The sequence below is a fragment of the Triticum urartu genome, chromosome 5 (genome assembly GCF_003073215.2).
Source record: "Triticum urartu cultivar G1812 chromosome 5, Tu2.1, whole genome shotgun sequence".
Taxonomy (NCBI): domain Eukaryota; kingdom Viridiplantae; phylum Streptophyta; class Magnoliopsida; order Poales; family Poaceae; genus Triticum; species Triticum urartu.
In genome coordinates, this window is record NC_053026.1 from 364,896,889 (window position 1) to 364,968,977 (window position 72,089).

The following is a 72,089-nucleotide window of genomic DNA, read 5'->3' on the forward strand; positions in this document are numbered from 1 at the left end:
CAACTTCGAGCGCAACAAAGTGTGGAGATTGGTGCCAAGGCCAACGGGGAACCACAATGTCATTGGAACCAAGTGGATATTCAAGAACAAGCAAGATGCACATGGGATTATCATTCGCAACAAGGCTCGTTTGGTAGCACAAGGCTACTCCCAAGTCGAGGGTATCGACTACGGTGAAACCTTTGCTCCCGTTGCTCGTCTTGAATCCATTCTCATGTTGATTGCATATGCTTCTCATCATAACTTTAAGTTACAAAAATGGATGTGAAGAGTGCTTTTCTTAACGGTCCCATTAATGAATTGGTTTACGTCAAGCAACCCCCGGGTTCGAGGATCCCTACTTTCCCGATCATGTGTATCAACTCGATAAGGCACTCTATGGCCTTAAACAAGCCCCATGTGCGTGGTATGACCACCTTACCGAGTTGTTACAAGACCGTGGTTTTGAAGTTGGGCTAATCGACCCCACTCTTTTTACTAAGAAGGTCAAAGGGGAGTTGTTTGTGTGCCAATTATATGTTGATGATATTATCTTTGGTTCTCCTAACAAAGCTTTCAATGAGGAATTTGCCGCTCTCATGACCTCAAAGTTCGAGATGTCCTCCATGGGAGAGTTGAAGTTCTTTCTAGGGTTCGAAGTGAAGCAAAGAAGAGAAGGAACCTTCATCAATCAATCCAAATACACTCAAGACATGCTCAAGAGATTCAAGCTAAGTGACGTCAAGCCGACCTCTACTCCAATGCCCACCAAGTGCCAACTCGACTTAGATCCCAATGGTAAAGTGGTGGATCAAAAGGTATATCGTTCCATGAATGGATCCTTGCTTTACCTTTGTGCATCTAGACTGGACATCATGTTGAGTGTGGGAATTTGTGCACGGTTTCAAGCTGCACCTAAGGAAAGTCACTTTGTGGCGGTCAAACGAATCTTTCGATATTTGGCTCATACCCCAAACTTTGGCTTATGGTACCCAAGAGGATCAAACTTCAAGCTTGTAGGGTACTCGGATTCCGATTGGGCGGGAGACAAAGTGGATAGGAAGTCCACTTCCGGAGGGTGCCAATTCCTTGGTTGCTCTTTAGTAAGTTGGTCTTCCAAAAAGTAAAGTTGTGTGTCTCTCTCGTCCACTGAGGCGGAGTATGTTGCCGCCGGTAGTTGTTGTGCACAACTTCTATGGATGAGGCAAACTTTAAAGGATTACGGTGTCACTTGTGACAAAGTGCCTCTTTGGTTTGACAATGAAAGTGCCATCAAGATTTCTCTCAACCCGTGCACACCCTACCACGCTCAATTTGGTGTCTAGTTTAGGTGTAGGCATGGACATAGGGGGAGTGTTGTTCTCTCAATGAACTCTCCCTCCCCCCATTATGCATAAATTGATCAAGTCTTTCACTTTAGCCATTGTTGATGGCACTTGTGCTTAAAAGACGAGTTTTGGTCATGGGCCCAAGGTTAAATTCTTCGTGGTGCCATACCTTTTGACTCAAACATAGGTGGCCTCGGCCACCGCCCTCTTTTGAAGAGGTGTGTCTTGGTCGTTTGCTGGTGTGTTTCTTCTTTTGCCGTTTTTGTCGTTTCGTCGAGCTAAAGTCGTGTCTGTTTAGTTGTCGTGGCGTGCTGGGCGGTACTACCGGCGGTGGTGCGCGGTACTACCGCCCCCCAGCGCGGTACTACCGCTGAGGGACGGAACCGGGGGGTTAAGTCGGGGCAAGGGGAAGTTTCTTCTCCCCCATACCCATTCACTTCGCCCCTCTTTTCTCTTCCTCTCTCCAGCCTCCTCTCGCCGCAGGAGGGCTCCGGCGGATCTCCGTCTCCGGGGTGTCCCTCCCCATTTCCTTTGGTGGTGTTGATCCCCACCTCGTCCTCTTGCCATGGATGCCGGTATTGCCCCCGTTCCTTCTTTCGTTTTGTCTCTTCTTCAGTTCTTGTTTCTTAGGGGCAATGGTGGTTGCATCTCTTTATTTTTGGCTAAATCTAGGCTTGAGTTGGTTGGAGAAGGCAACTAGACTATCTTGATTATAGTTTGGTAGGATTTTTTTTGAATTTGGTAGGCCGGTAGTGCCAGATCTGACCGCGGTAGTAGGAACCCGTTGTTTCACCGCCTCGTGCTATATGAAACTGTTGTTTCTCTACCTCAAGCAGTACTACCGCTCCCTTTGGAGCGGTACTACCGCTTAACCTAGAGCGGTACTACCGCTCCCTTTGGGGCGGTACTACCTCTTGGGGCGGTGCTACCACGGGCAGGTCACGGTACTACCGCTGAATGCCAATTTCCATCATTTTCCTGCCTTACCTTGATCTTTTTGTTGAGTTTGTTGGCTTATGCTCGTTCTTTCTGGTTGTTTTGCGTGTTCTTGTGTTTGGCTCCAGGTGATGACCTTTCCGAGCAGCAAGGTCGCCACATCAACCCCGGGCGTGCCACATCAAAATGCTACCGCACCTCAGAGCCAGCCGGTGGCTCCTCGAGCACCCAACCGCCTCCAGCAAGTGCATCTGCAAGTGTTCCTCCACCTCCTCAGCAATCGAAGCGAGCCGCCAACAAGCCAAAAGGGAAGATTGTGACTGAGATGACCAACAAGGAGTTTTGGGAGAAGCGTCGCCGCAACCCCTATGCGGCGGACCAAGAACCCACTTTGGTCAACCGCCCGTTCTGGAACCGTTTTCAGTTTGCCATCTACTTTGATGTGATCAAGGCCAAGAAGAATCTTTTTGTTGATGTTCGCTCCATTGACACTGATGCTATGGAGAAGGACCCGGAGTACTTTGGCGAAGCTCTTCAGATGTGCACTCAGCTGAACATTCTCAGGATCATGCAATTCAACAAGGATTTCGATGAGGATTTGGTGGCTCAATTCTATGCCACCGTCCATCTTGGGACGGATGTCGACAGGACTCTGACATGGATGACCAATGGCAAGCTGCTTTTTGTCAAGTGGAAGGCTTTCATGGAGTTACTTGATGTGGTGGATACCGGGCTTGAGACTCCTGTCGGTTTCCGCCCTCACCGCAATGCTACGTCCACCCACAAGCAAGCCCTTTGGCCCTACTGCACTGTAAAAATTCACCCAATAACTCAGAAGAAGACCTATGAGCTGTCTCCGTATCTGGACATTCTTCATCGCATATTCCGTGAGACTCTCTTCCCTCGGATCGGGAATCTGGATATCTCTCATGTCATGTGGTCTGAACTTCTATCTGCCGTGTCTGAGCGCAAGTGTCCTATCTATGGTCCATTCATCATGAGGCTCATTGAGAGGGCCTGGGCACAGACTTATCCCAGAGTGCTGCTAGAGACTGGAGACTTGGTTTCTCATGAGATCAAGCGTCTGAGGAAGAAGGACAACTGGACAGCGCCTCACACAGGGGGTCCATCTGCTACTGCTGCCACAGGGGGCCCGTCTGCTGCTGCTGCTGCCATGGGGACCGAGGGTGAGGCTGCTACTGATGCTCATGAGGAGGACTTTGGCCCCTCTAGTGCAGAACCGTCGTGGGCAAAGAAGCTTAAGCGCAAGATGAAGAAGCTTTTCTGCATGGAGTCCCATGGTCAGTACATGACTCATGTGGCGAAGAAGCATGCCAGGACGCGCCACAAGGAGCTCATGCGTCAGATGGGAGCAACAGTTGCCAGTGGGTCTAAGGGTCAGATCACTGAAGAGGAGGACTGGATTCATCAGAATTGCCACTGGACCGACTCCGATGCCGAGCAGTTTTTGACCCACGACGAAGATGCAGAGATGTGATGTTCGAGATCTTCCTCCTCCCATCACCTGGAGTCGTAGTGTCACTCTATGCCCTTTTTGGTGTCTCGCTGCCAAAGGGGGAGAGAGTGTAGGGATTTGCTTCTTGTGTCGTGCTTTGAGTCGTCTTGTGTTTTCTTGTGTGTTCCTTCTTTGGTTTGGTTTGGTGTGAGACCTAAGTTCTAATCATATGGTGTGAGACATATACTCCCTATCGCTACCTTATTACTTATGTCATTTCAGAGTACTGTAGTTTATTGTGAGATGCATGCTTGTCCTATTTATTCACTTCTCTCATATATCTTGTGCTTAGTATTGTTGGACTATAAAATATAGGGGGAGTGTTGATCCGAATGTGTGTGTCGTGCCATCTCTAGGTGCACACATTCTGGGGGAGCCCGTCTATATTTTGTAGTTCTTAGTTTTCTTCGTTTCATTTCTTTTCCTTGCGCAAATCCCTAGTTGTCATCAATCCACCAAAAAGGGGGAGATTGTTACGGAATATCTCTCTCAAGGTAGTTTTAGTGATTGATGACAACATGTTTGCGGACTAATCTTGTGCTTTGTATTATTCACAGATTCTCCCCTGGCACGAGACGCCTTCTTCCCCTCGGAGTGTATTTCAAGACGGTGTAGCTCTTTCATTTCTTTCTCGGTGGACTAGTTGCGTAGAGGGCACCGTACTATCAAGAGGGGGTCCGCTGGGGTTTTGCATGGGTGGAATCATCACGTACACATCAGCTTCTCACCCTCCGAGCATTTCCTCTCCATTGAAGAGATCTCTCCTCTCTCTTCCTTGTCATGGCTGGGTCAAAGCGGTAGTACCGCGCACCCAGCGGTAGTACCGCTGAGAAGCCACAAGCGGCAGTACCGCTCCGCAGCGGTAGTACCGCCCGTGGCTCCACAGTAGTAGTACCGCTGGGGGCCTAGCACCTCCGCCTTGTCCTCAGCTTCTTTGAGAGATTTCTTCTCTCTCGCGCGCGCCCCAGCGGTAGTACCGCACTGCCTGTGGTACTACGGCCGAAGGGTCACAAGCGGCAGTACCGCTCCACAGCGGTACTACCGCCCTTGACCCCACTGTCGTAGTACCGCTGGGCAGTCTGGTTCCTACCGCCTCGATTCGAGAGGTCTTTTTCTCATGTCGGGTTTTGCGGCACTAGTCACGGTTGTAGTGGCGGTAGTACCGTTCCAAGAGCGGTAGTACCGCCCTACCACCGCGGTAGTACCGCATTTGGGTCCGTTCCCTACTTGTCTCCCCAGCGCGGCAGTACCGCTGGCTGGCGTGGCAGTACCGTTGTCCTGGCGGTAGTACCGCCCCCTCTCAGCGGTAGTACCGCCCTGTGCGGGGCTGGTTGGTGGGGGGCAACGGGTTTGTTGCCCCCACTATAAAAGGGAGTCCCCTTCTTCCTTCTCACCTACCTCTTCTCTCCCCCAAGCTCCATTTATTACTCAAGCTCCATTAAATACTCCAAGCTTCATTTTCGCCCGATCTATCTCTCTAGCCAATCAAACTTGTTGATTTGCTCGGGAGTGGTTGAGAAGGCTCCGATCTACACTTCCACCAAGGGATTTTCGATTCCCCCACTCATCCCTAGCGGATCTTGTTACTCTTGGGTGTTTGAGCACCCTAGACGGTTGAGGTCACCTCGGAGCCATATTCCATTGTGGTGAAGCTTCATGGTCTTGTTGGGAGCCTCCGATTAAGTTGTGGAGATTGCCCCAACCTTGTTTGTAAAGGTTCGGTCGCCGCCTTCAAGGGCACCAATAGTGGAATCACGGCATCTCGCATTGTGTGAGGGCATGAGGAGAATACACTGGCCCTAGTGGCTTCTTGGGGAGCATTGTGCCTCCACACCGCTCCAACGGAGACGTACTTCCCCTCAAAAGGAAGGAACTTCGGTAACACATCCTCGTCTTCACCGGATCCACTCTTGGTTATCTCTTACCTTTACTTGTGCAAGCTCTTTAGTGTTTCTACCCTTGCTTGCTTGTATGCTTGTTGTTATTGCATCATATAGGTTGCTCACCTAGTTGCACATCTAGACAACCTACTTTGATGCAAAGTTTAATTTGGTAAAGAAAAGCTAAAAATTGGTAGTTGCCTATTCACCCCCCCTCTAGTCAACCATATCGATCCTTTCACCATGACGATCCACTTCCACCTCGCGAGCTGTATGCCTGACTCCTTGGCCGTGAACAACGCATCAAGGCCCGCCGTGTCTCACCAGGCTTCGCCTCCGCCAACGCCGCGAATCGCGGCAAACCTCAGCGGCCTTCATCTTCAGGGGGCAAGCAGGCACCATCTTCACAGCCGGCCCCGCGTGGCAATGCGCCATCCATCACGGGTGGCAACCGGCCGGTTGCTTGCTGCTCCTCCTGCGGTGCCCCGCAGGCTTGCCAGCTGTGTGGCCTGGAGCGCCACATTGCATCTCGCTGTCATCGTCGCTACAAGCAAGATTTTCTGGGCCTTGGCAACAATGGCAAAGGAAACGACAAGCAGGCTGCCGCCGCCGTGACTAGTCATGATCATGGTCGCACTCCGTCCTACTCCATTGATCCAACATGGTATATGGACACCGGCGCTACTAACCACCTCACCGGCGAGATGGGCAAGCTCTCTACTCAGGAGCCATATCATGGTCATGATCAGGTGCACACCGCCAGCGGAGCAGGTATGCGCATCTCTCATGTTGGTCAGGCTTCTCTCCTTGCACACAATTTTCGCAAACTACATCTTTCCAATGTCCTTCGTGTTCCCTCTGCTACGCGTAGTTTGTTGTCTATTCCTCAACTTACACGTGATAATAATGTCCTTACTGAGTTTCACCCTTCTCGTTTCTTTATCAAGGATCGGGACACGAGGGTCGTTCTGCTTAGCGGTCGTCTTCGCCATGGCTTGTACGCACTTGATGTACCGAGCACTCCATCCATGCAGTCTTCTCCTCAGGCGTTCAGTGGTGTTCGTGTGTCGCCTACGCACTGGCATGCGCGCCTTGGTCATCATGCGGCTCCTATAGTTCTTCATGTGTTGCATCGTCATGAACTACCAGTTGTGTCCAATAAATCTGCTGAAACCGTTTGTGATGCCTGTCAGCAGGGCAAGAGTCACCAACTTCCGTTTTCAGAGTCTAGTCGTGTTGTGAAACATCCTCTTGAGCTTGTGTTTTCTGATGTATGGGGTCATGCCCAGACGTCTGTTAGTGGCCACAATTATTATGTCAGTTTTATTGATGCTTATAGTCGGTTTACTTGGTTGTATCTTATTAAGCGCAAGTCTGATGTGTTCGATGTTTTTATCCAGTTCCAAGCACATGTTGAGCGTCTCCTTAAGCAGAAAATCATCCATGTTCAATCTGACTGGGGGGTGAATATTACAACCTCAACTCTTTTTAACAAACTTGGGATTTCGCATCGTGTGTCTTGTCCTCATACACATCAGCAAAATGGAACTGCCGAACGTAAGCATCGTCACCTTGTTGAAACTGGCCTAACCTTGCTCGCTCATGCCTCCGTTCTGTTTCGGTTTTGGAGTAATGCTTTCTCCACAGCATGTTTTCTCATAAATAGGCTTCCCTCACGACTCCTGAGAATGCAAACTCCACTTGAACTCTTGCTCAAAGAGACTCCAGACTACACTTTTTTAAGGTGTTCGGGTGTGCATGTTGGCCTCACCTTCGCCCATATAACAAGCGTAAGTTAGAGTTTCGGTCTAAGAAGTGCGTTTTCCTAGGGTACAGTTCTCTTCACAAAGGGTACAAATGCCTCCATGTTCCTACCAATCGCGTTTACATCTCTCGTGACGTGGTGTTTGATGAAAACGTGTTTCCTTTTCGCGCACTTCCGACAAACTCTACCACTTCCTCACAACCGGTGCACATGTCCATACCTTTGCCTCATCAATTTGTGGATGTTGCATATGCCCCTGCATTGTTGCCTAATCATGCTGCAGGTATTGGACGTGGCGCTCGTCTTGAGCTTCTTGATGAACAGGAAACCGACGCGGCAGCTCCTGCTCGAGATGTGCATGTGCCATGCATATCGGGTTCGACCCGCGTACCTGCCCCTACATCGCCACTGGAGGCTGCCGTGCGGGCGCCGGTCTCGCCTGGCCCACGGGTGGCCTCGCCTGGCCCGCCACTGGCCTCGCCCAGTCCCTCGGCCGGCGCCCCGCCTGGCCCTCGGATGGCCTCGCCTGGCGTGCCGCTGGCCTTGCCTGGTCCATCAGTCGGCGCTCCGCCTGACCCAGGAGGGGTCACGCCCGACCTAGAGGCATCTTCGCCTCGACCGGCGGTTGCTTCGACCGGCCTGGAGCTGGACCCGGTCAGTCCCGCCTCGGTTGCTAGTGGGCTGGCTTCGCCTGGCTCGTCATCGTCAGGGAGCCCTAGTGCGAGCTCTCCCAATGCTGCAGCTTCGTCTCCATCACTGGTTGTGTCAATATCGCCGGCACGGTCTGTGGTCCCTCTTCGTCCTCGTACACGGAGTCAGTTGGGCATTTTCTGTCCGAAGGAACGTAAGGACGGGACTGTGGCATGGCTAGCCGCGTGCATGGCTCACACTGCTGCTGATCCCACTACCGAGCCTCGACACTTCCAGGCTGCACTGAGTATTCCTCACTGGCACGCTGCTATGAAACAGGAGTTTCAGGCTCTCCAGAAAAATGACACTTGGCAGCTTGTTCCTCCAGTATCTGGTGTCAATGTTATTGATTCCAAGTGGGTTTTCAAAGTCAAGAGACATGCTGATGGTTCCATCAAACGCTACAAGACACGGCTTGTTGCCAAGGGCTTCAAACAGAGTTATGGTCTTGATTATGAAGACACGTTCAGTCCAGTCATCAAGCCTACTACCATTCGCTTGCTGTTGTCTCTTGCTGTCACTCGTGGATGGTCTCTTCGTCAGCTTGATATGCAGAACGCTTTCCTCCATGGAATTCTGGAGGAGGAGGTTTATATGCGTCAGCCACCTGGATTTGTTGATCCTGCACGCCCTTGTCATCTCTGTCGTCTGACTATGCGCTATACGGACTGAAACAGGCTCCTCGTGCATGTGACGCCCGGATACTTAAGCTACAGTGAACCTCTACTAATGACGCCACATCACCTCAATTATCGTTGCTGATCTCGCGTTAGATTGAAACTGATTCGAATCCAAATTAAAAAAATCAGGCAAACAACAAAAGTTTTCAAACAATGAAACTAAAATGTTCGTGTCGTGCCAGAAAATGCATAGGTGATTGTGGTGGTGAAACCAAACTTTTATGAAATGCTTAACTGCACTAAAATGATTTAAATAGTAGCAAACCTAATTCTTTCAATTCCTTTACTAATTAATAAAATATCAAACTAAATTATTTGGGGACTAGACTTTTTGTGACAGTGGACTAAATTGAAATACTAGATTAGATGCCTAGTATATATTTTACAAAAACTAAAATAATAGGAAACAGAGATAAAACAGAATAAAAGAAAAATAAGAAAGGAAAAACAAAACTAACAAAAAGAAAAGGAAATGAGAAGACCCCCCCCCAGCTCCCCATGGGCCTCGGCCCATCCCACACAGCCCAACCGGCCCACCCCATGCTGCCCCCTGGCCTATTAGGCCACCCCACACACCCGAACCCTAACCACCAGACCCCCCACTTCCCCGCACGCACCCACGCTCCTCTCCTCCCCCCCGATTTGGGATCTGGATCAGGCCACGTCCCGACCCCGCCGCTCGCCCTGACACTGCACCCTCTCCGGCGCCCTGACGCCAAACGCCCGCCTCTCCGTCGCCTGCTGCACAAGCGCCCGCCCCCTCGACCCGAGCTAAATCGGGGGCTCGACCCCGCGGCGCCCCGAGCCTCGACGCCGCTCCCCGCCACCTCATCGCCATCGCCTCACCTCGCCCCTGACGCCCGTTTGCGTGCCACCGTCGATCTGGAACTGGGACTCGGCCCCGAGGCCACCGCCGCTTGGAGTCCCCCTCGCTGGAGCCACGACGCTGCCAACCGCGTCCTCTTCCCCTCCTCGCGCAGCTTCATCGAGCCACGCCAACCCCGTTCATCTACAACGATGGTGAGGCCGTCGGCCTCGTCCTTCCCTTACCCCCTGCCGCACACACGCGCCTGTGCTGCCCGCTACTGCTGCGCCAGCCTCGCACGGCGCTCGTCGCGCCCGCCTCGCCGGCCCGTGTCGCGCCTCCCGCTCAACCCCCCCTCCCATCGCGCTGCTCGCTGCGCCCTTGCGCACACGCGCCGCCCTCCCGCGACCGGCCTCTGCCTCGGCTCGCCGCTGCAGGGCGCAGCTCCGGCCGGCCGACCTCTGCACGGCCGCGCCCGGGCTCGGCCTCTGACCGGGCAACCCCATGCCCGCACCCGCTGAGCACCCCGCCCAGTTTGGCCTTTGGCCCACTGACCAGTGGGGCCCGGCCCCCTGGTTATTTAATAATAAATAAATAATTAATTAATTAGTTTAACTAATAAATTAACGGATTAATTAAACTAAGAAATATTGGTTAATTAGCTTTTTAACTTGTAATTAAATTAATGTGTCAATGGTAGCAGGGCCCCACCACTAATTGGGATGATTTAAGCAATCTGTTAGAAAAATGACCCAATGACACCTGGGCCCCACAGCCCAGTTTTGACCAATCAACCCAGCCAATGTTGACTATTGACCCTGCTGACTCAGCACCGTACTGGCCCCACTGTCATACACACGGGCTAGAATAGCAGTAGGTGGCAAAAGTATATTCTGCTTTTATTTTGAATTATTGGAATTCTAGAAAATCATTTAAAACTTTAATAATTCTTAGAAAATAAATCGTAGCTCAGATCAAAAACTGTATACATGAAAGTTGCTCAGAACGACGAGACGAATCCGGTTACGCAGCCCGTTCGTCCGCCACGCATCCCTAGCATAGCGACCACGCAACTTTCCCCCTCCGATTCATCTGTCCGAAAACGCAAAACACCGGGGATATTTTCCCGGATGTTTCCCCCCTTCACCGGTATCACCTCATACCGCGTTAGGGCACCCCTAGCATCGCTACTTGCCATGTCATGCATCGCCATGCATTTGTTTGCATTATATTTATTGTTTCTTCCCCCTCTTCTCTCGCTAGACACCGAGACCGACACCGCTGCTACCCAGTACGACTACGGAGTTGATGACCCCTCTCTCTTGCCAGAGCAACCAGGCAAGCCCCCCCCTTTGATCACCAGATATCGCCTACTCTTCTCTCTACTTCTTGCATTAGAGTAGTGTAGCATGTTACTGCTTTCCTTTAATCCTATTCCGATGCATAGCATGTCATTGTTGCTCCAGCTATTGATACCTTACCTGCAATCCTAAATGCTTAGTATAGGATGCTAGTTTACCATTAGTGGCCCTACATTCTTGTCTGTCTGCCATGCTATACTATCGGGCCGTGATCACTTGGGAGGTGGTCACGGGTATATACTTATACATAATATATGATACTTGTGGTGATTAAAGTCGGGTCGGCTCGTTGGAGTACCCGCGAGTGATTCCGATGTTGGGGGCTGAAGGGGTAGGTGGCTCCATCCCGGTAAAGGTGGGCCTGAGTTCCCGAAGGCCCCGACTGTTACTTTGTGGCGGAGCGACAGGGCAGGTTGAGACCACCTAGGAGAGAGGTGGGCCTGGCCCTGGTCGGCGTCCGTGGTTATTTCAGAATAACACGCTTAACGAGATCTTGGTATTTGATCTGAGTCTGGCTACTGGCCTATACGCACTAACCATGTACGCGGGGACAGTTATGGACACTCGACGTCGTGGTATCAGCCGAAGCCTTCGTGACGTCAGCGACTGAGCGGCGCGCGCCGGGTTGGACCGCGTAACACAACTTCCTTTGTAATGGAGGTTGCTAGGTCTGCTCACCAGCCGCGTACGCAACGTGCAGGTGTGCAATGGGCGATGGGCCCAGACCCCTGCGCCATAGGATTTAGACCGGCGTGCTGACCTCTCTGTTGTGCCTAGATAGGGATGGGACGTGTTGATCTTCCGAGGCCGGGCATGACCCAGAAAAGTGTGTCCGGCCAAATGGGATCGAGCGTGTTGGGTTATGTGGTGCACCCCTGCAGGGAAGTTAATCTATTCGAATAGCCGTGATCTTCGGTAACAGGACGACTTGGAGTTGTACCTTGACCTTATGACAACTAGAACCAGATACTTAATAAAACACACCCTTCCAAGTGCCAGATACAACCGGTGGTCGCTCTCTCACAGGGCGACGAGGGGAGGATCATCGATTAGGATTATGCTATGCGATGTTACTTGGTGAACTTACCATCTACTCTCTTCTCCTGCTGCAAGATGGAGGTTACCAGAAGCGTAGTCTTTGAAAGGACTAGCTATCCCCCTCTTATTCCGGCATTCTACAGTTCAGTCCACATATGATACCCTTATTCCATTTGATACCAATGCATACATATGTAGTGTAGCTCCTTGCTTGCGAGCACTTTGGATGAGTACTCACGGTTGCTTTTCTCCCCCTTTTCCCCTTTCCTATATTCGATTGCTGCAACCAGACGTTGGAGTCCAGAAGCCAGACGCCACCGTTGATGACGACTACTACTACTCGGGAGGTGCCTACTACTACGTGCAGCCCGCTGACGACGACCAGGAGTAGTTTAGGTGGATCCCAGGCAGGAGGCCTGCGCCTCTTTCGATCTGTATCTCAGTTTGTGCTAGCCTTCTTAAGGCAAACTTGTTTAACTTATGTCTGTACTTAGATATTGATGCTTCCGCTAACTCGTCTTTGATCGAGCTCTTGTATTCGAGCCTTTGAGGCCCCTGGCTTGTAATATGATGCTTGTATGACTTATTTTATTTGTAGAGTTGTGTTGTGATATCTTTCCGTGAGTCCCTGATCTTGATCATACATGTTCGCGTGTATGATTAGTGTACGGTCAAATCGGGGGCGTCACAAGTTGGTATCAGAGCCGACTGCCTGTAGGAATCCCCCTTCCACACTCCTTGGCCGAAGTTGAGTCTAGACATTACAAAAAACTTTTACTAACATGGCTGTGTGCCTTACGGGCCCACGTCGCCATCTGGGTGGTGTTAGGATCTTTTACTCCTCGATCCTTACCCTGGGACTCTGATCTCTCTTCTATTCGGGTTAAATGATTTTGCTAAAATCTAACTCTAGGTTCTCGTTACCACTTCCTGCCGGAGAACCCTTTCATTACGGATGGTCGTCTGCTTCAACAGAAGATTCTGACGATACTCTCTGATATTTTCTCGAGACCTTGTGCCTGTTGCTTTTGCAATTCCCTACCACCGAAAAATCCCTATGGATAAATACTTACACCTGTCGTTCTTACTTTTATTCCCAGTTGGTCTTGTTATTACAAGATACCCCGTAATACTCGTCGTTGTTTCGATAATCCTTTGGGCTTACTGCCTTGTTATTCTTTGTCACCTGAATACCCCTACAGATAATTCTCGCACTTATCGAGTATCCGCTCATCCCCCAGTTATTCATGTGTTTCACAATGGTCATCGAAATACTATTTGATCCTCCAAAAATCCTTAGTAGCTTATTGCTCTGCAATACTTGTCTGCTTGCATGATGGATGCTTTCCATATGTCTGGCAATATTCGTTAGTATCCTTAGGCACCGTCATTTTGATCCCTTTGATTCAACATGAGTGCGAATGCACGCAATCATCAGTTGATCCTTTTAAATTATCTTTCCGGCTCAGACATCATTTTAAACATGAGCTGGTTCTCAACAGATCCAATTGCCGTCGATTGTACCCCTAAGGCTATTCAACTTATCCATCCCTAATCAGAACATCGCTTCTGATCCCTTGATTTGAAAATCATAATTCCTTTGCATTTGATCTTTGAATTAGTTAGTTGTTTCCATAATCCAATGCCTTTGCATTGTTACTTCCTCTGGTTGTGTGCCGATGCTCACGTCAGCTCTGTTATGGACCGGTAAATCCTTTAATGGATTTTATCCGGCAACATCCTTCATATTCAATAACCTTGTGAGCCTTCCCTCGGATACATAATGCCTTTGGTAAATTGTATCATGTACTTTCTCAACCTTGCTCTACTTTCGAGCTTGTGATATTTACCCTTGAAACTTGTGGTATATGTTTCTAAGAAGCCCCTATGGGTTGAACATATGCCTTCTCTAAACTGTGTGAACTTGAAAGTTTTCACGAGTCATACACTTCTGGTATTTTGCCAGATGAAATTTCAACACGACAACTTCTTCAAAAGTGAGAAGTGAATGAAAGGTTATGCATTGGAGAAGTGCGAGTCGACCTTGAACTTTGTGTCCATGCCCATGGACACGATGTAGATCTTATCGTTAAAGCTTCTCTTAAATTAAATTATTCCTTTGGTATAAGTTCATCTTATATCTGGGATCTGGCCTTTTGCAATCGTGGTTCCGACCATGTTCTCCTTTAAATACCATTTCGCGTGCAAGTTTAAGCGCTTGTCTTCTGTAGAGCAATACCCCAGTCCAACCTCTACTTTGATATGCCATCGAGTATTACCCCCTCTGGTATCTCGAGATTATCACGGAACTGCATAACTTCTTATGAGTTCTTCTTCAAGTATTATTTGACTTTTGTTGCATCATCATTTGACTTGATGTCATCGCCAACCGATTACATCTTCATGAAATCTCTCGACAAATGTGTCGTGGTCATCATCAACATCCTGAGCTCTTCCAAGTTATATATCGAATTCTTGATGAGAAATACCATCCTCGCCCCTTAATGGTTTGTGTTATCATCGACCACTTTATTGTCTTCCGTTCAACACAAACTTATTCGTGTTTTGTGTTATACCTTGAGATCCTTGCTATCCAGCATTTGTTCTTCTTTACCTTGGAATATTACCACCTTTTATGTCAAGAATGTCGTGGTAATTTTACCACCTCTTGAGAATTCTTGATATAGTAATATCTCTCGCCTTTTGCGTTCATTTCTTGGTCTCCGTGTTGTTTCTAACCGGAATACCGGCAAATGGTCTGTGATGTGTAAATTCTAAACTTCTAGCAACCCTATTGCTTTGAAGTTATTGGTCTATAGTTTCATTCTAAGTCTATTGCTTATTGAATCATCATTCGAACATTGATCGTGCTACCTAGTCCAGATTCCTGGGTGCACCCTTCTATAATTGTTCAGTTGTGTATGTTTCCCTCGAGCATACATCATTATATCATTTGATCCGACAAATGATATTTCCTTGTTCACATAATTGTGGAAATCAATCCTTTGGGAATCTCGATGATTTGTTGCTAAGCCTATCAGCCACCTCCTCATCCTCTCCTTGGTTTACTGAAGAACTCTTGTTTCAGAGCTCACTTCCATAGATCATTTCTGAGAATCTCACAATGGCATCTCGTCAAATCGTGTTGCACCTTTTCTTCTCAGGCATACTGAGTCTGAAGTATCTTGACACCAATCAGATATGGATCCCGGTCAGATATGATGGTTGGGACTCATTTTCCAAGAGTTATAATGTTGGTCTTTATATGACCCGGTAAGGTGATGTCATGCCTAGCACACCTGGCTGGAGGGTCTATTATCATAGTTCTTCCTTTTAGCAAGATTATCCATTCTTCCATGAGGAAATTGTAAGGCTTATTCTATAAGTTGTTCCTGATGGATCCTTCGTGTATCCGAAGTCTAATCTTTGCTTGACGGCCATGTCAATGCTATCTCGAAGCATGTCTATGGTACTCCGATTTTCAACAAAAACGTTTGAAGCCCAATGCTAAATGTTTCCTGCTCGATTATCCAAACACCGCTGTATGGGTAATATCATGAAAATTCTCTCCCCTACCTAAAGAGTTTACTACATTATATCATGTCATGGATATCATGCTCTGCTCGTCCTTCCGAAGGTTATACCTTTGAAATATGTGTTTAAACACATTTTCCTTTCCATTGTTCTGTTTAATCTGATAATCATATTTTTCTTTCCATTTGTTGGGTTAATGTTTCTTGTGATCTATATGATCTAAGCAGTAATATTCTCCTGCTTAGGTAAACACCTCGGTTTACAACTCTGTTAGTGTGACCCTGTTACTATTGCTAACGACATCCTGGTAACCCCCGATGGACGAGAACTTTGCCTATTGGTCCGCCTCGTTCAACGAGCAGGAAAATGGTTCTCTTCGTCCCTCGCCCTTGGTACCAACGTTGTTGCCAACATAACTGATAGGCTATCCTCTGCCATGCCTTGCTACCATGACCATGCAATATGTCGGCGTCCTTCCTACTTTTGGACCACATGGTGGGCCCATAACCCACAGTTTCACAGGATCGAAACCTGACTCTCCTGCACCCCCTGTTCCCAAGGTTGTTCCTCGCGTGTGGCCTCATATGTAATTCACGAGCCACCTTCCGAGGGATCATCAAATATGTTACCGGACGCAATACTTATTCCCGATTGCTTTGAGCCCCTTTCACGCCCTGTTTCAGGCATCGAACGGTTGCCTGCTCGCTCGAAACTTCCCATGAAACCTCATTACTTTGCTCTCGATATTTTCTTAAGTTTCAATTCGAGAGTTACTTTCTACCACCTTCCCCGATGTTATCGACCAGATAGTCAACCTTGTAGAGGTTCGTTCTCCCGGAATAACCCCCTTACTCTTTCGTAAGTATGATGGAACCCCCAAAGAAAGGATGTCGACTTCATCTTGATGACCTAAAGCAGAAAAATGAAGACATCAATATAATGGATCGACCACTTCGAGAGGAGCAACCAAGACCGAGAAGATTCATTAGAATTTCGTAACCAAACCTTTCCCCCTTAGAGCCCTCTTAAATCTCGGGACGAGATTTCTTGTAGTGGAGGAGAATTGTGACGCCCGGATACTTAAGCTACAGTGAACCTCTACTAATGACGCCACGTCACCTCAATTACCGTTGCTGATCTCGCGTTAGATTGAAACCGATTCGAATCCAAATTAAAAAATCAGGCAAACAACAAAAGTTTTCAAACAATGAAACTAAAATGTTCGTGTCATGCCAGAAAATGCATAGGTGATTGTGGTGGTGAAACCAAACTTTTATGAAATGCTTAACTGCACTAAAATGATTTAAATAGTAGCAAACCTAATTATTTCAATGCCTTTACTAATTAATAAAATATCAAACTAAATTATTTGGGGACTAGACTTTTTGTGACAGTGGACTAAATTGAAATACTAGATTAGATGCCTAGTATATATTTTACAAAAACTAAAACAATAGGAAACAGAGATAAAACAGAATAAAAGAAAAATAAGAAAGGAAAAACAAAACTAACAAAAGAAAAGGAAATGAGAACGCCACCCCCCCAGCTCCCCATGGGCCTCGGCCCATCCCACACGGCCCAACCGGCCCACCCCATGCTGCCCCCTGGCCTATTAGGCCATCCCACACACCTGAACCCTAACCACCAGACCCCCCACTTCCCCGCACGCACCCACGCTCCTCTCCTCCTCCCCCCCAATTTGGGATCTGGATCGGGCCACGTCCCGACCGCGCCGCTCGCCCCGACACTGCACCCTCTCCGACGCCCCAACGCTAAACGCCCGCCTTTCCGTCGCCTGCCGCACAGGCGCCCGCCCCCTCGACCCGAGCTAAATCGGGGGCTCGACCCCACGGCGCCCCGAGCCTCGACGCCGCTCCCCGCCACCTCATCGCCATCGCCTCACCTCGCCCCCGACGCCCGTTCGCGCGCCGTCATCAATCTAGAACTGGGACTCGGCCCCGAGGCCACCGCCGCTCGGAGTCCCCCTCGCTGGAGCCACGACGCTGCCAACCGCGTCCTCGTCCCCTCCTCGCGCAGCTTCATCGAGCCACGTCGCCCCCGTTCATCTACAACGATGGTGAGGTCGTCGGCCTCGTCCTTCCCTTACCCCCTGCCGCACACACGCGCCTGTGCCGCCCGCTACTGCTGCGCCAGCCTCGCACGACGCTCGTCGCGCCCGCCTCGCCGGCCCGTGTCGCGCCTCCCGCTCAACCCCCCCCCCCCCATCGCGCGCTGCTCGCTGCGCCCTTGCGCACACGCGTCGCCCTCCCGCGACCGGCCTCTGCCTCGGCTCGCCGCTGCAGGGCGCAGCTCCGGCCGGCCGGCCTCTCCACTGCCGCGCCCGGGCTCGGCCTCTGACCGGGCAACCCCATGCCCGCACCCGCTGAGCACCCCGCCCAGTTTGGCCTTTGGCCCACTGACCAGTGGGGCCCGGCCCCTGGTTATTTAAAAATAATTAATTAATTAGTTTAACTAATAAATTAATGGATTAATTAACCTAAGAAATATTGCTTAATTAGCTTTTTAACTTGTAATTAACTTAATGTGTCAATGATAGCAGCTCATCCTTCGGTTCTGTGGTGTGATAACATTGGTGCTACATATCTTTCATCTAATCCAGTGTTTCACGCTAGGACGAAGCACATTGAGGTTGACTATCATTTTGTTCGGGAACGTGTTGCACAGAAGCTACTTTGTATCAAGTTCATTCCGTCAAAGGATCAACTTGTTGACATCTTCACGAAGCCTCTTCCACTAACTTGCTTTGTACTTCACGCCATAGTTAAGATTGAGGGAGGGTGTTAGACTATATATATACGCAGTCTGTGTATTAATATTGTAACATTGTATTGTACCTCTTGGTACCTCTATATAATGAAAGAGCCACACCCCATTTAGGGTGTCGAGCAAGTTCCCAACATATTATGTTTTACAATACTTGGTGCACGTACCACATCTCCCTACAACAACGACAAACAACAACAAAGACTTTAGTCCCAAACAAATAGGGGTAAGTTAGAGCTGAAACCCATAAGATCTCGAAGCCAACTCATGGTTTTGGCACGTGGATAGCTAACTGCCACGCACCCCTGTCCATGGCTAGTTCTTTGGTGATATTCCGGTCCTTCAAATCTCTCTTTACGGACTCCTCCCATGCGAAGTTTGATCTACGCCGACCTCTCTTAACATTATCAGCACACTTTAACCATTCGCTATATATGTGGTAGAGCTTCTAGAGGCATGCATTGTATATGTCCAAACCATCTCAGACGATGTTGGACATGCTTCTCTTCAGTCGGTGCTACCCACATGCTTCTCTTCAGTCGGTGCTACCCAACTCTACCACATATATCATCATTCTAGACCCGATCATTCCTTGTGTGGCCACACATCCATCTCAACATGCGCATCTCCGCTACACCTAACTGTTGGACATGTCGCCTTTAGTTGGCCAACACGCATCGCCATACAGGATTGCGGGTCGAATTGCCATCCTATAGAACCTGCTTTTAAGCTTTTGTGGCACTCTCTTGTCACATAGAATGCCAGAAGCTTGGCGCCACTTCATCCAACCGACTTGTATTCGATGGTTTACATCTTCATCGACATCATCATCCTTCTGCAGCATTGACCCCAAATACCAGAAGGTGTCCTTTTGAGGTACCACCTGCCCATCAAGGCTAACCACCTCCTCCTTCTCCTCGTGCCTAGTAGTACTGAAACCGCACCTCATGTACTCAGTTTCCATTCTACTAAGCTTAAAACCTCTAACTTTCTAGTAACTCCATTGGCGTACCACGTCTAGCTGATGAACAAAACTTACAGCACTCTTTTATACGGCACCGACAATGTGAAACTTTGGCTGGGGTGTTTTTTTTTTTCAGTTTAGAACGTAATTTTATGTAGTTTAATCAAAAGGAACCTAACCTTTCAGCCCCTCTTGCAGCCCTGCACATGCACTACCTTTCCCTAGAGAGGATGTGTTTTATTTTATTAAACCAAGGCAGAGCACCATGCGTCCATGCCTGCTTACTATATCAAGGATACTACTCAGAGGCCAGAAATGCAAACAGATTGCTCCCACATGAACATACTATTTTTGCAAGTATCATGTTCTGAACTCGAGGCCTTTGTGAAGCTCAAGCAGCCGCAAAGATCGAGTTCGAGAGGAAAAAGTACACTGTTAGTCCGTATTAACACCCTCCAACTTTACAACATCATTAACCCTTGCCATTGCAAGGAGGCAAGAAAAACAGAGAACCTTCATCATAGGGTAAAGGTCAATGTGAAAAAAACATGGGGAGGAAAGCAGGAGAGAATTAATGAAGGGAAGGAACATTGTGGCTGTGCCTCTGATGAGCCCAGATCAGTCACTCCAGCAGAGAAGCATGACGACGCAGTGGCGGATGATGTAGAGCCGGGCCTTCTGCTCCCTCAGGACCTTCTGCAGCTTGCCCATATGCTTCTTCTTCCCCTGCTCCATGGCATCCACCAGACCGGGAGCAATGCGAGAGGTTTAGGTTCAGGGTCAGGTCAGGGCCCTCCTCTTGAGATGATGCTGGTATGTATGATGGGATGCGGTGGTGCAAATCTTGGTTTATATAGAAGGGGCAAGGATATGTGCTGCAGTATCTCAGGACAGCCCCCCATCCCCCACCCCACCCCACCCTACCAGCCCACATGCAGTCAACACTTTTGAGCCTTAGAAGGGACACTTGTGAGTCCAAATGCATGCTCCTACTATTGTATTACTAGCTTATTATTATGATAAGGGCTAAGAGGGGAGAAGAATACTTACTTCACCAGTGTGATCATGCATAGATGGACCCTTAACAACACAGTGCTCAGGGTCAGGGGGCATGATTGAGGACCATGCGCCGCACCGCACCGCGCCGCGCCGCGGACAGGATCAAGTGGCCATACATGCCCTGCAAGCAAGAAAGGCAACCGTGGGTTGGTTGTTTAATGGCTCCAAGAAAGGCCATTCATGGTCCTCAAGCAGTCAAGCTTACCAGAAAAACGGCAGTCTGGGCTGCCGCTTAGCCCTTAAAACTGCTAAAAGGGCGCCGGCACACTGCCGCATGTTAGGGCATCTGAAAGCCAGTGAAGGGACTAATCAGATCCACAGACATCTGAAAAACCGCGGGCGGGAGTTTTTTCTTTCATCTCCCTACCTGCAGCTTTGTCATGTGCATTGTTCGTGCTGGATACAACAGCACTAATCAGATCCATGCTGGCTAGCTCTCTCTCTGTCTCTCAGGATAATGCCAGGGTTTCCTCACACTAGACTAGACTGGCACAGAGTATGTATATTATCCTTTATGGGGATGAAAGGACAGGTCGGAGTATTCCGACAACTTAACAAGAATACATATATTAGCACAAAGCCAAAGGAATTCTGGGAACACGCCTGCCAATCTGGTGGCTGAAAATGGTACTGCCTCCGTTCGGAAATAACAGACGTGGTTTTAGTTTTAGTTCACAAATTTGAATACGTCAGTTATTTCCAAATGGAGGTAGTAAATATGAATCAACAAATAAATGCAAGTGAAAATTTGCTCTTGTCCCAATATTGATGGGAGCTTGAATTTGCATATTATTCCCGATCTCATTCCATGACCCGATCTCATTCCATGACAAACAAACAGGGCTTGGGTTGACACTAGGCGCCACTAATGACACAATCATGGGGGCGGCTAAAGTAACTTGATGCAATAAGACAGAACCCAAATATGTAGCCCTTTGAACTTGTTGAAGCGACACAATCGAGGCTCCTACACTAGCCATGCAACTACTCTCGAATAGGCCACTGCGGAGGGGACAAGCTGATAAATTGAACACTCACTATACTAAACAATAGGGTACTAGGCATTAGGAAACTAATCAACTACCAGGCAATGACCAATGGTAACCGCGATCAAGAAGACACTTTGCGCAGACCACTAACATTCATACGCAGTGGTTTGCCCTAAACCATCATGGAGAAAGAGAACAAACAATAAGAATCAATTCAGGGAACGGTAAGTTCGAGCTCTTGAAGCTCAACTGTAAGTCTTGAGCCCCCTCAAGGACTTCGTGGGATGGTGGCAACGAAGTTGCAGCTCCGTCCCCACCCCGGTCCAGAAAGGCACCGCCTCGGTCATAACGTTGGTGGCCTGATGCATCTGGAAGCACCGTAACGCGACCATCTTCAACAACTCAGCTCAGCTTAGCCCGTCTCCTCGACACGTTCAAGAGGGAAGCCAGGCAATGGGCAACGGCAGGTGTGAGAGGTCTGCCGGCTTTGCTTCCGGCGGTGGCAGTGTCTAGTGACTAGAGGTGTCGTGTTGTAATCACCGGGTGTTGCCCTTCTTAGGGCTTGTACAATTCTTCTTTTTCTACCAATGTATCGAAACGCAAGGCTTTTGCGTTTTCTCAAGAAAAAATGCTAAAAAATAAACTGATGGAATCATATTTGCTCATACCTGCAAATACAGATGTGCTCGCTTTTTCTTTCCTTGAGATGCAGATTCTATATATTATTAGAGAAATAAGTTAGTCATCATCATGTTCTGTATTGATAATTATATTAATCTCACTACCAAATGATCAGACAAAGGTGAGAGCAGAAGAACTAAAGATGCTCATGATATCAAGATTCAACTCACTGACCATGACCAAAATAATGCTGGCCAACATGAGACAGTGTTTGTGTGCTTCATGACCAGCATTGAGACATCATTTGTCACATGCTTGAATGACACTCATGCAGAAGATTCAACACTGTGTCAACAAATGTCGCATGTACCAAAAATGATAAATCATAAACCAGGATAAGTTAGTACAAGCATATGTCTCAGTGCACATACGAAACTTCCGTTTTACCAACAGTTAACTCATAACACGTAACAGATGATGCAGAAAATACCACTGTATCACCATAGGATATTAACAGAGAGGCTCAGAAATCAACATGGGGAGAACCCTAGAAAGTGGCACACAGGGGCAGCAGACAACCCCTGCACAAGAAAGTGCCCTGTGTTTGACTGGAAACTAGGCAAAATACATTGAAATGCAGTAGAGGGCGCAGCATCAAACGGCTACAATGTCCAATATAAGACAAGCACCTCAACCAAAGTGCGCGCACACACACACACATAGACATAGGGCTGTTTTTTTTCTAATCATACGGAATATGTACACTCAGAATTGCTTTTCAGTCAAAAGATATGCCGACTGCACGGATGATCCGAGTACTCATTCCATCCTGCTTCCTAGCAGCTTCCGAACGAATCGAGGCGACACGAGGAATCTCCAAGATACTTGAATACGATCTCCATAAACTCTTTCCAACCCTTTACCGGCACAATCTACCGACAAGAGGATGTACTACAGTACTCTGCTACCACGTAGTACTGTTAATTAATCAAGCCCGAGAAGATTTTGGCAATGCGAGAAGATCGCTAGTGTTCTCCCAAGGAAGTTCAAACAGACAAATTACAGTGGTGTGAGATATCCAAGTACCAAGATAGATAAGCAAAAAAAAAAGAGAAGGGAATAAACTACGATACCAGCCGCAAGCAGTAGTGCCAGATACCAAGAACCTTCATTGGAGCCATACCGAACCGCTACTGAATCTGCAGATTTCAACACGTATGCGGCAGGATGAGCTGTCTGTTATCCGAAACGATCATATCCGTCAATAAGATCAAGCTTTTTGTCGGCGACAGGAACAATAACCCACATTCAGATGCAGAGATTTGTCCCCTAAGATTAAATAAAAAGAGGAAATGAAGAATTAGCGCGGTTGCATGGGAGGAAGGGCACGGCATGCTCGCCTCCTCTATAAAAGCCCAGCCCCCGGCCTTCCCAGTTCCACGCCACAGCAAGCTCCAACCAGGGATCAGATCACACAGAGAGCAAGCTCTCCTGCTTTCATCACATCTCTTCAGTTCATCAAGCAAAATGGGGAGTGTGAGGAGCCAAGGCAAGCAAGGGGGGAGGGTGAGCAGAGCTCTGAAAGAGAACAGAGCCAGGCTCTACATCATCCGTAGGTGCATCGTCATGCTCCTTTGCTGGCATGACTGAGCTCCAAGCTGCATTCTCCTCCATGGAACCCATCAAGTCAAAGGGTCCATGCATGGAGAAGTCACACTTAGATAGGGAAGTATCATCAGTTAGTTAGGAGTAGAAGTAGAAGCTAGGAAGGAACTCCCATGCATGCTCATGGCATATTGCTCTCAAGAAAGCTTGGTAGACTAGACATTCCATCAGTTGTTTCTTTACCATGAGTTATTAGTATTTATTTTTCCATTTTTTCTCCACCTGTTTTCCCATCTGCCATCCCTTAGGCAGTGGGATATGCGGCTGTTGTATCTTTTTGGACATGTTGTGTACTGTACCCATGCATGGTCTGATAGAGATGATCCAGTGAAAGAATCAAAGCCGAACATGGACTCTTGTCCTTCTACTATGAAATGAATACATATTATATCTTCTTTCGTTGTGGAGGTCATACAACTTGAGCTGTCGATAAACTTTTAATCCTGATATGCATGTCTCGCTATATTCGGGAGCTCGCAATATTTCATAGAAATAACCATGTGTCTGTGTGTGGGGTGGGGATAAAACTTCACCTCGATTTTTAAGAAAGAACGATGATAGAAAAAAAGCCTCACAACTTTGATACACCAAGAATAAAGCACTAGGGTGCACGTACAGCTAGGGAATGAACGGGAAGTCCACAAATGCACTAAATGTAATAACCATATATATATATATATATATATATATATACTGCTCATTGGTTGCGAGAAATTTTGTCCAGATCAATGATGAGTTGAAGTGCATAAGAAAATAGCTTCATAGTGTCTTAAGCAGCAAATAATGGAGTCTATGAGCAGTCCTTGATTGTCCTTTTGTACTGTACTGTAGTGTGCTGCATCGTACGCATCATAGCTAGCTGAATTCACTTTTGCACACGTAGGCGGCATAGATCAGCTAGTTTAGAGCCTAAGCACCCATCAGACGGTATAATATCGTAGGAGTATTATGAATCAATCATCGGCAGAAAGGACAAAGTCGCTAGTTAAGCAGCAGCTGCAGTCAAAGATGTGTAGTGTAGAGAAAACAAGAAACTCACCGGAAACACGGGGGCCATGTCTTGTGGGAGGAGCTCCTGCTGCATGTCTCAAGGAATGGAGATGGGAGAAGAAAAACAAAGCGGCACACAGGATGCAGAACCACAGCAGCGCAGGGCCTGGCCAGGCAGAAGCAAACAGCTGGGCAAAGAGACAAACGCACGAGCAGTCGTGCGCGCGTGCACGCGCGCATGTGCGCCCCACGCACGTACGTACCAAGGCAGCAGGCACATGCAGCACTACGTACATCCCGTGAGTTGTGGCCAGGGCAGGGACCAGACAGCCTCATTTCTTTCAAGGCCAAAAGTGAGCACAGGCTAGTATTGGGTGCCAATATTATCAGCATTTTGCGGTCCAGAAAACATATGATTGATGGTAATTGTTGAGAAAGGAAGCACCAGCGCCTGAAGCACTGAGCAATGCATAACACAGATGTTGCAGTGCCATGCATGGTTCAGTCGAGGTTTCCCCATTGACATTAACTCATGCATGTCATGGTCCAGTACAACAGTCAAGATTTCAGGTACTCTGATTGAGCTTCCGTAGTGGATTCCTGACCCTTGCTGGAGTGGTGTACCAGCTACTAGTTGTCTTTCTCAGAAGGACTGTATGCACAATATCTCAGTTCTCCTCTATGGCAATTCCATTATTCGTGAGATATGCACCAAGCTTAGGGCATGTTGGAGTTGCAATGGTTTCACATGAAACGGTTGAGTTCCTGAAAGAGCAGCATCATCATATCAAGAGAACAACAATGGCATAGACAGCAGCATATCAAGAGAACAACAACAGGTTAGTCACCTCTCAAAGGACCAGGGAAAAGGTGCAATTGCATGGAGATACGACCGCAAAAAAGTGTGGCCACACAGACTGATTCCAACTTTCCATCAAAAGCACAAAGCATCAGATACGGATCACTTCAAACCGTTAAAAAAAGGTATAGCTCGCTCGCGGAAGTACAATTGTTCCAATCTCAGATTGTCATCAACTTGCCAATTGATAATTATCTTTTTTGAAAGATAGCAGGAGCGCTGCTACTATTCATTAAGAGGAAGCGGTAAAGAGTTATCAATCTCAGATTGTCATCAACTTGCCAATTGATAATTATCATCAACAGTATAACATCAAGTTGAAGCACAGGTAAGAAATGATCTTCACATCAATCTTTCTCCAGTCGTACAAGAAGATGACAGTCTCAGACTACTGAGTTGGATCTCTCCCCCTTTGCCTGTGACAGCAGGCAACCATGGAGAGAAAAAAGGACCTCAAACAATGAAGTCTAGCCTATACAGAGCAACTACACCTAAACTACTCTAACCCTGAAAAAATGGCTGTGCCAAAAAAGAAAATCCTAGAATGGAAGGAAAAAACAAGATCCGCCATGGAGACCCATCAGTCGCTCCATCGGAGCAACATGACGACGCAGCGGCGGAAGATGTAGAACCTAGCCCTCTTCTCTCTGAAAGCCCTGTTGAGCTTCCCTTGGCCTCCAATCTTCATGGTATGCTCAGGAAGCTTGGTGCAAGGCAAAGAGAGGAGTGCAGCTAGGCAGACAGCTTGTAGACTAGTGGCTGGTGTGGTATGAGATGAGAGGGATGTTGAGTGGGGGGGCCTTTATATAGAGGCACACACGGGATGATATGCCATATCAAAAGGACATCATACCCCCCACATGCAGGCAGTTTGTTTACGCACTAGGAGGCACACTTCTGACCCTAAACTTATCCTACTCATTATTCTACTTGCTTGGAGCTTAGGAGCTAGCAAAAGGCTTAAAGTATGCAATGGCCATGACCACCCCAGAGAATTACAGTGGTAAAAACAGACAAGATCAAGTGATCATCCATCCATCCATGCAACAAAGGCAGATGAAAGGTTGTTTAGTGACTCCAAGAAAGGGACTCCAAAAGATATCCTACCAATGCTTGGAGGGAAACTTCCAGGAAGGTCACCTTGATGCATAGAGTAGAACTGATTAAGCTTACCGCTAACAGGTGTTAAAACCTGGTGATTCGGCAATTAGGAAATGCTCTACACAAACGACGAAGCTAGGGGTAAAACTCAGACTTCTATGAAACTTGTCTGATTCCACTTTCCGTGCACTGGCATGGAGTTCTCAGTCCTGACTAATTCAAATTATTGTTGACAGATGATAACGCCTGGTAGTAGTGCATTTATGAAATGCTCTACAATAGGCTTAAAGTTTGGACTTCTAGGAGACTTGTCTGATTTCACTTTCCATGCAGTGGGATGGAGCTATGTCCAATGTGGTACTTCCATTAGTCATTACAGCTATGTTTGATACACATCCTGGTGACAGCAATCAAGTCGGCAGCATAGGACAGCAGTAGGATATGAACACATCATAATTCTTGGACTCAGAAAATTGTTTGAGTGGGGAGTCAAGTATATGAGTGCTCCACGTACTTCAGATCATTTTACTCAAACATCAGGTTGTTTTGTTGATCCATCTTAAAAACTGAATAATTTTGAATGCAACATAAAAGTATATTTCTTTTGTAGTGCCATGAAAACTAGATAGTAACCTTTGTCAAAGTTTCCTGTTCACAGAATTAGCATATTGATATGAACTAACCAAGTTCCCCTATCGCCTTCTAGTCAGATGACAGGGTCCTTGATACAAGACCATAAATTATCTGTGTTTCTTATCCCCCAAACAGCAGCTATATTGGCAATAAGTTCCCTAGATCAAGGTAATTATTTTCGTTAACTACCGCAAATATCGTTTACATGTCCCCATTGTAAGAGAGGAAGAGACACAGGGGATATGGCTAGTGTGCACATCTTGTGACATTAGCAACAGATTAGTGTGCACAAGATATGGCTAGGGTTATATATACATCTGTGTGGCTATGCACCTAGACTATGCACTTATCTATCTCACATACGTCTTCACTCGACAGCTGTAGCTAGGCAAACATCATCCATGCAATTACTACAAGACATCGTTAAGTACAAAAAGGTTGCAAGGGAAAGCAGTAGTTATTACAGGGCTGAACATTAATCATGTATGATGGAATCAAATCAGAAGAAAATCTCCATATGCATTGAACCTGTGTTATGCTACTGAGGCCGTAATATTAGAACAAAACTGAGGATCGAAGATGAGGGTATCACGAAGAAACTTCCTAACTGAAGGATGATCTCAGTATGATCTTGGCCTTCCTTTTTAATAATTTAAAAGGTGCCTTTTTGTAGTCTGCAATTTTCTCAATATAACAAGAGATTTAAAGTGCTTAGTGGAGAATGAACAAATTATGTGCCTCCATTATTTGCTGCATAAATTTATATTTTAATATTTTTTAGGCTTACAATCTGCAGAATAATCTTAAACTAAGTCAACTGCAACTAGTTAGGGAAAAGTAAAGTACTACTTGCCTTGGAACAAGTACTTTTAGTGCTTCAACACTTCAACAAAGCCAATCCTAGCATAACATGTAGAATTCATGAACTCAACAAAAACAAATTCCACACTCAAAACATATATCTCAACAGCACAATGCTTATGTTGGGAACCATGAACATATCACAACAAAATCTGCAGATGCAATGAACATAGGCCTTATTAGGGGACAACGACTTAGCTAATAACAATATTAGCAGTAATAAATAATGAGCTAGGCTGGCAACTGAGGCAGTAATCATTTTGTTGTTTTCTCACTAACAATGATGAACTTGAAGACTTACAGTCCTAAAAAACACCTTAGGGAGCAAAACAAAATGCACATGTGAGCAACAAGAAACATTATTTAAAGATCATCACTTTCAGTAAAAGGTATCGAATAGGGAATAAACAGATAAAACTGAGCCAAAAATGAACACACACTCGTCAATCTGTCTTTTGCCCAGCTTAGCCCTCCATTTCCATATAAGAGTAGAATCAACATATGCATTAGAATATTAGATAATGTGCACCTAAATAAACTGGATACTTGATAATGAAAATAAAATTACTACCACTATAGCTAATTTTCTGGATGTGATCAGATATAGATTATTCTCCATTTATCCTAAATTTCGAATGACTATTCTTTTGCAACAAACCGGACAGTGCCTTTTTCACAATTTGAGGTACACAGAAATACTTTTCAAATGATACAGCATATGTTTTTGGGTAAGGTAATTTGTTCCTTTCAAAAAAAAAATATGGGCATTCAAAAGAACAACACAAAGATGCAGATAAAATACATTTTTTACCGAGTAACACATATATCAATGGAGGTATGCAGGTATTGAACCATCTCTTCATAAACCTCCATTGTACCAATATTTCTCCTATTCGGGGCGGATAAAGCATGAGGAAGTGTACAAACAAATCCCGGCATGCAACTAGTCACGAACGGGCAACGTGAACTCGCACAATATGAAGAATTCACTTTTGGTGTGTAGTTGTGCCTTCAGTATAGCCATTAGCAGATGATGTCAACATTTCTCTCCTCAGCATCCACCATTAAGAATCCAGTGCCCAAGCTATGAATGAGAATATAAGGCCCGTCAGAGGAAGGCTTCAGATTTATGTTATTTTATTTTATTTAGTGAAAGAGAGGAAGATTTCAAATGATGGTCTCTCAAGGTAATAGACAACCATGTGTATGGTCGGGAAATTATAAGTTGTTGCGGTACAGAAATAGTGCTAGACAAGACCAGACAGGTCCCATTACTACAGCAGTGAAAAGATCATAGAGTTCATCAACCCTTCTTCATATAGCTCTCCATTCTTGCCCTACTATTGTTTCGGTGAACCGGTTTGTCAATCAGTTAGGCAACAACTGTACATAGTTGCATGGGTTGCCTGCATGAGAGTCAAAAAAGAACGAGAACCAGCAAGACAGCTGAAGTTAGCTATTGAAATTCTTTAATGTCAAAGCTCGGCAAAGTTGTGGCTACAAGGATTAGTAGGAAAGTTGCACCACTAGAACACTAACCAATTGAAGTGGAACAAGACCAGTGCATGCATAAATGAAGAGAACATATCACAGTCAGCAATTCTGGATAAATTGGCATATTCTCAAGTGTGCAGCTTAACAAAATTGCTCGGAGGATAGATAAGTCGGGAACAATATGCCTCCTCTGCAAGTTCTAAGGAAACAAGATCAGATTCTTCAATATTTAAAGAGAACTGGCTTTTAACTCATTTGCTCTTCTACAAAATAACCAACAGAAGAACAAAATAATTAAAGTTGCTCAAAACTAACCAAAGATGCATAAGATCCTACCAACCCGTCAGACAGATTGAAGGCAAGAGATCTTAAAAGTACTCAACGTACAAACACTTATATTTATCTATCCAAGAACATCCTTGTCTGATATAAATGAATTCTTGTGTTGTATGGCAACTCTAATTGAATTACCAAATAATTCTGCACAGTGCAACTTGCATGATATTATAAGGCTTTTTATGAAAAGCAGGAGCTTAAACAAGTCTACCTCTAGCCCCAATCCAAAATGCCTGAACAAAAAGCTGGTGAGATCATGGATGCTCACATGGTCTGGTGCATTGCTCAACTCACAGCTGCTTCAGCCATGTTATAAGTTTCAGAATCCATTGCCAATTTCCATCTCTCAAAATGATTGCACTCCAGGAGAGAGAAGAATATATATAAAGAATACAAGCCTGTCTCCTAAATTATATACTCAACTTATTCAACTTGGCTGCGTACTTGCATGTGAGTGAACTCATTCTTCTGTCTCTATAAAGGCACTCCAGATCCTCACATGCTAACCAATTCCACAGACTCAATCAGCAAGCCTTTATAGCATATGATCTGCTTTAAACTCTAACAACCAAAATAATTTGTACTTAGCCTTGTAGGCATGGGAGCAGAGAGGCTCCTCTGTTGGCATGACTGACTCTAAGTCTATCATCTCCTGTTGTCTGGAAAGATAATAAAGGGAAGGTTCGTTAGAGCAGCGGAAGAGTGTCAAGCTCGGATGTATCATCTGATTGTCTGGACAGGCTCCTTTGTTGGCATGACTAACTAAGCGTTCGCCAGCCAGCATTTGTCTTCCGTCTTGCAACATTTCAGCCAAAATTTAGAGTTTTTTTAGGCTGATATAAACCTGCAGGAGAGCCATCTTGTCCAGGAGGTGTTAAGAAAAAGAGACTAAGAGCTAACTGGGACATCAAGGTGCAGTTGCGCACTTGCAAATTGTGAAGTCAACCTCTTCTCCACTCTACCACTGATGAAACATTGCAATATTGCTATCTTTCTGTCTATTTAACTTAACACTTTGTATTGGATTTTTTATGTTGTACATACATCAGTGGTAAGGGAGGTCTAGGTTTTTCATCTAATTAAAGGATAACTGTATCATGTATGTTATAAAAGAAAGGATCCCTACATGTGCAGTCAGAGCAAACTGCGAGGTTTGCTTCATTATAGTCCTTTTTTTTCATCTCCCTGCGGCATCCATTTCACAGCTAAGAAATAGCAAATAAATTACTGTATCAGGTCTTCCGGTTGTTTTCAGTTAGAAGATACCCAACCAGTCACAGTTTAAAGTTTCAATATTGTCGTTTTTAGTTAGAAGATACGACCAGTCATAATTTAAAGTTTCGTTGTTGCTAAACCTTGTTCCAGGAACAGAAAACAACAACAAAAAACGAAATCTTACGACGGAAGCTATATCAAACATATCATACAAAGTAAGAAATTGCCACCTGAAGTGAAGCATGTGAAAAATTATCTCTCTATCTTCATTAATGAACAGCATGTACAGATCAGCAACATACAAGAGTAAAGCAACAAAAGTTCTTATGGAATATCCAGCGTTGTTCAATTTTGAACATACTAATAGAAGTAGCTTCCTAGCCTATCAGAGATACATGGTAGGACTAGCTGCCTAACCATCAAAAGCTATGTGAATGACGATGCTAACGGTGTAGCGCGTTCATTAATGCTCTCTGGTTTGTCGACCTTGCCCAGTAGAGTTCTTTGATCATGAGACATTTGAACAACAGAATATAGCTCCCCTTGGCAAGGAACAGAACCACATAGGATTTACTTATGTGCACTGCTCTTGGGGATATTTTATGAGTTGACTTCCCCTTCAACAGTTCATTATTTTTACTTGTTTTTTTTACTCAGCTGGTGCTTTTGTATGGAAGATCTAAAGGCATACAACAGACATTATTTACGTCAGTGCAGAGACTAAGAGATAGAACAACGTGCCAGGTGTTATGGTTTTGCCTAGTGATGAGGTATTTATTAGAGCAGCAACAAAGCCGAAGTTCACTCACAATTACGAATGCATCGTATAGGTTATTAGGAAAAAGCACTTGGTAATTGCCATCACTCAATGCTAATGTGCTTATATTATGCAAAAATCACAACACTGAAACCTTGAGAGCTACTTTGGGCAACCCAAAAGTTTATCCTGAATTGAAAGAGCTACAAGCCTACAATATTCACGGAAAATGATTCCAAAAGTAGTCAATCAACTATGTAAGTTGTTCACAAAATCTGGAATGCGTACACATCTGTCCACAAAATGTAAAATGCGTAAACATCTGTCAGCCAAATAAGTAAGTGCAGAGATCACATCTGTGCCTTATGTACCTACTTCCCAGTTCTAGCACACAGGATGTAACATAGACAAACTTAGTCTATTGTTCTGCTAATCTCATAAATAGCACAACTATGAAAATCAATTTTACTCATTTCAAGTGAAAAGAAATACACTGTGCCCACATGTTACTCCAAGTTTCCAATTGTAATAAGGCGAAGAAGAGAAGCAGTCGTACAGTTTATTCATACCTTACGAAACAAGCAACTTCAATAGTGTGAACAATATCTATCACTGTTTTTCTTTTCAAGTATCCGCGGCTCATAAGCTGGGAGAAGAAACAATCTAACACTTTACATTAGGAGATTATCCATATCCAGACCGGGAATATCAAATGGTAATTTTATAACTCCAAGGGCGGTAAGCATGAGGAACAGCCACAGAGGAAAGATCTTCATGCATAGCACCAAGATAGACTTTTGCCCTGCGGAGAAGAGCGGTAGAGAACTTCAGCCCAAATTTCACATCATAAATTATTAGTTCAGAACGATGCAAATAGGTAGGATTGCTTATGAGGGATGACGCAAATCTTGTTCAAAATGATTACACGCTTTATCATTTAGTACATAATCAATCAGGTTCTTCCTAGCAATGCAAAAATCCTTAGGCGGTCCATCATTCAGAATCAGAAAGTAAATTTCGCCTTTTCTCATAATAAAAAAAGAGGTAAAAATCGTGGTTATAAATTGCAGTGTAAATGTAGCGCATAATAGCTACTGAATGTAATTGCTGATTAGGATGATGAACCGAAGGGGAATCAGCGTGGCGCATCACCTTCCTGTGCGCGCGACTCGGTGTTGTCGACCACCCACTCGGCGGCCTCGCGGATTCGGCGCTCGGCGTCGCTCTCCGGCTGCCCGATCGGCGTGGAGGCGAGGAGCTCCATGAAACCGGACTGTTTGTCCCTCCCGGAGGCGGACGGGTCGTCGGCGGCGCCGATAGCGCGCCGCACCTCCGCGACGGACGGCTGGGGCGGAGCCGCCGTGGAGGGCTTCTGGGGACGCGACCCCGGCGCGCGCCGCCGGATACGGCGGACGGGGTCCCCGGAGGCGGAGGATGACACGACGGCCAGACGCGGGACGCAGGCGGCGACGAGGTGGCACGCCATGGGGTTTCGGAGTGTGTGACTGCCAGAGCGTGTGGGGCTCCTGCGGAGAGGAACTTCGCAGGCGGATAAAGCTTGTGTTGGTTTTATATTTAACACAGACACAAGGGATCATATATGCACGCATACATCAATTTTTACTACCACATATGCCCGTGCGTTGAAACGGGAAAAATTAATGTTTTGCACAAGCATAATGTCCCACAGTATCGGACTCATTATGAAAAACATGTTGCAACGCAGTATCGTCCTTCTACAAAATGAACATAAAAAAATACGTTGCAATTTAGTCGTGTTCATATTTTCTTTATGGAACATAATGTCCCATCGATTTCATTTAAATACCTTTTTTAATGGCATTTAAGTATAATCCTTTCATTAATTATCATGAAGTCCTCATCCATTTTATTCGGGAATCAAATCCTTCCTTTTCTAATTTAGTAGCCCCAACACATCAAGGCCTATAAATCCTTTCTTTTAATTATTCTACCTTTTTACCTTAAATTCTTCATGTAGAATTTATTAAGACCACAATCTTTCTAATAGTTATTCCACCGATTTACCCATAATCCTTTCTTTAATTAGCCACATTCGTTTAAATATTATATTTAAGCCCACAATCCTTTCTTTATTAGCTCATTCGCTTAATTAGCTCTCCCTAAACATGAGCCTTGGACCTCACCCTTCCCCATCTACAGGAACGAAGGGCGATTTGTGCGAACCCCGGGCTCTCCACCTCGCCGTTGCCGAATCGGCGGCTCCCTCGCCCTCCGTCGGGCGCTCCGGCGGCGGGAGGACGGGGGAGGCCCGATTTGCAGCGTGTACATAGTGTAGGAGTGCCTAGGGAGCCAGCCGGTGGCGTCGTGGAGGCGGCGGTGCGACTGGATCGGTTTTTTGCAGGTGTTGGTCTCCCCTTCGACGGCGAAGTTCCAGTGGAGCTCCGCGGTGGACCAGCTCCCTTCTTCGTGCTCGCTGCTCGGTGGAGAGGTCGTGCATGGCTCCCCAGTGCCAGAGATCGAGGATGACGATTCCGGCGGTTGAAGATCTGGAGAAGGAAGGCGATGTTGAGCGGTCGATGACGACGACAGCCATGGGTGTAGGTCCTCAGGGACCGTTGATCGGAGACTTCCTGTTTCGCCCGGGGGCTGCTTCGATCCAAGGCGTCAGCGAGCAGCGGCGAACGGCGCGTCACCGGCTCGTCCACGGCACAGGCGTAGTCGGGTTGAAGAGGGGCTTGGTTGTAATTTCCTTTTCTGTGTGGACCTTTCAGTAATTTGGCCGTTTTAATATCAACTCCTTTTTTCACAAAAAAAACATGATGACTGCCACTCGCATATTTAGAGTGAGTTGGGATTAGTAAATATGAAAGGTGCATAAGTCTTTGGTTGTTACATCTAAGAGATAGACAGGAGGTCTTGAGTTCAATTCCCACAAAGTTGATTTATTTTGACCCAATTATTTTTCGCGGTCTCTCTATGGAAGTCCATAAAAGGCCCATCAACATACAAGTAACTGGCCTAGATCACTTAACGTGTGTAAACCAAACGTAAAGGACTAAACCAAACCAAGAATACCTATTCCCTTTAATACCCGCTCCTTTCTTCGTGCTCGCTGCTCGGTGGAGAGGCCGTGCACGGTTCCCCTGTGCCGGAGATCGAGGGATGGCGATTCCGGCGGTTGAAGATCTGGAGAAGGAAGGCGATATTGAGTGGTGCGACGACGACGGCGGCCATGGGTGTAGGTCCTCAGGGACCGTTGATCGGAGACTTCCCGTTTCGCCCGGGGGCTGCTTCGATCCAAGGCGTCAGCGAGCAGCGGCGAACGGCGCGTCACTGGCTCGTCCACAGCGCCGGCGTAGTCGTGTTGCAGAGGGGCTTGGTTGTAATTTCCTTTTCTGTGTGGACCTTTCAGTAATTTGGTCATTTTAATATCAACTCCTTTTCTCACAAAATAAATAAATAAACATGATGACTGTCACTCGTATATTTAGAATAAGTTGGGATTAGTAAATATGAAAGGTGCATAAGTCTTTGGTTGTTATATCTAAGAGATAGACCGGAGGTCTTGTGTTCAATTCCCACATGTTGATTTATTTTGACCCAATTATTTTTCGTGAGGTCTTGTGTTCAATTCCCACAATGTTGATTTATTTTGACCCAATTATTTTTCGCGGTCTCTCTATGAAAGTCCATAAAAGGTCCATCAACATACAAGTAACTGGCCTAGATCGCTTAACGTGTGTAAACCAAATGTAAAGGACTAAACCAAATCAAAAATACCTATTTTCTTTAATAGTAGGTATAGATAAACACGCACACACTTTTACCTCTGCAAGCATCTCTAAGTTGTATATCATCTTGAGATTAACGAAGTCATCAAAATCCGATACACTATGTGGTGTTTGATTGTGCACTGCCTATATTATGCTTATCTCTTCTCACTAGTAGTGACCTGACACTACATATAAAGTTCGAAATAAGCATTGTTTTAGTCCTAACTAGTAAACATATCACATGTGACAGCTCATTCTAACTACCAACAAATTGCAGTACAAATTAACACTTATATGGCTCAAGTAGTTCCTCGGTTGTCAAAGTAGGGAAAATATATTCTCTACTTTTTTATGTTGATTCTCTGTTGTTGCGTCTTCCTTTGTTGTTATTCTTCCTTTTCGGATCTTGTCTAATTTCTGTTTTTCCACATTGCCTTAACCATTTCAACTTTTTGCTCTTTCAAGTTTCATTGTCAAATTGTCCACACCATGGCCGAAGGTACCGACATCATCAGCCGTCATATCTTCCTCCCCGGCATAAGTTCGCCACAACCCTATTTTAGGATCCAGCTATGGAGGATGCAGCATGCAAGAGCAAGCCTAACCGAGGTGGTTAAAGGGTGAGATGGCTTTGGATCCAAGAACATAAATTTGTCTTTAGAGCTTCGTATGCCCTCTCAACTGTAACTCTAATACTAGAGTATCTAAGATTGACGAATTCATGTGTAGTCCTAGAATAATTCACAAAAGAGAACTCGTTCGGATGATACCTGTTTTCCTGAAGGGTGGAAGAACATCATGCCAACATGCCTAGTCATCATCTCCTAGGTAGAACTTGCCATCAGGGATATTGATCTCATTAGGTCAAGTCATGTTGTCAACAAGAATGTTAGGATAATGGTTTGATCTTTCCCAGCCAGCTAACACATATGAAAACTTCATATCGAAGGTAACAATATCAAGCACATTCTGACTTGTGTAGTGCTTTCTACCCTTGTATGTTGCAGCATGTGACCTAAATACTCTAACAGTCACGTGAGTATCATCTATTGCATCAATGCACTCATGTGATGGCATGGAAACATGGTGTTATGGTTGTTAGCACAATACAAGCATGTCAAGGCATGAACCACGAGTAGTGCTCACTGATACATCTCCAACGTATCTATATTTTTTTATTGTTCCATGTTATTGTTGAATGTTTTATATAACTTTTTGTTGTATTTTATATTATTTTTTGGGACTAACCTATTAACCCAGTGCCAAGTGTGATTTGTTGTTTTCTGCTTGGTTTTGGTTTTCAGGAATATACCAAGCGGAGTCCAAATGCTACGAATCTTTTTGAGAATTTTTTTCTGGACAAGAGAGACCCTAGAAGCTTCGGGAGGAGACTAGGCGGCAAGGCAATAGGGAGCGTCTAGGGGGTAGGCGCGTCTTGATGCCTTGTGTGCCCCTCGTGGCTCCGTCTGACCTAATTCCACCTCTATAAATTCTCTAAAATCGGGAAACCAATAGAGAGCCACCCAAAACACTTTTTCCGCTGCCGCAAGTTTCTGTTCTTTTGCGATCCCATCGGAGGCCTTTTCCGGTACTCTACCGAAGGGGGAATCAATCACGGAGAGCTTCTACATCATCCTTGCTACCCTCTGATGATGCGTGAGTAGTTCACCAAAGACCTACGGGTCCATACCTAGTAGCTGGTGTTGAGGAACGCAGTATTTCAAAAAAAACCTACGATCATGCAAGATCTATCTAGGGATGCATAGCAACGTGAGGGAAGAGTGTGTCTACGTACCCACATAGACCGAAAGTGAAAGCGCTAAGTAACGCGGTTGATGTAGTCGAACTTTTTCGCGATCCAACCGATCAAGTACGGAATGCACGACACCTCTGCGATCTGCACACGTTTAGCTCGGTGATGTCCCTCGAACTCTAGATCCAGCTGAGGCCGAGGGAGAGTTTCGTCAGCACGACGGCATGTTGACGGTGATGATGAAGTTACCGATGCAGGGCTTCGCCTAAGCACTATGACAATATGACCGAGGTGGAAATCTATGGAGGGGGGCACCACACACGGCTAAGAGATCAACTTGTGTTTCTATGGGCCCCCCATATATAAAGGAGGGGAGGAGGAGGTGAAGGAAATATGCCCTAGAGGCAATAATAAAGTTATTATTTATTTCCTTATATCATGATAAATGTTTATTATTCATGCTAGAATTGTATTAACCGGAAACTTAGTACATGTGTGAATACATAGACAAATGGAGTGTCACTAGTATGCCCCTACTTGACTAGCTCGTTGAATCAAAGATGGTTAAGTTTCCTAGCCATAAACATGAGTTGTCATTTGATTAACGGGATCACATCATTAGAAAATGATGTGATTAACTTGACCCATTCCGTTAGCTTAGAACAATGATCGTTAATTAGTTTGTTGCTACTACTTTCTTCATGACTTATACATGTTCCTCGGACTATGAGATTATGCAACTCCCGAATACCGGAGGAACACTTTGTGTGCTACCAAACGTCACAACATAACTGGGTGATTATAAAGGTGCTCTACAGGTGTCTCCGATGGTACTTGTTGAGTTGGCATAGATCGAGATTAGGATTTGTCACTCCAATTGTCGGAGAGGTATCTCTGGGCCCTCTCGGTAATGCACATCACTATAAGCCTTGCAAGCAATGTGACTAATGAGTTAGTTGCGGGATGATGCATTACAGAACAAGTAAAGAGACTTGCCGGTAACGAGATTGAACTAGGTATTGAGATACCGGCGATCGAATCTCGGGCAAGCAACATACCGATGACAAAGGGAACAATGTATGTTGTTATGCGGTTTGACCGATAAAGATCTTCGTAGAATATGTAGGAGCCAATATGAGAATCCAGGTTCCGCTATTGGTTATTGACTGGAGACGTGTCTCGGTCATGTCTACATAGTTCTCGAACCCGTAGGGTCCGCACGCTTAACGTTCCGTGACGATTTGTATTATGAATTATGTGATTTGGTGACCGAAGTTTGTTCGGCGTCCCGGATGATATCGGGGACATGACGAGTAGTCTCGAAATGGTCGAGACATAAAGATCGATATATTGGAAGGCTATATTCGGACATCGGAAAGGTTCCGAGTGATTCGGGTATTTTTCGGAGTACCAGAGAGTTACGGAATTCATATTGGGCCTTAATGGGCCATACGGGAAAGGAGAGAAAGGCCTCAAGGGTGGCCGCACCCCTTCCCCATGGACTGGTCCGAATTGGACTAGGGAAAGGGGCGCCCCCTTCCTTCCTTCTCCTTCTCCCTTCCTTTTTTCCTATTCCATGTGGGAGGTGGAATCCTATTAGGACTAGGGAGTCCTAGTACGACTCCACACTTTGGGCGCGCCCTATGAGGGCCGACCTCCTCCTCCCTCCATCCTTTATATACGTGGCCAGGGGGCACCCCATAGACACACAAGTTGATCATTGATCCCTTAGCCGTGCGCGGTGCCCCCCTCCACCATAATCCACCTCGGTCATATCGTAGTGGTGCTTAGGCGAAGCCCTGTTCCGGTAGCATCATCATCACCATCATCACATCGTCGTGCTGACGAAGCTCTCCCTCGACACTCAACTAGATCGAGAGTTCGTGGGACGTCACCGAGTTGAACGTGTGCAGATCGCGGAGGTGTCGTACTTTCGGTACTAGGATTGGTCGGATCGTGAAGATGTACGACTACATCAACCGCGTTGTCATAAAGCTTTCGCTTACAATCTACGAGGGTACGTGGACAACACTCTCCCCTCTCGTTGCTATGCATCACCATGATAGATCTTGCGTGTGCGTAGGAATTTTTTTGAAATTACTACGTTCCCCAATAGGAGGAGGGCCGGCCTCAAGGGGCGCGCCAAAAGGGGGATTCCTACTCCTAGTAGGAGTAGGTTTCCCCCTTTCCTAGTCCAAGTAGGAGAAGAAGGAAGGAGTGGGAGAGGGAGAAGGAAAGAGGGGGGCGCCGCCCCCTCGTAGTACAATTCGGACAAGCCCATGAGGGGCGCGCTGCCACACCTTTAGGCCCTTCTCTCCTTTCCTGTAAGGCCCATTAAGGCCCACTACTTCCCCCGGTGAATTCCCGTAACTCTCCGGTACTCCGAAAAATACCCGAATCACTCAGAACCTTTCCGATGTCCGAATATAGCCTTCCAATATATCGATATTTTCATCTCGACCATTTCGAGACTCCTCGTCATGTCCATGATCTCATCCGGGACTCCAAACAACCTTCGGTGCATCAAATCACATAACTCATAATACAAATCGTCATCGAACGTTAAGCGTGCGGACCCTACGGGTTCGAGAACTATGTAGACATGACCGAGACACATATCCGGACAATAACCAATAGCGGAACCTGGATGCTCATATTGGCTCCTACATATTCTACAAAGATCTTTATCGGTCAAACCCCATAACAACATACATTGTTCCCCTTGTCATCAGTATGTTACTTGCCTGAAATTCGATCGTCGGTATCATCATACCTAGTTCAATCTCGTCACCGGCTGTCGGGTTTGGGGTTCCGGCGGACCCTTGAGGTTCGAACACTGGGGTGCGCGTGGAGATCTCTCCCCTACTGATCTACGTCTGATCCTCTCGTGCGAACTAAGATGAAAATGATGAACAACACAAGAGACACGAGGTTTATACTGGTTTGGGCCACCGTTGTGGTGTAATACCCTACTCCAGTGTGTGGTGTGGTGGATTGCCTCTGGGCTGATGATGGATAGTACAAGGGAAGAACAGCCTCGCGAGAGGTGTTCTTGAGTTGGTGCGATGAACTGCTAGGGTGAGTTCATCGCCTCTCTCTCTGCTAGGGTTCTACCAGATCTCTCGATGTTCTTGGAGTGTCTAGATGTCTAGATGTCTAGATCATGTCTACTCTATGGTGGCTAGCTCTATTTATAGAGGCCCTGAGCCTCTCCCCAAATAATGAGCGGGAAGGGCGCCAACAATTGGCCATTTCAAAGGGGAACATCTAGTACAAGTTATCCTGACCAAAGGTGGTCTTCGGCTGCCAAAAGCACTGGCGATGACGCCGTCTTGGGCTCCACGGTGACTTTCATCCTTCCGTCCGGCTGGTCTTGGTCTCGTTGCACCGGAATGGTAACCTTTGCTTGACGCCTTGGCCTGTGCTTGCCCCCTTTGCACCAAAGGGGAAACAAGGACACTGCGCTGGCCGGCGCCTGCCTGGCGCCCACCTGGTCTCGATCGTCATGGCTTGCGTCACGGGTTCCTCGCGAGGTACCCCTGCCTTGATCTCTCCGCCTCCTCGTGAGCCTACCTGATGGGGCTGCCTCTGAGGAAGCTTCATGCCATCCGCCCCACGAGGCTTGGCCCCTCGTGAGGGTCTTGAGCTTGAGGCCCCACTTGAGCCACGCCGCAGGCCGCAGGCAGGAAAGTTTGGGGACCCCTGTTCCCAGAACGCCGACAGTAGCCCCGGGCCCAAGGCGCGCGCGGGCTTGGCTTAGCAGAGAAGCGAAGGGCCAACCGTGAAGCGCCACGGGCCCTAACAGCATGCGACCTTGGGCGCCGCGTGGTGGTTGATTGGGCGTGGGCATGGGCGTCTGCACTTCCCATGACGCCTCGGCAACTACATGACTTGACAAGTCCCTGCATGCAAAGATATGGGTCATGATTACCTGAGGTCATGGTGCTCGGCGGTTGGCCTTCCCCGGCTATAAGTACGGGGCCGCGTGAGCTTCGCCGGTTCACCCCTTTCCGTCACTCCTCCTCTTATTCTTCCTTATCCTTGCTTCCTCTTGCGCCAATGGCACCGATCCGCCGGTTTTCAGCTGAGGAGAAGGGAAAGGCCCCCAGAGAGGGTCCTGACCCCCTCCCGCCGAAGAAGCGGCCAATCCCTTGTTGGAAATATGCCCTAGAGGCAATAATAAATTAGTTATTATTATATTTCCTTGTTCATGATAATCGTTTATTATCCATGCTAGAATTGTATTGATAGGAAACTCAGATACATGTGTGGATACATAGACAACACCATGTCCCTAGTAAGCCTCTAGTTGACTAGCTCGTTGATCAATAGATGGTTACGGTTTCCTGACCATGGACATTGGATGTCATTGATAACGGGATCACATCATTAGGAGAATGATGTGATGGACAAAGACCCAATCCTAAGCCTAGCACAAGATCATGTAGTTCGTATGCTAAAGCTTTTCTAATGTCAAGTATCATTTCCTTAGACCATGAGATTGTGCAACTCCCGGATACCGTAGGAGTGCTTTGGGTGTGCCAAACATCACAACGTAACTGGGTGGCTATAAAGGTACACTACAGGTATCTCCGAAAGTGTCTGTTGGGTTGGCACGAATCGAGACTGGGATTTGTCACTCCGTGTAAACGGAGAGGTATCTCTGGGCCCACTCGGTAGGACATAATCATAATGTGCACAATGTGATCAAGGAGTTGATCACGGGATGATGTGTTACGGAACGAGTAAAGAGACTTGCCGGTAACGAGATTGAACAAGGTATCGGGATACCGACGATCGAATCTCGGGCAAGTATCATACCGATAGACAAAGGGAATTGTATACGGGATTGATTAAGTCCTTGACATCGTGGTTCATCCGATGAGATCATCGTGGAACATGTGGGAGCCAACATGGGTATCCAGATCCCGCTATTGGTTATTAACCGGAGAGTCATCTCGGTCAAGTCTGCATGTCTCCCGAACCCGTAGGGTCTACACACTTAAGGTTCGGTGACGCTAGGGTTATAGAGATATTAGTATGCGGTAACCCGAAAGTTGTTCGGAATCCCGGATGAGATCCCGGACGTCACGAGGAGTTCCGGAATGGTCCGGAGGTAAAGATTTATATATGGGAAGTCTTGTTTTGGTCGCCGGAAAAGTTTCGCGCATTATCGGTATTGTACCGGGAGTGCCGAAAGGGGTCCGGGGGTCCACCAAGGGGGTCCACCTGCCCCGGGGGGGAACATGGGCTGTAGGGGTGTGCGCCTTGGCCTATATGGGCCAAGGACACCAGCCCCAAGAAGCCCATGCGCCAAGAGATAAGGGAAAGGAAGAGTCCTAAAGGGGGAAGGCACCTCCTAGGTGCCTTGGGGAGGATGGACTCCTCCCTGGCCGCACCCTTCCTTGGAGGAAGGGCCAAGGCTGCGCCCCCCCCTCTCCCTTGGCCCTATATATAGTGGGGGGAAGGGAGGGCAGCTACACCTAAGCCCTGGCGCCTCCCTCTCCCTCCCATGACACATCTCCCTCCTCCCGCAGCGCTTGGCGAAGCCCTGTTGGAATCCCGCTACTTCCACCACCACGCTGTCGTGCTGCTGGATCTCCATCAACCTCTCCTCCCCCCTTTCTGGATCAAGAAGGAGGAGATGTTGCTGCTCCGTACGTGTGTTGAACGCGGAGGTGCCGTCCGTTCGGCACTAGGATCATCGGTGATTTGGATCACGACGAGTACGACTCCATCAACCCCGTTCTCTTGAACGCTTCCGCGCGCGATCTACAAGGGTATGTAGATCCACTCCTCCCTCGTTGCTAGATGACTCCATAGATAGATCTTGATGACACGTAGGAAAATTTTGAATTTATGCTACGTTCCCCAACAGTGGCATCATGAGCTAGGTCTATGCGTAGTTACTATGCACGAGTAGAACACAAAGTAGTTGTGGGCGTTGATTTTGTTCAATATGCTTGCCGTTACTAGTCCAATCTTGATTCGGCGGCATTGTGGGATGAAGCGGCCCGGACCAACCTTACACGTACGCTGAGACCGGTTCCACTGACTAACATGCACTAGTTGCATAAGGTGGCTGGCGGGTGTCTGTCTCTCCCACTTTAGTCGAATCGGATTCGATGAAAAGGGTCCTTATGAAGGGTAAATAGCAATTGGCATATCACGTTGTGGTTTTTGCGTAGGTAAGAAACGTTCTTGCTAGAAACCCATAGCAGCCACGTAAAACATGCAAACAACAATTAGAGGACGTCTAACTTGTTTTTGCAGGGTATGCTATGTGATGTGATATGGCCAAAGGATGTGATGAATGATATATGTGATGTATGAGATGATCATGTTCTTGTAATAGGAATCACGACTTGCATGTCGATGAGTATGACAACCGGCAGGAGCCATAGGAGTTGTCTTAATTTATTTATGACCTGCGTGTCAACATAAATGTCATGTAATTACTTTACTTTATTGCTAACCGTTAGCTGTAGTAGTAGAAGTAATAGTTGGCAAGGCAACTTCATGGAGACACGATGATGGAGATCATGATGATGGAGATCATGGTGTCATGCCGGTGACGATGATGATCATGGAGCCCCGAAGATGGAGATCAAGAGGAGCAAAGTGATGATGGCCATATCATGTCACTATTTGATTGCATGTGATGTTTATCATGTTTATGCATCTTGTTTGCTTAGAACGACGGTAGTAAATAAGATGATCCCTCACTAAAATTTCAAGAAGGTGTTCCCCCTAACTGTGCACCGTTGCGAAAGTTCGTCGTTTCGAAGCACCACGTGATGATCGGGTGTGATAGATTCTTACGTTTGAATACAATGGGTGTTGATGAGCCTAGCATGTACAGACATGGCCTCGGAACACATGCGAAACACTTAGGTTAACTTGACGAGCCTAGCATGTACAGACATGGCCTCGGAACACAAGAGACCGAAAGGTCGAGCATGAGTCGTATGGTAGATACGATCAACATGAAGATGTTCACCGATGTTGACTAGTCCGTCTCACGTGATGATCGGACACGGCCTAGTTGACTCGGATCATGTAATCACTTAGATGACTAGAGGGATGTCTATCTGAGTGGGAGTTCACAAGATGAACTTAATTATCCTGAACATAGTCAAAAGGTCTTCGCAAATTATGTCGTAGCTCGCGCTTCAGTTCTACTGTTTAGATATGTTCCTAGAGAAAATTTAGTTGAAAGTTGATAGTAGTAATTATGCGGGCTAGGTCCGTAAACTGAGGTTTGTCCTCATTGCTTCATAGAAGGCTTATGTCCTTAATGCACCGATCAGTGTGCGGAACCTCGAACGTTGTCTATGGATGTTGCGAACATCTGACAAACACATTTTGATAACTACGTGATAGTTCAGTTAAACGGCTTAGAGTTGAGGCACCGAAGACGTTTTGAAACGTCGCGAAACATATGAGATGTTTCGAGGGCTGAAATTGGGATTTCAGGCTCGTGCCCACGTCAAGAGGTATAAGACCTCCGACGATTTTCTTAGCCTGCAAACTAAGGAAGAAAAGCTCAATTGTTGAACTTGTGCTCAGATTGTCTGAGTACAACAATCGCTTGATTTGAGTGGGAGTTGATCTTCCAAATGAAATAGTGATGGTTCTCCGAAGTCATTACCACCAAGCTGCTTGAGCTTCGTGATGAACTATAATATATCAGGGACATATATGATGATCCTTGAGATATTCGCGATGTTTGACACCACAAAAGTAGAGATCAAGAAGGAGCATCAATTGTTGATGGTTGATGAAACCACTAGTTTCAAGAAGGACAAGGGCAAAAAGGGATGCTTCATGAAACGGCAAATCAGCTGCTGCTCTAGTGAAGAAACCCAAGGTTGAACCCAAACCCGAGACTAAGTGCTTCTGTAATAAAGGGAACAGTCACTGGAGCAGAATTACCCTAGATACTTGGTAGATAAGAAGGCTGGCAAGGTCGATAGAAGTATATTGGATGTATTATGTTAATGTGTACTTTACTAGTACTCCTAGTAGCACCAGGGTATTAGATACCGGTTCGGTTGCTAAGTGTTAGTAACTCGAAATAAAAGCTACGGAATAAACGGAGACTAGCTAAAGGTGAGATGACGATATGTGTTGGAAGTATTTCCAAGGTTGATCAAATATCGTACGCTCCCTCTACCATCGAGATTGGTGTTTGCGTTGAGCATAGACATGATTGGATTATGTCTATCGCAATACGGTTATTCATTTAAAGAGAATAATGGTTACTCTGTTCATTTGAATAATACCTTCAATGGTCTTACACCTGAAATGAATGGTTTATTGAATCTCGATCGTAGTGATACACATGTTCATGCCAAAAGATAGTAATGATAGTACCACCTACTTGTGGCACTGCCACGTAAGTCATATCGGTATAAAACGCATGAAGAAGCTCCATGTTGATGGATCTTTGGGCTCACTTTTTTTGAAAGGTTTGAGACATGCGAACCATGTCTATTGGTGTATATGCATGAAGAAACTCCATGCAAATGGACCGTTTGGACTCACTTGATTTTGAATCACTTGAGACATGCAAATCATACCACATGGGCAAGATGACTGAAAGCCTCGTTTTTCAGTAAAATGGAACTAGAAAGCAACTTGTTGGAAGTAATACATTTTGATGTGTGCAATCCAATGAGTGCCGAGGCATGTAGTGGATATCGTTATGTTCTTACTTCACAGATGATTTGAGTAGATGTTGAGTATATTTACTTGATGAATCACGAGTCTGAATTATTGAAAGGTTCAAGTAATTTCAGGGTGAAGTTGAAAGATCGTCGTGACAAGAGGATAAAATATCTATGATATGATCATAGAGATGAATATCTGAATTACGAGTTTGGCACAGAATTAAGACATTGTGGAAATTGTTTCACAACTAATACAGCCTGGAACACCATAGTGTGATGGTGTGTCCGAACATCATAACTGCACCCTATTGGATATGATGCATACCATGATGTCTCTTATCGAATTACCACGATAGTTTATGGGTTAGGCATTAAAGGCAACCACATTCACTTTAAATTGGGCACCACGTAATTCCGATGAGATGACACCGTATGAACTATGGTTTAGAGAAACCTAAGCTATCATTTCTTAAAAGTTTGGGGCTGCGACGCTTATGTGAAAAGTTTCAAGCTGATAAGCTCGAACCCAAAGCGGATAAATGCATCTTCATAGGACACCCAAAACAGTTGGGTATACCTCCTGTCTCAGATCCGAAAGCAATAAGGGATTGTTTCTAGAATCGGGTCCTTTCTCGAGGAAAAGTTTCTCTCGAAAGAATTGAGTGGGAGGATGGTGGAGACTTGATGAGGTTATTGAACCGTCTCTTCAACTAGTGTGTGGCAGGGCACAGGGAGTTGTTCCTGTGGCACCTACACCAATTGAAGTGGAAGCTTATGATAGTGATCATGAAACTTAAGATCAAGTCACTACCAAACCTCGATGGATGACAAGGATGCGTACTACTTCAGAGTGGTACGTAATCCTGTCTTGGAAGTCATGTTGCTAGACAACAATGAACCTACGAGCTATGGAGAAACGATGGTGGGCCCGGATTCCAATAAATGGCTCGAGGCCATAAAATCCGAGAGAGGATCCATGTATGAAAACAAAGTGTAGACTTTGGCTCGATGGTCGTAAAGCTGTTGAGTGCAGATGGATTTTAAAAGGAAGACGGACAATGATGGTAAATGTCACCATTAAGAAAGCTCGACTTGTCGTTAAGAAGTTTCCCGACAAGTTCAAGGAGTTGACTACGGTGAGACTTTCTCACTCGTAGCGATGCTAAGAGTCTGTTGGAATTATATTAGTGATTACTACATTATTTATGAAATCTTGCAGATAGGATGTCAAAACATTGTTTCCTCGATGATTTTCTTGAGGAAAGGTTGTATGTGATACAACCGGAAGGTTTTGTCAATCCTGAAAGATGCTAATAAGTATGCAAAGCTCCAGCAATCCTTCTGAGGACTGGAGTAAGCATCTCGGAGTTGGAATGTATGCTTTGATGAGATGATCAAAGATTTTGGGTGTATACAAAGTTTATGAGAAACTTGTATTTCCAAAGAAGTGAGTGGGAGCACTATAGAATATCTGATGAATATATGTTGTTGACATATTGTTGATCAGAAATGACGTAGAATTTCTGGAAAGCATATAGAGTTATTTGAAAAGTGTTTTTCAATGGAAAGCCTGGATTAAGCTACTTGAACATTGAGCATCAAGATCTATAAGGATAGATCAAAACGCTTAATGGTACTTTCAAATGAGCACATACCTTGACATGATCTTGAAGGTGTTCAAGATGGATCAGTCAAAGAAGGAGTTCTTGCCTGAGTTGTAAGGTATGAAGTTAAGACTTAAAGCTCGACCACGGCAGAAGAAAGAGGAAGGACGAAGGTCGTTCCCTATGCTTTTGTCATAGGCTCTCTACAGTATGCTATGCTGTGTGCCGCACCTGAAGTGTGCCTTGCCATGAGTCAGTAAAGGGGTACAAGAGTGATCCAAGAATGGATCACAGGACGGCGGTCAAAGTTATCCTTAGTAACTAGTGGACTAAGGAATTTTCTCGATTATGGAGGTGGTAAAAGAGTTCGTCGTAAAGGGTTACGCCGATGCAAACTTTGACACTAATCCAGATTATTCTGAGTAGTAAACTGGATTCGTATAGTAGAACGTGGTAGCTGCATCTACAAGATGACATAGAGATTTGCGAAGTACATACGGATCTGAAAGATTCAGACCCGTTGACTATAACATCTCTCACAAGCATAACATGTTCAAACCCAGAACTCATCGAGTGTTAATCACATGGTAATGTGAACTAGATTATTGACTCTAGTAAACTCTTTGGGTGTTAGTCACATGGGGATGTGACCTTGAGTGTTAATCACATATCGATGTGAACTGGATTATTGACTCTAGTGCAAGTGGGAGACTGTTGGAAATATGCCCTAGAGGCAATAATAAATTAGTTATTATTATATTTCCTTGTTCATGATAATCGTTTATTATCCATGCTAGAATTGTATTGATAGGAAACTCAGATACATGTGTGGATACATAGACAACACCATGTCCCTAGTAAGCCTCTAGTTGACTAGCTCGTTGATCAATAGATGGTTACGGTTTCCTGACCATGGACATTGATGTCATTGATAACGGGATCACATCATTAGGAGAATGATGTGATGGACAAAGACCCAATCCTAAGCCTAGCACAAGATCATGTAGTTCGTATGCTAAAGCTTTTCTAATGTCAAGTATCATTTCCTTAGACCATGAGATTGTGCAACTCCCGGATACCGTAGGAGTGCTTTGGGTGTGCCAAACGTCACAACGTAACTGGGTGGCTATAAAGGTACACTACAGGTATCTCCGAAAGTGTCTGTTGGGTTGGCACGAATCAAGACTGGGATTTGTCACTCCGTGTAAATGGAGAGGTATCTCTGGGCCCACTCGGTAGGACATCATCATAATGTGCACAATGTGATCAAGGAGTTGATCACAGGATGATGTGTTACAGAACGAGTAAAAGAGACTTGCCGGTAACGAGAGATTGAACAAGGTATCGGGATACCGACGATCGAATCTCGGGCAAGTATCGTACCGCTAGACAAAGGGAATTGTTTATGGGATTGATTAAGTCCATCGTGGTTCATCCGATGAGATCATCGTGGAACATGTGGGAACCAACATGGGTAACCAGATCCCGCTGTTGGTTATTGACCGGAGAACGTCTCGGTCCATGTCTCCCGAACCCGTAGGGTCTACACACTTAAGGTTCGGTGACGCTAGGGTTATAGAGATATTAGTATGCGGTAACCCGAAAGTTGTTCGGAATCCCGGATGAGATCCCGTACGTCACGAGGAGTTCCGGAATGGTCCGGAGGTAAAGATTTATATATGGGAAGTCTTGTTTTGGTCGCCGGAAAAGTTTCGCGCATTATCGGTATTGTACCGGGAGTGCCGAAAGGGGTCCGGGGGTCCACCAAGGGGGTCCACCTGCCCCAGGGGGGCACATGGGCTGTAGGGGTGTGCGCCTTGGCCTATATGGGCCAAGGACACCAGCCCCAAGAAGCCCATGCGCCAAGAGATAAGGGAAAGGAAGAGTCCTAAAGGGGGAAGGCACCTCCTAGGTGCCTTGGGGAGGATGGACTCCTCCCTGGCCGCACTCTTCCTTGGAGGAAGGGCCAAGGCTGCGCGCCCCCTCTCCCTTGGCCCTATATATAGTGGGGGGAAGGGAGGGCAGCTACACCTAAGCCCTGGCGCCTCCCTCTCCCTCCCATGACACATCTCCCTCCTCCCGCAGCGCTTGGCGAAGCCCTGTTGGAATCCCGCTACTTCCACCACCATGCCGTCGTGCTGCTGGATCTCCATCAACCTCTCCTCCCCCCTTGCTGGATCAAGAAGGAGGAGATGTCGCTGCTCCGTACGTGTGTTGAACGCGGAGGTGCCGTCCGTTCGGCGCTAGGATCATCGGTGATTTGGATCACGACGAGTACGACTCCATCAACCCCGTTCTCTTGAACGCTTCCGCGCGCGATCTACAAGGGTATGTAGATCCACTCCTCCCTCGTTGCTAGATGAATCCATAGATAGATCTTGGTGACACGTAGGAAAATTTTGAATTTATGCTACGTTCCCCAACATCCCTTGCCACCGGGACGAAGGCGCCTGGCAGGTGCTGTCGAGGCCGTGGTACGAGCGGCCGCCGCCTGGGTTTCCGCTGCCCTTGCACGCCCGCATTGTAGGCCCCAGGGGGGAGGGCGCCGAGCAACACCGACAGCGTCGCCGCCGACACCGGCGAGTCACAATGGTGCGCGTCGTCCCCCCTGGAGTCCACGCGGAGCGCTCCTCTCGCGAGCTTGTACTTCACGCCGCCATGCCTCCAACTTCGTGGATCCGCCTTCCTCCCTCCTTCGCCTTCGAGATGCCGCCGAGCGGGGCCCTGGAGCTCTGGCTACAGCACGCCGACTGTGGCACCCCTGCAACCAGAGCGGAGGTCGCAGTCGTCGCTCCGGGCAAGGTCTTCATGACCCGGGGCTGGGGTGAGATTGCCCGGGTCTGTCACGCGGATGGCGCCTTGGTGATCCATCTTGAATACGACGGCGCCTCCTTGATGTTCTTCAAGGTCTTTGATGCAGAAGGACGCCGGCTGGAATGCTGCCCCAAGGGAAGCGACAGTGATGACGAACTGGCGAGGACCAGCCCCGCCCGTTGGTCCTCCTGCAGCTCCTCAGGCAGCAGCGGAGGGACTGCGGGCTTCAGCGGCTCCCCGAACTCCTCGCGACCCCAGAGACGAGCGACGACAGCTACGAGCCTCCGAGCTCGCGCCGCACTTGGAGTGAGGTAGCTGCCTCGGGCCGCCGTCGCAACTGATCTGGATGGGGTTGGCGCCAGCGCTGGGCAGCCCACTGTTGATGATGGCGTCGCCTGGGGAGGTGCTAGCAAGTAGCGTTCCTTAGGGTTAGCACCTTTTGTTCCCTACAAGGAATTAAAGCAATGCCCCGCGGGGGTATATAAGGCGTCTGCCGTGCTTTTGTAATTACTATATCCTTAATATGAATTGGCGTGAGGTGTCTGTTCTGTTCCGGTTAAGCTCCCCCTTTCTATCCTCACGAGGACTTGGCACTCTACGCTGACAGGTCCCAGTCCCCAGGCAAGCTTCAGTTGTCGCTGGTATGCCAGGTCGTGATGCCGTGGTCAAGGCCAGGAGGTGAGCGGCCCGAGGTCCGGTAAGAGCCCCCGAGTCGCGATGCTCGGGAGGTCCCCTTTAGCGCTCAAGCAATCCTTGCTGGGCGAGAAAGGAAGGTAGCGTCGCCGTGACAGAGTTGCACTGGGCGGGGATTTAGCGCTGCGTTGGTCTAGCTTTTGTGATGGCGCGACTTATCTTGTGTGTCTGACGTAGTTCCTCGAAGAGGCGCCTGGCCCGAGAGGCGGTGGTCGAGGCACTGCTGGGTTAGGCCCTCGCGAGCTTCCTCCCACTCCCCCGCACTTTCCTTAATGCTCTACGTCCTCAGGTCCTGGCCCTCGAGCGAGCTCAGCTGCCGCTGGTATGACAGGTCGCGATGCCGTGGGTCAAGGCCAGGGGGTGAGGGCTGGAGAGCCAATAGGAGCCCATGAGTCGCGATGCTCAGGTACCCCCCTTTTAACATGCAAGCGGTCCGTGCCGAAGAGAGGGAGAGAGAGCTCACGATGCCCCCAATGTTGCTCCTGGAGTAGGTCCTGCACACCAATCATGAGGAGAAACAAGGCCTGTCGTTACGGTCGCCGGCCAACCTATGGTCACTCCGAGGGAGCGGTCAGGGCACTGAGGGCCTGGTGAGGTGGCGCCGTGCGGGGTTGCCGCGGCCAGAGCTTGACCACTCAGGTTTATCAACACTGCAGGGACGGACCCGTGCACATGCGTCGTGCCAGAGCGAGCGGCTCTTCAAATAGGCGTCGATCGAGCAGGTGATTAGGTCAGGTATGTTAAGCACATAGGAGGAAATCCAATTTCAAGCAAGCGCAGGTAAAAGCAACCGCCGCTGGGTCGGGCCCGAGCGGCGTGGGGATTATGCAGCCTGAGGGGCGCCCCCAACAAGGTAAATAAAGAGCATAAACAAAATGGATACATGCCACGGGGACGGACCCATGCGGCCTGGGAATGGTGCAGCCCTGTGGGCGCTCCCAGCTGAAAGTAGAACTCTGAAAGATGTCACCTGGTGCTGTTGAAGATGAAGTGATGCTGAGGAAGTGAGCGATGCGCGGTGAAGATGTCGGCCCTCATGAGCCCCCAGGCCTAGGGGCCTCGGGAGGCTCTGGTGGCACGTGCAGGTCTTCAGGGACCATCGCCACCTCCACCAGGACCGCGCGATGCCTGACCTCCTGAGCCTCCAGAATGCTCCTCAACAGGGGCTGATGTGCGGCGACCGCGCTCGGCAGGCCGAAGGGCATGCGAACGTAGCTGTGGGGTGGTCCCACGCAGCGCCCTACGGCCGAAGGCCATAGACGCTCCTGGGACGCAGCTCGGTTGAGCCCTGGTACGTCGACGCAGACACGCAGTCCTCCATCCTCGCCTGGATGTGGGGCCACGGCAGGCAAGCGGCGGCTGCCGTGCATGACTCTGGACTCTTGTAGCTCTTGGGTGTTCCTTGCGATGAACTCTTGAGGGTTTTGTCTCCTTTGACTTGTACCTTTCTGAGGGAAGCATGCCTGGAAGCACCCCTCCAAGTGGTGCCCGAGCGCCTCCCCCGCGACCTTGGTAGGGTCGGTGGCTCTCCAAGATAGAGCCCCCGAGCCCTGCCCGAGGAGGGCGCCGGGCCCGCCTTCCTATGCGGGAGAGGGCGGCGCTCCCTGATCGGGCGCGAATCCTGACGAAATACCTCCGAAGGTGCCTGCTTCCTTGTGGCTCTGGCCAGGTGAGGTCTTCTTCTTCTTAAGGGTCGCCTCGGGAGGCCTCCTGCTCCTGCGATCTGGGTCTTCGATTGCTGCGGCTTGGAACGCACGCTCGAGCGAGCACACTGCGTCCCTTTCTTCATAGGGTACGGTGATGACTCCACTGCTTCCTGGCATCTTGAGGACATTGTAACCATGGTGAGTCACTGCCATAAACTTGGCTAGGGCTGGGTACCTGAGGATGGCGTTGTACGGCAGGCAGATGTGAGCGATGTCGAAGTCGATGAGCTCGGTGCGGTAGTTGTTGCGTTGCCCGAAGGTGACCAGAAGGCGAACCTGCCCAATTGAAACAGTGGAACCATCGGTGACTCCTGAGAAAGGCTTGGTCGGCTGAAGCTGGTCGTATGGCACTTGGAGATTGTCGAACGTCTCGACGGACAGGACGTTGAGTCCTGCTCCGCCATCGATGATGGTCCTGGTGACCTGCACATTGCTAATGACTGGGGAGCAAAGCATCAGGAGGACTCCGGCCGTTGCCGCACACTTGAGCTGGTCTACGGAACTGAATGTGATCGCGCACGAAGACCACCTGAGAGGGCGCGTGGCCTCAAGCTTGGGAAGGACTGCATTCACCTCGCGAGCAAACTGCTTGAAGATGCGCTGTGAGGCTCGGGCCTGGGCGCCGCCCAGGATGCAAGCAATTGCACGCGGCTCTTGGAAGCCCCCAGCCTCATCGTCTTGGTGTTGGTCTTCGTTCCTCCTCGGTGGAGGCGGCAGAGGAGGGAGGCCTGCGTTGCCGCGGGGACGGTCCTCACGAGGCTGGTCCCTCCAGCCTCCCTCGCGAGGCTGGTCCTTCCAGTGGTCCTCGCGAGGGCAGTCACGCCATCCCTGGCGAAGGCCACGGTCCTCCCATTGTCCACCGCCTCTTCCTCCTCCTTGGCCATAGCCCCTGTCGTGGCGCTCTGGGCGTCGGCCGATTCGCCCATCTCGCACAGCTCTGAGCTCTTGACATTCATTGGTGTTGTGGGTGTGGAGGTCATGGTACACGCAGTACCGTCCGCCCTTAGATGACTCAGGCTGATCCCTGCCTTGCTTGGTGTCCGATTCCGCTGCTAGCACGGCAGCCCCCTTGCACTTCACGTCCTTGGCCTTGAGCTTCTTTTCTTCCGGGTCGGCTGCCGGGAGCTCGATAAGGGAGAGACGCCCTTCCTCAGCCCTGGCGCACTTGGTCGCCAAGTTAAATAGCTCTAGGGATGTGCACAACTCTTCATGGATTTCTAGATCTTCCTTCATCTTGACGTCATGCACGCCGTCGGAGAAGGCTGAGATGATGGCTTCTTCAGTCACCTTGGGGATCTTGAGGCGAGCGTAGTTGAAGCGCTGGATATACTTCTGCAGGATTTCTCCTGGCTGTTGCTTGAAGCGGCGCAGGTCGCTCACAGCCGGGGGCCGGTCGCGAGTGCCCTGGAAGTTGGCGATGAAGCGGGTGCGCATCTCGCCCCAGGAGGAGATCATGCCGGGCGCCAGGTTCAGGAGCCAGGTGCGGGCGCCGTCCTTGAGCGCCATGGGGAACCAATTCGTCATGACCTTCTCGTCTCCGTTGGCGGCTACGATGCCCAGCTCGTAGAGCTGCAGGAACTCCGTAGGGTCCGCTGTGCCATCGTAGCGGGGAGGGAGGTCAGGCTTGAACTTGCCTGGCCATGTGATGCCGCGTAGCTCGGGGGTGAAGGCGAGGCAGCCCGCCGTGGCCACCGGCGCCCCTTGCTGGTGCTGGACTCGTTCTTGCGGGTCACCACGCGCTGCCACTGGGAGCAGCACGGGGTTTTGTCATGGAGGCGCTGGGGCGCGATCTTGGCGCGCCGGCGCTGGGAGCGCGCGAGCACCTTCACGGGGACGTGGGATCTCCTGGCAGTTCCCTTCTTGCTGCGCAGGCGCCAGACGTGGAGGGTCTCGCCCTGGGGCTGCGCGCCTTGGAGCCAAGGCACCTTCTTGAGGAGGAGGCGGCGGAGGCGCCTCCTGATCCTCGCCCCCTGCACGGGACGGAGGGCGAGGCAGCGAGAGGGACCGCAAGGGGGAGCCCCCTGCAGCACTGACGAGCTCGGTGATGCGGGTGAGCCAGTCCTCGTAGAGGTCGTCGACGGGGCGATAGTGCAGGAGCTCCCGCGCCAAGAGCAGTGAGGCATGCGCATCCATGGGCGCGCGATGGGCGTGGGACGACGAGTCAGCTGGAGTCAGCGACGTGGTGGCGGTGCGGCCATCCCGCCGCACCGAGGAGTGCTGGGACGAGGCTTGCTGCTTGTTCCCCGCCGGGCCGGTGGCGGCGTTGGCGGCGGGCGACGGGGAACGACGAGGGGGGCCGCCGACGGGCGCCGTCTGGGCGACGCAAGCGGCGTGAGCAGCCCGGCGCTTAGCGCGAGCCCGACGAGCGTCAGCCATGGACACGACGGAAGATCACACGCGAACAGCGGAAGGAAGATTCTGGCGCACCCCTACCTGGCGCGCCAAATGTCGGGTTTGGGGTTCCGGCAGACCCTTGAGGTTCGAACACTGGGGTGCGCGCGGAGATCTCTCCCCTACCGAACTACGTCTGATACTCTCATGCGAACTAAGATGAAAATGATGAACAACACAAGAGACACGAGGTTTATACTGGTTCGGGCCACCGTTGTGGTGTAATACCCTACTCCAGTGTGTGCTGTGGTGGATTTCCTCGGGGGCTGATGATGGACAGTACAAGGGAAGAACAGCCTCGCGAGAGGTGTTCTTGAGTTGGTGCGATGAACTGCTAGGGTGAGTTCATCGCCTCTCTCTCTGCTAGGGTTCTACCAGATCTCTCGATGTTCTTGGGGTGTCTAGATGTCTAGATCATGTCTACTCTGTGGTGGCTAGCTCTATTTATAGAGGCCCTGGGCCTCTCCCCAAATAATGAGCGGGAAGGGCGCCAACAATTGGCCGTTTCGAAGGGGAACATCTAGTACAAGTTATCCTGACCAAAGGTGGTCTTCGACTGCCAAAAGCACTGGCGATGACGCCGTCTTGGGCTCCACGGTGACCTCCGTCCTTCCGTCCGGCTGGTCTTGGTCTCATTGCACCGGAATGGTAACCTTTGCCTGACGCCTTGGCCTGTGCTTGCCCCCTTTGCACCAAAGGGGAAACAAGGACACTGCGCTGGCCGGCGCCTGCCTGGTCTCGATCGTCATGGCTTGCATCACGGGTTCCTCGCGAGGTACCCCTGCCTTGATCTCTCCGCCTCCTCGTGAGCCTGCCTGATGGGGCTGCCTCTGAGGAAGCTTCATGTCGTCCGCCCCGCGAGGCTTGGCCCCTCGCGAGGGTCTTGAGCTTGAGCTGATGAAGATGGGCCGTGCTGGGCCCCCGCTTGAGCCACGCCGCAGGCCGCTGGCAGGCAAGTCTGGGGACCCCCATTCCCAGAACGCCGACACTGGCAAGTCTCTTTACTAGTTTCGTAATGTATCATCCCGTAAGTAACTCTTTAGTCACATTGCTTGCAAGGCTTATAGTGATGAGCATTACCGAGAGGGCCCAGAGATACCTCTCCGATAATCGGAGTGACAAATCCTAATCTCGAGCTATGCCAACTCAACAAACACCATCGGAGACACGTGTAGAGCATCTTTATAATCACCCGATTATGTTGTGACGTTTGATAGCACACTAAGTGTTCCTGCGGTATTCGGGAGTTGCGTAATCTCATAGTCATAGGAACATGTATAAGTCATGAAGAAAGCAATAGCAATAAACTAAACGATCATAGTGCTAAGCTAACGGATGGGTCTTGTCCATCACATCATTTCTCAAATGATGTGATCCCGTTCATCAAATGACAACACATGTCTATGGCTAGGAAAACTTAACCATCTTTGATTAACGAGCTAGTCAAGTAGAGGCATACTAGGGACACTTTGTTTGTCTATGTACTCACACATGTACTAAGTTTCGGGTTAATACAATTCTAGCATGAATAATAAACATTTATCATGCTATAAGGAAATATAAATAACAACTTTATTATTGCCTCTAGGGCATATTTCCTTCAGTCTCCCACTTGCACTAGAGTCAATAATATAGTTCACATCGTCATGTGATTTCACACCAATAGTTCACATCTTTATGTGATTAGTTCACATCTTCATGTGACTAATACCCAAAGGGTTTACTAGAGTCAATAATCTAGTTCACATCGCTATGTGATTAACACCCAAAGAGTGATCATGTTTTGCTTGTGAGAGAAGTTTAGTCTACGGGTTTGCAACATTTAGATCTGTATGTATTTTGCAAATTTCTATGTCTACAATACTCTGCACGGAGCTACTCTAGCTAATTGCTCCCACTTTCAATATGTATCTAGATCGAGACTTAGAGTCATCAAGATCGGTGTCAAAAGGTTGCATCGACGTAACTCTTTACGACAAACTCTTTTATCACCTCCATAACCGAGAAATATTTCCTTAGTCCTCTAAGGATAATTTTGACCGTTGTCTAGTGATCTACTCCTAATCACTATTGTACTCCCTTGCCAAAATCATGCTAAGGTATACAATAGGTCTGGTACATAGCATAGCATACTTTATAGAACCTATGACTGAGGCATAGGGAATGACTTTTTATTTTCTTTCTATTTTCTGCCGTGGTCGGGTTTTGAGTCTTTACTCAACTTCACACCTTGCAACACAGGCAAGAATTCCTTCTTTGACTGTTCCATTTTGAACTACTTCAAAAACTTGTCAAGGTATGTATTTATTGAAAAATTTATCAAGCGCCTTGATCTATCTCTATAGATCTTGATGCCCAATATGTAAGCAGCTTCACCGAGGTCTTTATATGAAAAAATCTTATTCAATTATCCTTTTATGCTATCCAGAAATTTAGTATCATTTCTGATCAACAATATGTCATCCACATATAATATCAGAAATGCTACAGAGCTCCCACTCACTTTCTTGTAAATACAGGCTTCTCCAAAAGTCTGTATAAAACTATATGCTTTGATCAACTCATCAAAGCGTATATTCCAACTCCGAGATGCTTGCACCAGTCCATAGATGGATCGCTGGAGCTTGGACACTTTGCTAGCACCTTTAGGATTGACAAAACCTTCTGGTTGCATCATATACAACTCTTCTTTAATAAATCCATTAAGGAATGCAGTTTTGATATCCATTTGTCAGATTTCATAAAATGTGGCAATTGCTAACATGATTCGGACAGACTTTAAGCATCGATACGAGTGAGAAAATCTCATCGTAGTCAACATCTTAAATTTGTCAAAAACCCTTTTCGACAAGTCGAGCTTTGTAGATAGTAACACTACTATCAGCGTCCGTCTTCCTCTTGAAGATCCATTTATTCTCAATGGCTTGCCAATCATCGGGCAAGTCCACCAAAGTCCACACTTTGTTCTCATACATGGATTCTATCTCAGGTTTCATGGCCTTAAGCCATTTCGCGGAATCTGGGCTCATCATCGCTTCCTCATAGTTCGTAGGATCATCATGGTCTAGCAACATGACTTCCAGAACAGGATTACCGTACCACTCTGGTGCAGATCGTACTCTGATTGACCTACGAGGTTTGGTAGTAACTTGATCTGAAGTTTCATGATCATCATCATTAGCTTCCTCGCTAATTGGTGTAGGCATCACTGGAACTAATTTCTGTGATGAAGTACTTTCCAATTCGGGAGAAGGTACAATTACCTCATCAAGTTCTGCTTTCCTCCCACTCACTTCTTTCGAGAGAAACTCCTTCTCTAGAAAGGATCCACTCTTAGCAACAAAGATCTTGCCTTCAGATCTGTGATAGAAGGTGTACCCAATAGTTTCTTTTGGGTATCCTATGGAGACACACTTCTCCGATTTGGGTTTGAGCTTATCATGCTGAAACTTTTTCACATAAGCATCGCAACCCCAAACTTTAAGAAACGACAGTTTAGGTTTCTTGCTAAACCACAGTTCATACGGTGTCGTCTCAACGGATTTTTAGACGGTGCCCTATTTAACGTGAATGCAGCTGTCTCTAATGCATAACCCCAAAACGATAGTGGTAAATCGGCAAGAGACATCATATATCGCACCATATCTAATAAAGTACGGTTACGATGTTCGGACACACCATTACGCTGTGGTGTTCCAGGTGGCATGAGTTGCGAAACTATTCCACATTTGTTTCAAATGAAGGCCAAACTCGTAACTCAAATATTCACCTTTGTGATCAGATTGTAGAAACTTTATTTCCTTGTTACGATGATTCTCAACTTCACTCTGAAATTCTTTGAACTTTTCAAATGTTTCAGACTTGTGTTTCATTAAGTAGATATACCCATATCTGCTCAAATCATCTGTGAAGGTCAGAAAATAACGATACCCTCCGCGAGCCTCAACACTCATCAGATCGCATACATCAGTATGTATTATTTCCAATAAGTCAGTTGCTCGCTCCATTGTTCTGTAGAACGGAGTCTTAGTCATATTGCCCATGAGGCATGGTTCGCAAGCATCAAGTGATTCATAACCAAGTGATTCCAAAAGCCCATCAGCATGGAGTTTCTTCATGCGCTTTACACCAATATGACCTAAACGGCAGTGCCACAAATAAGTTGCATTATCATTATTAACTTTGCATCTTTTGGCATCAATATTATGTGTATCACTGTGATCAAGATTTAGTAAACCATTTACATTGGATGTAAGACCATAGAAGGTTTTTATTCATGTAAGCAGAATAACAATTATTCTCTGACTTAAATGAATAACTGTATCGCAATAAACATGATCCAATCATATTATTCTCAACGCAAACACCAAATAACATTTATTTAGTTCCAATACTAACCCCGAAGGTAGAGGGAGTATGCGATGGCGATCTTATCAACCTTGGAATCACTTCCAACACACATCGTCGCCTCGCTCTCAACTAGTCTCTGTTCATTTTGTAACTCCCGTTTCAAGTTACTAATCATAGCAACTGAATCAGTATCAAATACCCAGGGGCTACTATGAACACTAGTAAAGTACACATCAATAACATATATATCATATATACTTTTTGTTCACTTTGCCATCCTTCTTATCCGCCAAGTATTTGGGGCAGTTCCGCTTGCAGTGACCAGTCCCTTTGCAGTAGAAGCACTCAGTCTCAGGCTTAGGTCCAGACTTGGGCTTCTTCACTTGAGCAGCAACTTGCTTGTTGTTCTTCTTGAAGTTCCCCTTCTTCCCTTGCCCTTTTACTTGAAACTAGTGGTCTTGTAAACCATCAACACTTGATGCTTTTCTTAATTTCTACCTCTGTCGATTTCAGCATCGCGAAGAGCTCGAGAATCGTTTTCGTTATCCCTTGCATATTATAGTTCATCACAAAGTTCCAGTAACTTGGTGATAGTGACTAGAGAACTCTATCAATCACTTATCTTATCTGGAAGATTAACTCCCACTTGATTCAAGTGATTGTGGTACCCAAACATTCTGAGCACATGCTCACTAGCTGAACTATTCTCCTCCATCTTGTAGGCAAAGTACTTTGTCAAAGGTCTTATACCTTGTAAGTGCATCTAGTGCCCCTTAGTGATTTTGGTGTATTGAAGACTCATAGGTTAAGGGACTGATGCGTTTGTGAGTGTACACAGGTCTATAAGTCAATGAGGAGTTTGATATTTACAGAGAAAGTCGACCCCTAAAAATGAAGTTCTTCGACTAAAGACTTTGGATTTCTGAAGATTTTGAAAGTGAAGAAATTGGAGTGATCCTGAAGACTTGGTATTCATTCGAGGAACATGAAGCATGAAGACTTTTGTTTTCGTAGTTTCATTTTCTATTTCTCGAGTCATAGGAAACACCGTACTGTTAAAGGGGGTCGAGGAAATACTAAGGAAAAATTTCCAAGTGATGCTCAACTCAAATCCTACACCTACCAATCCCTTCGAGTGAAGCCATTGGAAATTTATACAACTCAGTCAATTTCTTTAGTGACAGAGACGAAGTTCTTCTGGTCTCTGAGGAATTTGTTCTGACTGAGGAGTTAGGAATTCGCCAGTGCGGATTGCCTACACAGTGAGGAACATGATCGCCCTGAGGAATTTGATACTCAAAATTCCGACCGTTGCTGTGCTATGCGCCAGCTGTCCCAAAATATCTACCCACCTTATGGTCATATCATTGAAGGGCATTCATGTCTTATCATGTCGGGCTGCTCCCTAGGCTATAAATAGCCGCCCCTACAACCACTAGCTGGTTGGCTGCTCCGAGAGAAACTGACACTTGTCATTTGAGAGCATCCCATCCTCCGAGGACTTTGAGTGAAAATCATCAAGTGAGGAAAACCCAAACCAAAACACCTACAAACCCAAAGTGATTGAGAATCACTGAAGAGATTGATCCTGCGTGGATCCGACGCTTGTTACCTTTGAAGACTGTGCATCTTCCAGACGGTTAGGCGTCATGGACTAGAGCATCCAAGAGGAAATTGTGGATCACCGAGTGACCGAGTCTGTGAAGGTTTGGAAGTCACCTGAAGACTTACCACGAGTGATTGGGTGAGGTCTGTGTGACCTTAGCTCAAGGGGAATATGGTGAGGACTGAGTGTTCTGGACTGCGTGTTCAGGACTGGGTGTCCGGGACTGTGTGTCCTCAGGTTTAAATACCTAGCCGCCCTAACCAGACGCACAACTGTCACAGTAGTTGGAACTGGTCTACCAAATCATTGTCTTCACCGAGCTAACTGGTTCCAATTCCTCAACCCTTCCATTTCATCATTTCTGTGTTGTGTGCTTGTTCATATCTGTTTGAAGACTTTGACTGAAGACTTTCTCTATTTCCTCATCTCAATTTCTTCAGTTTGTTTGCATCCATTCTGTTTTGTCATGTGTTTACGCTTTCTATACTCTGTGCTTGTTTTCATTTCATCATGAAGACCATGCTTATGTTCTGTTATGTTTACATCTGAGTACTTATTCCGCTAAAAGTAGTTCTTCACTCAGGAATTTCCTCACCCGCAAATTCCTTGGTGAAGAATTCATAAAAATCTCCTATTCACCCCCCCTCTAGTCAATATAACGCACTTTCAATTGGTATCAGAGCAAGGTACTCCCTTGTTCTGTGTGATTTTGGTTTAAACGCCTAGAGTTTTAGTTATGTCGACCGCAGGTATGATCAAGGTTTCTGCCGGGTGTCCCACCTTTAATGGGACGGACTACCCCTACTGGAAGAATAAGATGCGCATGCATCTTGAGGCAATTGACAATGATCTCTGGTACGTTGTGGAAAATGGCACCCCCTCTGTCACTCCTACCATCAACGCTGCTGATGTGAAGAGATTCTAGCAACTCGACTCTCAAGCGAAGAACATCATATGTGGTCATCTGAGCAAAGGGCAGTATGGCAGAGTGAGTGTTTTGGAGACAACAAAGCTTATATGGGACAGGCTGTCCAAGGTCAATGAGGGAGTCTCAACACAACGCGACTCTCAAGTTGATGTTCTTCGCAATCTCTTCAACCGCTTCAAAAGACTCGACAATGAAAATGTTCAGCAAACCTTCGATCGCCTCACTGACATCTCAAATGAGCTTCAAGCACTTGGTGCCACTGATATCACCGATCATGAGGTGGTGAAGAAATTGCTGAGATCAATTGATTCCTCATTTGATACCTTGGCATTGATGATACAAGAACGTGGAGACTATAAGTCACTTGATCCCGCTGATATCCTCAAGAGACTAAACACTCATGAGTTCCAACTTGCTGAGAAGAGATCTCTATGGACCAAGTTATGGCAGATCACGGGCTCTGAAGGCCAAGGAAGTGTCTGAATCGAAAGGTGAAGATTCTGGTAGCAGCCTTGGTGACCCTGAAGAACTGATCCAGGAGCTAGCAATGCTCGTGAGGAAATTCCAGAAGTTCTGAAGACGTGGTCTCTTTGGAAAATCCTCAAGAAGTGGTGACTTGAGATCAGATTCCTCATCCCATGATTACAAGAAGAGACTCTGTCACAAATGCAAGAAATCCGGACACTACATTCAAGATTGTCCTCCGTGGGAAAAGGAATCAAAGAAGAAGAAGTACAAGGATTACAGTTCTGTTGATTCAAAGAAGAAGAAGAAATCTTCAAAGTCCTCTTCATCAAAACCTTCAAGGTCCTCATCTCACAAGAAGAGCAGCTCCAAGAAGGCTCGGGCATTCATTGGCAAGGAAATGGACTCTGAGGCTGAATCTGAGGAAAATGAGGAAGAGGAGGAATTTGAGGATTCAGACTCTGGTGTGGCGAGCCTAGCCCTCGCTACCATGTTCGTCAGCAAGTCCATCTTCGACTCTGAGGAAAAGGACCTCCCCAACACCACTGATGACGGCGATGAGGACTACGCTCCCACCTATTGCTTCATTGAAAAAGGCTCAAAGGATGATCAACCCAAAGCCACTGAGTGGGTCCTCGATAGTGGATGTACAAATCACATGACTGGTGACAAGAGCTTATTGTTGGACTCTGTTTTATCTCCATCACATCTGAAGCATATCACCTACGCTGACAAAGGCAAAAGGAAGGTATTGGGTCTAGGTAAGGTTTCAATCTCAAAGGATTGACACATGGACAAAGTCATGCTTGTTGAGTCCTTAGGGTTCAAGCTCATGTCTGTCTCAATGCTTTGTGATCTTGATATGGTTGTTGTCTTTGGCAAGTATCGTTGTGTTGTGATCATGGAAACTAACAATTCCAAAGTCTTCAAAGGCTTTAGGAGAGGAGATTTGTATATTGTTGATTTATCTACAGGACCACAACCTGCTACATGTCTACTTGCAAAAGCTTCAAAAGGTTGGCTATGGCATCGACAACTTGGTCATGTTGGCATGAGGAATCTGCACACGCTCGTGAAGAAGAAGCATGTCATTGGCATTGAAAATGTCAAATTCCTCAAGGATCACTTATGCAGAGCATGTGAAGCTGGAAAGATGACCAAGGCCAAGCATCCAACAAAGACTATCATGACTACTACTCGACCATTTGAATTGCTTCACATGGATCTCTTTGGCCCTACTCACTATGCCACGTTTACTAATGCTGCATCTTTATATGGCTTTGTCATTGTTGATGATTATTCTCGAGATACATGGGTACATATCATCACTTACAAAACTGAAGTGCAGGAAGTCTTCAAATGATTTTCCTCGAGGGCTTCAACCAACTTTGGTGTGAAGATCAAGCACATCACAAGTGATAATGGAACTGAGTTCAAGAACACTGGTCTTGATGACTATCTTGATGAACTTGGTATTACTCATGAGTTATCTGCTCCTTATACTCCTCAGCAAAATGGCGTTGTAGAGCGCAAGAACAGGACTCTTGTTGAGATGGCCCGCACTATGCTTGATGAGTACAAGACGCCTCGTCACTTCTGGCCTGAGGCAATTGATACTGCTTGCCACATCATCAACATGGTATATCTTCACAAATTCTTCAAGAAGACTGCATATGAACTCCTCACTGACAAGAAACCCAATGTGAGTTATTTCAAAGTCTTCGGTGCTAAATGCTGGATTAGAGATCCTCATCACAGTTCTAAATTTGCACTGAAAGCACACACGAAGGTTTTATGCTCGGTTATGGTAAGGACTCGCACACCTACAGAGTCTTCAACACCTATCACCACAAGGTTGTTGAAACTGCAGATGTGCGGTTCGATGAAACTAATGGCTCGCAAAGAGAGCACCTACCTCCCGTGACAGATGAAATACCTCCTGAGGAATCTATTAAGTTCAAGGCTATTGAGGATGTCATTCCTACCGAAGAATCTGCTGAAGAAGTCATTCCGGAACGTGAAGAACGTCATGCTGATGCACATGAGGAAAATGGTGCTGAAGAAAATGCTGACAAATTCCTCAACGACAACCAGCTCATCCTCGTGTTGCAAATGAACTACAAATTGAGAAAATCATCAGCGACATCAACATTCCAGGTCCTCTCACACGCTCAAGAGCTTCACATTTATCTAACTTTTGTGGGCACTTTGTTTTCGTCTCTATCACAGAGCCCACTAAGGTAGATGAAGCATTTCTGGAGCCTGAGTGGATTCAAGCTATGCAAGAGGAATTGCATCAATTCAAGCTCAACAACGTCTAGGAACTGGTCAAACGTCCAGATCCTCACAAGCACAATATCATTGGGACAAAGTGGATCTATCGCAACAAGCAAGATGAAAATGGCCTTGTGGTGAGGAATAAGGCATGGCTAGTAGCTCAAGGCTACACACAGATTGAAGGAATTGACTTCGATGAAACTTTTGCACCTGTTGCTAGACTTGAAGCTATTCGCATATTACTTTCTTATGCTAACCATCATGATATCATCTTATATCAAATGGATGTGAAAAGTGCATTCCTCAATGGTAAGCTTGAGGAAGAAGTATATGTTGCTCAACCGCCAGGTTTTGAAGATCCAAAGCATCCTGACAAAGTCTTCAGACTCAATAAGACCCTCTATGGCCTCAAGTAGGCCCCTCGGGCGTGGTATGATACTTTGAAGAAATTCCTCATGAAGAAAGGCTTCAAACCCGGTTCACTTGACCCAACTATTTTCACTAAATCTTATGATGGTGAATTGTTTTTGTGCCAAATTTATGTTGATGATATCATTTTTGGCCGTACCGACCAACGTTACAGTGATGAATTTGCCTATATGATGAGTGAAGAATATCAGATGTCTATGATGGGAGAATTGAAATTCTTCTTAGGTCTTCAAATTCGTCAACAACGCAATGGCATATTCATATCTCAGGAGAAATACCTCAAGGATGTATTGGGGAAATTCAACATGCAAGATTGCAAAGGAGTCAAAATCCCTATGCCCACAAATGGTCGTCTATGCACTGATGAAAATGGTATTTACTTCGATCAAAAGGTATACCACTCCATGATTGGTTCTTTATTGTATTTCTGTGCATCTAGGCTAGATATTATGCTTAGTGTTTGCATGTGTGCCCGATTTCAAGCTACACCGAAGGAATCACACCATAAGGCCGTGAAGCATATTCTTCGATATCTAGCTCACGCACCAACACTTGGATTATGGTACCCCAAGGCCTCGGCTTTTGATCTCATTGGATATTCAGACTCTGACTATGCTGGTGATCGTGTGGACCGCAAGTCAACATCTGGCACATGCCATTTCCTCGGATGATCCTTGGTCTGTTGGTCCTCGAAGAAATAGAACTGCGTATCACTGTCTACTGCTGAAGCTGAGTACGTACATTGCTACTGGTTCTTGCTGTGCTCAACTGCTATGGATGAAGTAAACTCTCAAGGACTACGGCATCAACGTGAAGAATTGTCACTCTACTGCGACAATGAGAGTGCCATCAAGATTGCTCATAACTCAGTTCAGCACTCGAAGACAAAGCACATTCAGATTCGTCATCATTTTCTTCATGATCATGTGTTGAAGGGCGACATCTCTATTGAGCATGTGAAGACTGAAGAACAACTAGCCAATATGTTCACTAAGCCCTTGGATGAGAAGAGATTTAGCAAGTTGCGGTGTGAGCTAAATATCTTAGAATCTTCAAATGTTCTTTGAAAAAGGACACTCATCCTAACACTTATGCAAAATTGATGACTTAGATGTGCAACACATGAAGAAACGTTTTTTATTCAATCAATGAAGACTAACACTCTAAGTGTGAAGAAATTAATGAAGATTTTGATTCTCAGAACCCTACGACAATTGTACGCGGTGTCTGAAATCATCATTCTTATACGGTGGGTCACGCCACCACCAAAAGTTGAAAATCTTCAATCTGAGTTTTTTTAGTTTTGAAATTCCTTAGTTGGTCAATTTCTTTAACTTTTCAATGTCTTCACTCTTTCTGTCATTTTTCTTCATTGGCTATATATATGAGTTTATGTCCTCTACAGCATTCACTTATTGCTATTTCTTCAAGTTGCTTATTCTGCTAAGTGAATGTGATCGGACCCTTCCCCCCTCTATGCTAAACTCAACCCAAACTATTCACAAATTTTTCATGTGTGTTCTATTTGAAACTCGTTCAAAATCTTCACTGTGTCCTTGTTAGCTGAAGAAATTATGAATGGAACTTTAAACTTATCTTATCTGAATTTTTGGCTTTTGCCGCTCAAACCGTTCTGCATTCTGTGAAATGTTTATCTATTCACCCACGATCTCACACGATCGCCACCTCTCAGTACGTGGGTGACACATGTCAAGCGAATGAGAAGGGTCGGGGGCACGTTTGTCCAATTTCTTCAGGCGAACAATTTTTCACATCGACTATAAATACCCCTCCCCTTCCTCACTTTGTTTTTACTCCGCTCGACCTCTCTCCTGCTCGAGCTTCCCAAAACCTAGCACCGTGCTACTTCATCGTCACCGGTGAGGAAGAGCTTCACTGCCTCGACCTTGTCGCCATCGTACTCGCGCCGGCTGCGGATTTCTTCACTCCGCCGCCGCCGTAGCTGTCTTCCTCTGCCAAGTTAGGGCATGGAAGATCTCAATCGACGAGCTTCACATCTACACTTCCCAGTTCGTCGTGTTATTCATCCAGGGTAATTAAAAGTTACTTTTACTGCCCTCTTTGATTTAAATATTTTCTACAAAATCTTCAAAACGTGTTTATTCTTCAAATCTTCACACACTGGACACCTCCCATAACATATGTTCTTGATCTCGTTCCCTAAGCAACATTTTTCTTTAAGATTCCTCAATTGTGTGGATTTTTCAATCTGTACAACCCTGGAACCTAAGTCAAATAATGCTTAGTGAAATTCTTCAAGACTCATCTGGTCAAATTCCTCAAACTTGTTCTTATTGCAAAACCTTCTGAGAACGCATATGACCTCTCCAAAATTCCTCGCAACTATACTCTGTTCACAGGTACACATGCCCGCTGCTGAATCACTGCGTTCTCATCAACTTAACTCATTTGCAGCGTTCCTTGAAGAAAAGTTGCACACCTCTTCAGAGAATTCCATTGCTCAAATTCCTTAGCTGAAGAAAATGGCTGACGGTAAGAAGCCACAGAAGGGAGGAAAGAGGCATGAGGTCAATACTGCTTTCGAGATCCCTGATGACATATACAAGGATTATTACACTCCTGATGAGGCCAACTTTGGCAAGGAGGATAAAAATTAGCGCAAGGTGAGCATACAAAGGATAGAGAGGAGATGGGCACGGGAATGGAGGGAGTACAGATATGTTACTCCCAACTATATGAAGAAATTCGCTCTTAATCCTCCATGCCCAAGACCTTCATTGGCACCTGGCCAAGTAGCTGATTCCACCAGCCTCAAGCATGGTGAGGACTATCCTGATGAATGGGCCAAGCGCCAGGCCAAGCTAGCCAAAATAGCTAAGGAAGTAGTGAGAAAATTTAATGAAGACTCTGCTGCTGCTACCACTGCTGAGGCCTTTGCAAGCAAGCCAAAGAAGGCCATGGCAAAGAAGCCTGCTCATAAGCCAAGTGCTTCAACCCCAATGCCCTCACGGCCAAGTTCCTCAGCAATGCCCTCACGTCCAGATTCTTCAAAGCCCTCACGGCCAATTCCTTAAGCTGCTCCAGCTCCTCCAAAGTCCTCAGCTCCTTCATCAAAATCCTCAGCACCTGTGCATCTCACCATGTGCCAAAGGACAACAGGCATCTCTATTGCCTCAGGAGCTTCTGCTAGTTCTTCAGCTCCACCCAATTCATCAACTGGCCCCTCTCTGCTGAAGAAAAAGGCTACTGCTGGATGAGGCTCTCGACCAAGTCCTCAAAAGAAGCAGGTTGCCTTTCAAGTATCGTCCGAAGATGACGAAGCTGATGATGAGGAACTTGCCTAAATCATCAGAGACAGGCAGCTCAGGGCTGCTAGAGCCAAAGGCAGCAATGTGCCATTGATACTGGATCCGAAGTTGATCCTAGACTTCATCGACCTATGGCACAAGGATCCCAACACACCTTTGCCAGAGATGAACCTCACTCCTGGTCAAAGTCATGTTTTGACTGCCTTCATTGATGAGGAAAAATGGAAATTTGAACAGGGAAGGAGGGTGAAGAAAGCGTAGTACAAGAAAGAGCGCTTTCTGAAGCAAAACATTCTGAAGCTTTCACCTGAAGAACTTGTTGCTCTTTAATCTGAGATCAAGCAACTAAGTGATGAATTTGATCGCTACTATGCTGACTGGCTTGGTGCCAAAGTCAGATTTGTCAAGATAACTAAGAAGTTCACTTCCAATGTTGCAGCCCCAACGCAACAAGAAAATCCTCAGGTTGAGGCATCTGCTCAGCCTACTGAAGAGCATGCCAGCACCACTGATGGAAATCGGGCTGCTGAAGATACTCAGAGTACCAGGGCTGATGACTGCATTCCAGCCGCTGAAGAAATTGCCAGGGCAACCACTAGTGTTGCGCCTGAAGAAACAAAGAAGTCAGGGCAACTGCATCAGTTTTGCCTGAAGTTATTGAACCAAATTCCTCTGCTCCTCCTGCACCTACCCCAACTCTGATCCTTCCATCTGCATCATATGTGAAGAAGACCAAGGTTGCAGAGCGTGCAGCTGTGAAAAAAGGAAGGCATCAACTACATCAGATTCTTCAGCTCCGAAGAAGATGAAGTCGATGACTAGCTCTTTTGACAATCCAATTGATGTTGTTCCTGTCTCATCCATGCCATCAAAGGACCTTGTTCCTTTTGATGAAGAATATGAGATCCCAAGTGGATCTGATGATGACATTCCTTCTGTTGCTTCTTCAGAGCAGTTGGATGAAGAAATTGAAGCGAATGCAATCCCTTCAACCCCAATAGTCTCATCGCCCATGCCTCAGTTCACTGCTGAAGAGGCCGGCATTGAGGAAAAGAGTGAAGAAGAAGATGTGGACATTGGGTGCACAACTCCAGTATTGAACAATGACTTTTGGGAAAGTCAGCACCCCAATTTTCCTCTGTTCACACCCCTTCAACAAATTCCTTGTCCATGAAGAGATTCCAGCCACTAGTGTTGAAGAAAATGTTAATGAAGAATTGAAGACCCAGGCTGTCACTAAAGAAGAAGTTGAAATTCCTTAGCCAGTGAATCCTGAGATTGCGATTCCCGAGGTAGTGATGCAATTGACCGATACCCCTCAGCCCAAGCCAAAGGATCCCTTCTCAAAGAAGCAGAAATTAAAGGCTGATGACTTCTTCGGCGAGCATGTGTTCTTCACAGACTATAACCCTTATGACTCTACTCGTCTTAGAAGGAAGCGCTTCTGGACTGCCAGCCAAGCAAACTTTTATTCTTCACTGCTCTTCAACAAGGACAAAGTCTTTGACCATGAGCATATTCCTCACGTGGATATGGAATCACTGCCTTGCTTCACCCCAGTCCTCAGTGTGCTTCATGATGCAGGACTACTCAACTTTTGCACGGATATTTGCGATTGGAATGAAGAGCTCATTCTTCAATTCTATGCAACTCTGCATATCACAGGCGATGCTGACGAGGTGAACACTTGGGTATTGGACTGGATGACAGAAAACACACATTTCAAAGCACCGGCCTCTGAATTACTTCATGCCCTGCCTATCAGTCCTCCCCTTGAAGGCGCTCATTGCATCTATCATGAACTTGAACTCACTGCCCATTACATGCAAGTGCTAATGAAGCCTCTGAAGCCCGGTCAAGCTCCAAGGACCAAATTCCTCGTGAAGGAATTGTTGTTTGTGCCTAGAACTGCCTATCGCATTCTGACGAAGACATTGAGTCCAATCAAAGGCCACGATTCAAATGATGAAGAAGTTGTTGGCATCATGAAGAACCTGCTATTCAATATCATACATGGCATTCCTATCAACTACCATGATTTCTTCACGAGGACTCTGGCAAATGTTGCCCTCTCTCCATTTGAGTTGAAGCCTTACGCTCCCTGGATTATGAGATTCCTGAGAACAAGGTCTTCACTCAACTACAAGGCTGATTTTCAGAATCATGTCAGTTACCTACCCCAAATAGAAGTCCTCAAGCGGACATTTTCCTCATCTGATGAGAAGGGCAAGGCTACTGCTATTATTGATGAAGGCATTCGTCCATTGGATGGTCTGTTCTGCAAAGCTGCATCCTACTCCTCCAATGATGACTCTGCCACTCATGACTCTGCCGCAAATGCTTCTAAGCAAAATCCTCAAGGCACAGCTCCAAGGGTGATGACTGATCATGAGCTTCTCCTCAGTGTTCACCAGAAGGTCGATCACAACCACAAATGGGTTAAGCGTCAGTTTGGTTCAATTCTTCACAACATGACTGCTACACATAATGCAGTGAAGAAGAACCATTACTACCTCCATGAAGTCTTCAGTCGCACCTGGGCTATTTTGTCACATCTGTATGGTGAAGATGATCTGAAGCAAATGGGTTTCAAGCAGGACTTTGAATGGTCTCAGCCGCCACCGGCGAAGAAATTCAAGAATACTAAAGTTCCTTCCTTGGTGGCCAGCTCATATTCTTCATCACGCGAAACCAATGAGCATGAAAACTTGGACGACACTGCGGCAGGCCCTACAACAACAAATGACCCCAACAACGCTGGCGCTCCTCCATCAACTTGATATTCTTCAGGGGCGTTAGTCCTCATTTTCGATCCTTTTGGTCATTCGATGACAAAGGGGGAGAAATTTGAGTTAGTCTTCAAGCGGGTCTATCTATATGGGCGGGTTTTTTTTTTGCAAAGTTACAACTCTCGTTCTTCTGAGACTTTATTCGATCGAGTTGTAAACTTAAACTCTATGGTGGTCTGATACTTTTGCTGAGTTTTTCTGCATGCTTATTCCTCATTAATGTTAATGCACACATGCTGAATTACATCAGTCGCCATATTTCATCATGCATTTCAAATTCTTCATATTATATGTTAAATGCGTGTATGGATTACCAGATATAGGGGGAGATCTCCATGATTCTACTCTTCAAAGTGTGCATTGTTTCAAAACCTAATTCCTCACTATGCACATCTTCAGGGGGAGTTCTTCTATATCTTGCAATCAAATTCCTCAATATCAGTATTTACACTTCATATGTTTATCCCTATTGAAAACTTAACCTATATTGTCATCAATCACCAAAAAGGGGGAGATTGTAAGTGCATCTAGTGCCCCTTACTGATTTTGGTGTATTGAAGACTTATAGGTTAAGGGACTGATGCGTTTGTGAGTGTACATAGGTCTATAAGTCTATGAGGAGTTTGATATTTACAGAGAAATTCGGCCCCTAAAAATGAAGTTCTTCGACTGAAGACTTTGGATTTCTGAAGACTTTAAAAGTGAAGAAATTGGTGTGATCCTGAAG

The 72,089-nt window shown here is 46.8% G+C and overlaps 4 protein-coding genes across 4 annotated transcripts; 1 reads left to right on the forward strand and 3 right to left on the reverse strand.

Moving 5' to 3' along the window:
* Positions 1–19,680: 19,680 nt before the first annotated feature.
* LOC125509058 (small polypeptide DEVIL 5-like) lies at positions 19,681–24,804 on the reverse strand. The gene is made up of 3 exons (XM_048673934.1): positions 24,634–24,804; positions 20,525–23,128; positions 19,681–20,440 (listed from the first exon to the last, which is right to left on the reverse strand). The coding sequence occupies exon 3, from the start codon at positions 19,993–19,995 to the stop codon at positions 19,879–19,881; it is 117 nt and encodes a 38-aa protein (XP_048529891.1). The 5' UTR covers positions 19,996–20,440; positions 20,525–23,128; positions 24,634–24,804; the 3' UTR covers positions 19,681–19,878.
* Positions 23,311–24,059, forward strand: LOC125509057 (small polypeptide DEVIL 10-like). Its single transcript, XM_048673933.1, has one exon. It carries the CDS (start codon positions 23,322–23,324, stop codon positions 23,577–23,579), a length of 258 nt encoding a protein of 85 aa, XP_048529890.1. The 5' UTR covers positions 23,311–23,321; the 3' UTR covers positions 23,580–24,059.
* A 968-nt stretch (positions 24,805–25,772) lies between the features above and the next one.
* On the reverse strand, positions 25,773–32,239 carry LOC125509059 (small polypeptide ROTUNDIFOLIA LIKE 2-like). The gene has a single exon (XM_048673935.1). The coding sequence runs from the start codon at positions 26,129–26,131 to the stop codon at positions 26,024–26,026; it is 108 nt and encodes a 35-aa protein (XP_048529892.1). The 5' UTR covers positions 26,132–32,239; the 3' UTR covers positions 25,773–26,023.
* Positions 32,240–32,378: 139 nt separating this feature from the next.
* On the reverse strand, positions 32,379–33,395 carry LOC125509056 (probable NAD(P)H dehydrogenase subunit CRR3, chloroplastic). Its single transcript, XM_048673932.1, has 2 exons — positions 32,993–33,395; positions 32,379–32,642 (listed from the first exon to the last, which is right to left on the reverse strand). Exons 1-2 carry the CDS (start codon positions 33,324–33,326, stop codon positions 32,512–32,514), a joined length of 465 nt encoding a protein of 154 aa, XP_048529889.1. The 5' UTR covers positions 33,327–33,395; the 3' UTR covers positions 32,379–32,511.
* Positions 33,396–72,089: the final 38,694 nt, after the last annotated feature.

Bases quoted from the DNA above. Each gene is read 5' to 3' on its own strand.
- LOC125509058 (XM_048673934.1), bottom strand. From the start codon at position 19,995: ATGGAGCAGGGGAAGAAGAAGCATATGGGCAAGCTGCAGAAGGTCCTG.
- LOC125509057 (XM_048673933.1), top strand. From the start codon at position 23,322: ATGCTCGCCTCCTCTATAAAAGCCCAGCCCCCGGCCTTCCCAGTTCCA.
- LOC125509059 (XM_048673935.1), bottom strand. From the start codon at position 26,131: ATGAAGATTGGAGGCCAAGGGAAGCTCAACAGGGCTTTCAGAGAGAAG.
- LOC125509056 (XM_048673932.1), bottom strand. From the start codon at position 33,326: ATGGCGTGCCACCTCGTCGCCGCCTGCGTCCCGCGTCTGGCCGTCGTG. The intron at 32,643-32,992 runs GTGATGCGCCAC...TCTTCTCCGCAG, and splicing joins CGAGTCGCGCGCACAGGAAG to GGCAAAAGTCTATCTTGGTG.